Below are 72,089 nucleotides of genomic sequence, written 5' to 3' on the forward strand. Positions count from 1 at the left end.
TTATACCTCCTCATTTACAGTTCTTATATGTTCTCTCCTTGCTCACTCACGACTCGCAAAGCATACTATTTTGCCTAGTTCTGTTTAAAGCAGGCCTTGGATGCCCCACTCACCTATGTGAAATATGTGACTGCCAGTAGCTGTGCACATCCTGATCCTTATGGTCACCTGTGGTTTCCCGTTATGTTCTAAGCTTGTCCAGAGAATAAAGTGGGTGGAAGCAGCTGGCATCAATGTTCCTCTTTTTAACAGAACATCTATGCTTATACTTTCTCTTCTAAAGAAGCTTCCAGTAATGGTATGTTTCAATTCAAGACTATAGGGAAAAAACCTCTAAATCGACCTGCAAAAGGAGAGGGGGCTCTCTAAAGTTGCAATGCCCACATCCCAAGCATTGCATGCAATATTGGGTGAAGATAAATGAGGCCAAAAATGCGTTTAGTTTTTCTATTTCCATGTATTAATCTTCCTTAAATGCTGCATATATATCTTCATTAATTCAATGTTTTCCTAAATCTAAACAACCTTTATGCAACACATGTTTTGCAATATCATATGTTAAATTCATTATTTTTTCTATAATAGTCAAATCATTTATATGAAATAAAAATCTGTAATCTCTGCTCAATCATCCACTCTTAGAAGTTGGAATCTTTTCTGTTTTTTGGACAATCAAGTAAGTTCAGTGCATTTCTTAGCAAAATGTTTCTGTAGGTAGGCACCCCTATTTTGTTGCTTTTTTCATTTTGTTTCTTGATGATGGCCTGGGTTTTAAGTTAGGGAGGGTGCATGCAGGGCCTTGTGAGATTAAGGCATAATGGACATTTTTGGATGGTGGACAACTGGGGCTGAAAACATTTCTCAATTTTTCCTGTGTTTTTGAAAACTTTTATATAGTAGCAAATTTGTCTTTGTAATGTGGGGCTTAAGATGCTGTAGGTCACGGAAGTATTTTTAATGGGTTTTTCCACATTCTGTTTCCTTGTGCTGTTTGTATTTGGGGAATTTTTAAGTTTACTTTATTCTTTTCTCACTGTTCCATTTTGTTGTGCTGTTATCGTACATATTTTTTTTTATCTTGGTTGGATTTTCTTTGACATTATTATTGCCACTTCACTTGTGGTACATTAAGGTGCACTGATAGGCACCGTCACTTATGCTTGAGTACTCCTTTCCCTGTAAACCTTGATGGAGAAGGAAGTGGCACCAGCCCTGGTAGGGCAGCTGTGTTTTTTTTCCAAGCCTCCTTCTCTTCTGACCATGTGGCAACTAGCATTTTGTAGAGCCAGTGTGTGTGTGTGTGTGTCTCATATGCGGCCATTTTATATTTGTTCTCCATGCCTTCGCCTTTGCTGGCCAAGTGGAGATTGTTGACCACTATTTTGTGGACCTAATGTATTTGTGTGTGTCATAAGTGGATATTTTGTCTTTCTTCTCCATGAATTATTGTTTGCCAGCCATGTGGTATGCACCATTTTATGGAGCCAGTGCGTGTTATAGCCTCCTTGTTAGGTCTCGGACTAGGTAGCGCATGCGCTGTCTCGTCAGAGACATGCTGTATACAGTATAGTGGGGGAAGCTCCGCCCACTTTCCAGCCTTATTTTTTATTGGCCTGAATCATAATTCCTGCATTCTCATTGGTGCTTGGCTACTTAATCCCGCCTCCTGGTGGCCATGTTGTCATTTTTATCCTTACGAGGCCTTACATCGTGCGCATGCTAGACAAAGAGAGGCAGAGAAAGCACAAGCAGTGAAGCAGGACGAGGTGAAGCGTGGCTTTGGTTCGTTTGGATCTCCTGCTTCGGTAGGTGGAGACAGAAGCAGCACCCCAACAAGAAGACGCCCCAACAAGGAGCACTGAACGGATTCCATTTGCAACCCGTTCCTGCAGCGCCGAATACAAGCAGATTCCATTTGCAATCCGTTCCCGCAGCGCTGACTACAAGCACTCTGTCAGAGTCTGTGTCAGAGACACAGGAGAGTTGCTGTCAAGCTGCTCCCATTGCGCCGTCAAGTGATCAGTTCTAAAGGCTGCTGAATGCACAGCAACGCCAGACAACTCCACTTAAAACACACAATAATGGTCAAATTCAAAAGGTATGCCCATCCAAGTTATCATTCCCCTTTCAGCAGGCACGGGATCACGCATTAAAGCTGCCGCGAGAACTGGAGTGTATTCCATTTTATTTTAAAAGCCTGTTGTTCGGTTTCTTTTTTTTCCTCTCAAAGGAATGCAAAGAAGCTTACATGGTGGTGGGTCCGGATGAGGCAACCTGCTCCAACTCCCCGCCCCAGCCACCACTGTAGAGCTGCTCGTTTAAAAGGGGAAAGCAAGAAAACGGCAAGATGTTTTATTTTTGTTTTGGATTTTAAAATATAAATAAAAGGCATTGCCGTTTACAATGCAATAGCTTAAACTCGCGTAAATCCGAGACCTATTGCATTGCAAATGCTTGTTTTTGTCCTTCGTGTCTCCTTTTCTTTGCTGGCCATGTGATGAGCACCGCCATTATGTGGAGCCAGTATGTGCGTATTATTAATCACTAAATTCCCCCTTTAAAGTAATTTTCTAGGAGCACTAATATTAGAATCCCATGTTATTGTCAGAGTCCAGCAACCAACCAGGGAATCAACAAGAGCGCCTAGTGCTCACGCTGATGGGCAAGAATTGGTGAGAGTAAAGTATGCAAGGCCTCGAGGGGCACAGACAAGTAAAAACCAATTATTGGGGCCAGGCGGGGAGAGCGCTGGTAAGTTTTCCTTTCACACTGCCAACCTCCAGCAAGATTACACAACATCTCATGAGAATCAGGGGCCAATTTGGGCGTTGCAGAACACAGAACAGTGTTTTATGTGCAAAGCTTAGTTGGCTACTGCTTTTGTCAAGACTATTTAAGCCATGTCCATATGTTTGACCTCAATCATTATACAGGGATCCTGCAGGAGTAGGACCTCTTCCCATGAAGTGAGAATATAAGCTGTCTTCACTACCTGTTTCCTAGCTCCCAGAGACCAAGCCAGACTCCAGTGCGACCTGCTCGGACCTGTGAAAAATTCAGACAGAATGTGAGAAAAGAGCTGCACATTAATTGAAATAAGGAATAGTGCAGACACCTTATAGGAAGAGACTTATCTTAGTTGCCACTCCATCCAGATGGGCATAGGCAATTCCTATGAAAGAAAATAAACATATTATTAGAGTGATTAACCGCATCCGTGCGGCGCGAATTCCCCGCCCATGCTGACTCCGCCTTGCGCGGGCGGAGTCATGACGGAACGGTTCCGTCATCAGCACAGCTCAGCCGATGCTGATGACGGAACTGTTCTGTCATCAGCATCGAAGGGGTTAACATTTAAACAAAGACATTCTAACAAACCATGGATACTTTTGAGGAACCATTCTAATTTTTTTAACGTAATGATTCAAAAATAGAAGACGCAAAAAATGGCATGCAATCCTTTGAGGAACTCTAGTGAAAGTGCAGAGAACCCTTACACAAAAAGACAAGTTCACACTTTGGGTGTGTCATCAACATTCACGGAAAAATTGGTTATTTAGGATACAATATCCAATACGATATCCAGAGAACAGACTCTCGGAAATGAGTGGATGTAACTCAGTTTAATTGTTAAAAAAGGTCCACAAAGGGAAAAGCTAACCCAGGACGAAATAGGTAACCCAAAGTAATGTTTAGCACAAAATCTAGAGACTAGAGAATCTGCTTCATCTTGCACTCCTCAGATAAGCGGCCAACGGGGAGCCAGAGAATACCCAGAGTATTCAGAGGGGAACAGGTGAATGCTAGTTATGTTGGGAAGTTGGAAGAATTAAATCCTGACTGATTTAAGAAAGATGCATATAATACCCTAAAAGGGAGAAAGCAAGTAACTCTGATGTTTATAGTCAGTGTTACCATTGCAACACCCACTAACCAACCGAGGCCCAGCATCAGCAGGCTGATGACTCCACTCTAACCGACACACAAGGCCGCCCTGTGATGTACCATGCACTTCAAATTTCTCTCTCTCTCTCTCTCTCTCTCCATAGCCCTCTTTCTCTGTTCTTCTGGTACTTACCTTTGTGTTACCTTCATGAGACCAGACTAGTAGGATAGCGGAGTGAGGGCTCAAACCCCAGTTGATGTGTGTCGCACCCTCCGGAGGAAACGCTCCAGGTTAGTGCTACTAGTTCTAAATTTGTTCTTTTTTTAAAAACATTTCTGAATATATTTTTCTTGATGTATTTGTGCTTGTGGCTGATTGTAGTACTCTGTAGTGCACAGCTGATGTTTTTATTTTTTAAGCAATTGTTCCCTGATTTGTAAGTTGAGTTACAAGCATAAACCCTTGCACAAGGATACGATCTGTTGCACTCAACAGTACTCAAAGCAACAAAGTGAACATCAAAAATCACAGCAAAGACACAGTTGAAGGTGAACCAACAGCATGCATTACAGCGGGATGTATGACGGAACCATGCAAGCCATTACCAAGCATGGCTTGACAACATGGTCATTACGATGCAGGTGACACTACCCTGCAAATCTTTACCATGCATATACCTGTATCACTCATGCTTTTACAACAAAATATGCGTTGTTGAGGCACATATGGTTCAGGCATATGCGTGGTAAAAACGTACAAGTTAATAATTATATATATGTAATTTTAGGTGCCATCAGTGATGTTATTAGTGATGTCACTGACCATGACATGAGTGATGCAACTTGTGTGGTCATAAGCGTTACATTGTGGGGGCACGAGTTATAGTTAGCTCAACTAACTATAACGGCAGAATGTCTCTAATTTTGTGTGAGTGACACATGAGCCAAATCATAATGCCTCTGAAGCCTGTTATTTCTGTGAATTTCTAAGGTTTTTTATATTCCATTTCCTACCTATAACATCCCTGAATCTTTGGATTTGGATTTGCAAGTGAATTTCTTCATTTTTGTAACTAGTAGTCATGTTTTCAGAATGATGGTAAAAAGGGGCTGGGCCTCCGACTAGCTCTCAGGAATCCCGCTGTGTAGAACTTACAGGAGGTACCAGGTGGGGCTTCTTGATCCCCAAGGTCCCTCAGGAGTAAATTGGACTTCATCCCCCAACCAGTAGTACACCTTGAGCCTCGTTTGCAGAGTGGTTGAGAAAGGGTTCATGGCCTCCGAAGTCCTCTTAGCAATCCCGCTATTGGAGACATGAGGGGTAGTTGACCCCCAAGGACATCCCTGGGGACCAAATACCCCTCTTTTTACCTTCAGTAAGTCCCGCACAGAAGGTTTGCTGAGGCCTGGTAGGTGGATACGCCCCTTTCTCTTTTACTCTACAAATGCGCCTCTTAGCGCACTACTAGTAGGGGGATGAAGTGCCCTTGGCTGCTGAGGGTCACCTGGTGCCAACTTCCCCACCTGTAAGCCCCACTCAGTGGGATTGCTGAGAGATCGTTAGAGGCCACGTGCCCTTTCTCCACCACTTTGCAAACGTGCCTCCCGGGGCACTACTAGTTGGGGGATGAGGTCTCCTTGGTTCTTGAGGGTTCTTGGGGCCAAATAGCCCTCTTGTTACCTCCAGTAAGACCAACACAGCTGGATTGCTGAGAGGTCGTCAGAGGCAACGCCCCCTCTCTCCACCACACTGCAAATGTTTGTCCTGGCACACTGCTGCTTGTCAGATGAAGTCTACTTTAGTCCTGAGGCCCTCAGGAGGCAAGGGGACCTCATCCACCCACCAGCAGTGCACCAAGAGGAGCATTTGCAGGGTGGTGGAGAAAGGGGGCTGGCCTTGGACCGCCTCTCATCAATCCCACTACTGGAGGTAACAGGAGGCCTTGTTGCCCCTAATGACCTTCAGTAGCCAAGTGGACGTCATTCCCCACCCAGCAGCACACCAGGATGTGTGTTTGCAGAGTGGTAGAGAACAGGGGCAAGGCTGTCTTTTGCCATCTTTTGTTTTTTTAATTTGCTATTTTTTGGAAGAGGGCTTCATGCCCCCCTGTCCTTGACCCTTTTGGGCCCTGGTTACTCCATCCCCTAGGCCCTGTCCCTTTTTTGTATTTTGTATTAAAAAAGAGAGAGGGGGCCACGCAGGCCCTGGGGCAATTTCGACCCATGGACCCCCTCACCCGGGGCTCTGCCAACCTTTTTTTAATATATATATATTTTTTTTATTAAAGGGAGGGGGCCATGTGGCCCCACTCTGAGGCCCATATCAGACCCGGGGACCCCATCACCCTGGGCCTGGCCTTTTTTTTAAAGTGTGAAAGAGGAAAGGGGGCCGCGCAGCCCCCCTCCCCATGCCGGTTTCAGCCCTGGGAACACCATCCCCTGGGGCCAAACATTTTACAGGTGGGGAAGGGGGCTGCACGGCCACCCTCCCCAGGCCAAATTGGGCCCCTGGGGCCTCATCCCCTGGGGCCTGTCCATTTAATGTGGGTGCCTCTAGGGCACACACTCGCCAATGGGACCGCAGGGAGCTTGAAGGAACCCGTTGTCCTGCTGGCTCTCCTCCTCCTGTGGGAGCCAGCATTGCTGTGAGACCCAGGGAGCTGCAAACATGGATCCCAAAGCAAAGTGTCTGTTTCCCTGCTCGCTTCATAGTAGGCAGGTGAAACACACACTGCTCTGCTTTCAGCAAGCAAGAGCATTTTTGCTCTTGCTTGCTGATATCAGAGAGTTTGCTATGGCTTGGCAGGAATGGTGCTCACAACAACCCATAGCAAACTGCAATGTCCAGCCATGGGTGGGCACCCCGAAACATTGCTGGAGCCGGTCCTGGGGTTGTCGATCCTCAGGGCCATGTAGGGGTTCACGATTGGGGGCCACACAACCCACCTCCAATGTAAATAAGCCCCAGGAAGGTGGTGGTCCCCAAGGCTGCGATTTAATTATAGAGACATGTCCTGGGCAGGTAGCAGTCCCCAGGGCTGTTGGGGGGCGCATGGCCCTGCGTTTTGTTAAAAAGACTGTGTGCCTCTGGGATGTGAAATGAAATTGATTGTAAAGGCTTGCATGGTAAGGGAATATTCGCTGTAAAATCCTGCATGGAAGACTTGTGTGGTAATGTCCCTTGCATGATTAAGCCTGCGTGGTAAAGGCATGCGGGGTTCCAGCTGTGTTATAAAGGCTGTTTCCCATCATAGCGGAGACGTATCTAAAGTAAGGGTGGGCGTAATGTTTCATTCCACTCGTGGAATTGGTGGAATTTTGGTCATGCCTCTTCACTCTCTAATGTGGATTTCTGGCCAAATTCTGCCAATTTTTCTCCAGTGTGGTTCCAGAAAATTTGGCATCCCCTTGCTTGATTTTCTAACGCAGGCAGTCACGGGAAGTTGAGGTGTCGCAATCAGAGGGCTGCTGCCCAAATAGATTTGCTGCAGCTTGAGTAGTGTTTCTATTTGAGTGGCAGCGAAATCAACTCAAATGACATGTGCCCTTGCACAATGTATAGTGCCATTTGCACTGATTATTCAGTGCTACACACGCTACCAGCACTAAATTGCAGTGACAGTTGCATATTTCCACCCATTGGCCAAACTCTGCAGAATCTCATGGAGATTTTATGTAACTCCACAGAATTCCACATAGTGAAACTCTACAAGTTCCGCCCACCCCTAATCTAAAGGTGGCTGTACAGCAACAAGCAAGGAGGAGGACAAAAAAGAACAATACAAATGCAATTGTATTTGCAATTGTGATCAACAATGCAAGGTTATGGAAGAAACCTATGAAGCAAGGTCACAGAGTCCCATAGAATCTTCAACGATGCTATAGACTGAATCCATCGTGGCAAAAACATTCTTCCATTAACTCCCCCTCCCCCTAATTGTTATAATAATCTATCATAAACATGGCAAATCTCAATCTTCGATGAAGAGCATTAAAGAGGCCGATGAAATCAATCACTAACTTTGACCATGGACCCTCAGTCACATCAGTAGGTTGTAGTACAGGTACAGTTTTCAACACCTTGTCGCAATTTGAATAAATAATACATCCCATGAACATTTCTACTATTTCCTGTTCCATACTTCTCATTTCCTTGTGTTTGCTTTGTTCGCTCTAAGTTGGCAGGGTATGCCCACACAAGGGCCCCTTGCTCATTTTGTCACTGGATTCAAGCTAGCCTGGCTTATGATTGGTAATACCCTGAAACCGGTCCTAGGATGCTTGTTTCAGGTCCACGGAGGACCTAACTTGGCAGTTCAGGCTGGACTGTTCCCATGAGGCACATGGTCAAGACTGATTTGCAAATAGCTGGGTCTGAACTGGGGTGGCGAAGTGAGCTAAAGAATGATGATGGATTCAATCCAGATCTGTGACTGGGGGTGAGTGTCTGAAAAGTTTCAGTGCTCTGTCAATCTTTTCTTTGTGTTTGCTTTGTTCACCTTAACTTGGCAGTGTATGGCCAGACATTGGTCCCTTGCTCACTTTGCCACTGGATTAAAGCTAGCCTGGCTGATGAGGGGTATTTACTCAAAACCAGTCCCAAGATGCTTGTTTCTGGTCCAGGGAGGACCTGACTTCACAGTTTGGGCTGGACTGTGCCCACGAGGCACAGTGTCAAGACTGATTTGCATATGGCTCGATCTGATCTGGGGTGGCGAAGTGAGCTAAAGAACATTGATTGATTCAACCCAGATCTGTGACTGGGGGTGAGGGTCTGAAAATTTTCAGTGCTCCATACATTATTTCTTTGTGTTTGCTTTGTTCGCCCTAAGTTGGCAGGGCAGGCAGAAAGTGGGTCCCTTGCTCACTTTGCCACTGGATTCAAGCTAGCCTGGCTGATGAGGCGTATTACCCCAAAACCAGTCCCTGGATGCCTGTTTCCGGTCCAGGGAGGAACTGGCTTGGCAGTTTGGGCTGGACTGTTCCCATAAGGCAAAGGGTCAAGATGGATTTGCATATGGCTGGGTCTGAACTGAGGTGGCAAAGTGATCTAAAGAACGATGATGGATTCAGCCCAGATCTTTGACTGGAGATGAGTGTCTGAAAAGTTTCAGTGGTCCATCCTTCATTTCCTTGTCTTTGCCCTGGTCCATACTTGGCCACCAATAATGCGTCCTGATTTTGCTTTTAGTTATGGTTTGTCTTAAAGTAGAAGGCAGTACAAAAGTTTTTCCTCACATTATCATGCCAACACCCTCCAAAGACAGCTATCAAACATTCTTCATCATTATCTGGACCTCCTGTAGTTTTATCATCACATGGTAAAGGGAATAGTGACAAATAGTCATCTCTGATGTTCTTTCCACCAGCCACATGTTGAACTTGAAAATTATATAGCAACAATTATGAACTCAAACTTGTTAACCTGGGGTATGATCTTTTATCGTAATTCCATTCAAAATGTTTACTAAAGGCTTATCTGTTTTTAAAGAGAATTTTCCTTCCCAGATAAAACACATAAAGCGTTCAACTATCCAACAGCAAGTTAACATTTCCTTCACAATCACAAAAAATAATTTTTCATTCTCTCTCAATGCCCTAGATGCAACACCAATAATTTTTTCAACCTCTCCCTTTTGAACTAGCGTATTACTAAACCCTCTATTGCTTGCATCCACCGTAATCATACCCACAATGGTAGAGTCAAAGGGTGCTAAAACTTCAGCAAAATCAATGTCATTTTTGAAGGACAAAAATTCATTTGGTCATTTCTCATCCCATAAAAATCTCCTTTCTTTCTTTATCAATTCAGATAAATTGATAGTTTTACAAGCAAAGTTCATAATGAATTTGACATAGAACTCGCTCACTCCTATAAAATAGGAAACCTGCTCACTTGACTCTGGAACAGGAGCATTATTTATGGCATCAATCAAAGTTGGTCATGGGTGAACACCTTTCTCTGCAATAACATGGCCGAAATACTCAATGATGTCCTTCTGGAAATCACTTTTGGTTACATTTGCTACCACATCAGCCTTTCCCAGTCTTTTCAGAACTTCTCCCATGACTTTATCATGCTACTCCATGTTTTTTTCCAGCAATCAAAATGTCATTTTGAAAAGTGACCACACCATCTATCCCTTCAAAAACATTTTCAAGAATGTGTTGAAAAACTGATGCCATGGGAGCCATTCCGAACAACATCCTTTTAAGTTAGAAAGTGCCCATCGGTGAACCAAATCCAGTATGGTGTCTGGCCACGGGATATAACTCTGCTTGGTGGTATGCAGATGCCAGATCGATCTTGCTAAACAGTATTGCACCCGCAAAAGTTGTGATTATATTGTTGATTCTGGGTAGTGGATGAGAATCTACCCATATTACTTTATTAGGACTCCTGAGATCTACACAGACCCTTAGTCGGCTATTCTTTTTGTGGGCAATAACCAGATGAGAAAACCACAAGGAAGACTCCACTGGTTCAATAACATCATCTTCACATATTTTCTTCAAAATGCTTGTCAAATCTTCACTTACACTAACTGGTGAGTTTCGTAAATTGTGCCTAGGTTGACCTTCCGGCGACAAATCTTGTGCTTAAACCTTCCATTCTGCACAATTTGCCACTGAAAACTGCTTTGAACAACTTCATCCAAACATTGTCCTCCAAGGATGCAGACACTGAAGCATTCCCTTCGGCAACCACAGCCACTTGTACTTTCCTACCTGGACAAAGTATCATCCCAAACCGACCTTGATGAAATAAGTCAAGAATGTTAAGACCTTTGTACGCTATGTATACTTTTCCACTGATCCTTTTCCCTTTAAACTCTAAAATTGTCTCAAAATATCCTTGTAATTAATTTTTTCTTCCATCATATGATACACAGTACCTAACAGGTGGGCATAAGTTTTTATCTGGCCAAGATTCCTTATACAATTAATTTGTGATCATGTAATTGCCACCGAATTGACCAGCAAATTTAAGACTTTTCCATAGTCTATGATGTTCTCTTACGGATCAACACACTCTCACTTGTCTCCCTGAACAGCCAACACTACATCTCTTCCAAAATTATGCTAATCTTCGGATCCTTCACTAATGTCTTTTTCAGGAATTGCATTATTTTTTTCATTTTATGACTGACATACTTTAGTGAAATATCCCAGTTTCTCACAAACTCTACAACTGGCATTTTTCACAGGACAGTGACAACCATTCAGTGTGTGATTTGGATAACCACAATGAAAACACATATTTTTCCCTTCCTTTCTCTTGCCATTTTTTCAATTCTGACTACCCTGTTTGTAACTCCATGACTCTTTCACTACAGCATCACCACATTACTCTTTGCATGTCAGCTCCTTGCACGACTTTTGTAACAACTCAATACTCTTTACAATATCAATGGTCGCTGCCATTGTGGGATCTTTTAGCATTAATGATTTCACCAGAACCTTCTTATCGCAACATCTTACAACAACTTGGTCCCGTATCATTTTTGTTGTAAAATAGTCAAACTCTAAATCTGCTGCAAGGATTCACAATGCTGCCACATTATTATAAATAGACTCATCCTGACGCTGTTCTCTTGTGAAATATTTATGTTGAATGACTATCAAACTAGTTTGAACATCAAAATTTTGTTCTAGCTTCATGACTGCTAATTGACATTCATCAATAGCCTCCTCCTTCTCCCCTAACTCATGGGGTAGTAAATACTCTTAGATGGATTGACCTTTAAACCACCAATTGCATACGAGAGAAACCTCTTCATTACGGACAATACCTATTTCCTCCTGTGGGGCCAATGTATTTTGTAAACACCTTGAATCACGAATTCCACAATATGGGTGGATCTCCAGATGTTTGAAGAAAATCAGGTGGTGCATCAATTCACTGTATTTTTGGATGATCAATATTGAATGCAAGAGTGTGTGCATATCACAGCACACAGTTTGTCTGCGCCAGTGCATATGCTGAACCACCACATTGAATATACCCCCACCGTTCTCTTGTACAAGACACTTAGTAAAATGTAGCTTATCTCACAAATGTCTTTGTGCTGAACATCAAGGTGTGTACACTACAGTAGAAACCACCTTAAAACAGTGCTCTTGGATGTGATATGCAGTTTTTGTGTGCGTATCACAGTAGTGATTCCTCAAAAGGAAATATGCACACAGAGAATGTGTGCATATCACAGACCAAACCATTCATATCCGTATGTATTTCACAAACGTTTCCACCCACTGGAATCTTGAAAAATGTGACAAGCAGTTAGTGTTCGTATCACAGTAATGCCAAATTCCAAAAGGATCTGCTTTGAGGATGGACTCAATTAATTCATCAAGAATAACAGTGACAATTGCAAAAAAAGGGCAATGTAATGCGCAGGCTGCATGGACGGATAGAATAAAGTTCACGCACTACAGAGCGCCAGCTTTCTCGCTTTGTTATTTCCGTGTTGCCTGGCAACCCTCAGTGTTGTGTTGGCTTTTTCTGTTTAGAAGCGCTGTCTAGTAACCTGGAATAGGAGTCTTCATGCAGAAAATAATGTCTGCGTTACAAATGCTGCAGATGATACACCTTCCACTAGGCAAGCAAGTTTGTTTCTGCTCGTACCCGGCTAGTGCTCGGCCTCCGCACAGCGACCACTGCCCCAGTGGCCCACCTCTGGTCCTGTTTCAAGGAGCTCCAGGAGGTACAGAAAGACACTATGAACCCCCCCTGTAACCATCCGAAAAGGTGAACCTGTACAACATGCTGCGCACTGACCTGTAAATGTCCCCACAAAATGGCAGAGTTCCCCCCCAAGACTACTGTCGACCTTCTCTGTAGAGTGCCGCAGATCATCATCATGGGTTCAGTGTTGTGGTTACTTCACTCGTCGCCAATTTGTAGTAAATCCATTGAGCTGGGAAATAATTTAAGTATAGTAATAGTAAACTACCTATTGACTATGTGATGTACCAGTTCACCAGTTCCATCAGGTGAAAGATTTGAGAGTTGTAGATATGGGTCCCAGCTATCATATTGCCCTTAGACTTGAGTTTTAAAGAGGTACTCTCACCACGTTCACACGCTATAATAATGAAGGTGGTTTATCACAAGAGAACCAGAGTCCAGATTACGGAAGATGCATTGCAAGCCCTTTCGACAATTAAAAGGTTTGACCGTAATTTTGGCAGTCAGACTAAGTATGGGTGAAATTTGCGAATTTGCATTCTGCAAATTCGCGCGAAATCGAATTTGCAATCCGCAAAATCTGCGAATTTGTGCGAATTTGCGGATGTTTTGTTTTTTGCGTGTTTGCTGGTTATTTTGCGTGTTCGCGGGGCTTTTTGCATGGCGAAGTTACCCATATGGTCGTGTATGGGCACAACACCCTCTGGTTCACCACTGCCACCCTCTGGTTCATCACTGCCACCCTCTGGTTCACCACTGCCACCCTCTGGTTCACCCCTGCCACCCTCTGGTTCACCCCTGCCACCCTCTGGTTCAGCACTGCCACTCTCTGGTTCACCCCTGCCATCCTCTGGTTCAGCACTGCCACCCTCTGGTTCACTACTGCCACCCTCTAGTTCATCACAACACCTCTGGTTCACCACTGCCACCCTCTGGTTAACCACTGTCACCCTTTGGTTCACCCCTGCCACCCTCTAGTACAGCACTGTCACCCTCTGGTTTACCACTGCCACCCTCTGGTGCACGACTGCAACCCTCTGGTTCATCATAGCACCTGTGGTTCACACCTGCCACCCTCTGGTACAGCACTGTCACCCTCTGGTTCACCACTGCTACCCTCTGGCTCACCACTGCCACCCCCTGGTTCATCACAGCACCTCTGGTTCACCACTGCCACCCTCTGGTTAACCACTGTCACCCTCTGGTTCAGCACTGCCACCCTCTGGTTCACCACTGTCACCCTCTGGTTCAGCACTGCCACCCACTGGTTCACCACTGCCACTCTTTGGTTCACCACTGCCACCCTCTGGGTCACCCATGCCACCCTCTGGTTCACCACTGCCACCCTCTGGTTCACCCTTGCCATCATCTGGTTCATCACTGCCACCCTCTGGTTCACCCCTGCCACCCTCTGGTTCAGCACTGCCACTCACTGGTTCAGCACTGTCGCCCTCTGGTTCATCCCTGTCACCCTCTGGTTCATCACTGTCACCCTCTGGTTCATCACTGCCACCCTCTGGTTCACCACTGCCACCCTCTACCGAGACCTTTTGTGATGCAGCGGCAGCACAATAGATGCGCCATGGTGCTGGGTAGTAACAACGTGACGCATCTGAGAGATGCGTCACGTTGTTAAGCCCTGCGCCATCAGGAGGCGTCCGGTGCAGGGGAGTGCGTTCCTGCGCAGGAACGCCTCCTAAAAGTGGCTGAGTGAAATCTACAAGAATTCACTCCGTCACTTTTAGGCCAATGCTGCGTCAAAACCATGCGCCTGCTTGAAGCAGGCGCATGGCTTGATGCAGCATTGGGGAGATAGGGCCCCCCAGAGCATTGCTGGAGCTGTGTCGCAAGCGTGACGCAGCTCCAGCAATGCGCTGCTTTTACGGCACAGATGCGTGACGCATCTGTGCTGTTTTTGCCACATGGTGCACCACATCGTAAATGCGGCTCACCATGGGTGGCGGAGCTGCGGCGCACAATAACTGGTGCATCCCTGGGGATGCGCCAGTTATTGTAAATCTGCCCCTATACATTTAGCCAACGAGGGAGCACTTACTGATTAGACAATAGAAAGTACTCCAGTTGAGTAGAGGTATTGCACAAAAAGGTGGCATCTTTGTGGACAAACACCCAGGGCGGGATTCATTCTGCCCCCTGTTAGACTCGTTTTTTGTGCCCTTCTGTCCTCTGTTAGACTAGTTTTTTCCTTGTTTTTCTGCCCTTCTGCCCCCTGTTAGACTCGTTTTTTGTGCCCTTCTGCCCTCTGTTAGACTGGTTTTTTGTGCCCTTCTGCCCTCTGTTATACCCTTGTTTTTGTGCCCTTCTGCCCTCTGGTAGACTCGTTTTTGTGCCCTCCTGCCCTCTGTTAGACTCGTTTTTGTGCCTTTCTTCCCCGTTAGACTCGTTTTTTGTGCCCTTCTGCCCTCTGTTAGACTCGTTTTTCCCTTGTTTTTCTGCCCTTCTGTCCTCTGTTAGACTGGTTTTTTGTGCCCTTCTGCCCTCTGTTAGACTCGTGTTTCCCTTGTTTTTCTGCCCTTCTGCCCATTGTTAGACTGCTTTTTGTGCCTTTCTGCCCTCTGCATCACCACATCATCACTCAGCGCTACCCCAGCATCACTCAGCACCACCACATTATCACTCAGCACCACCATATTATCACTCAGCACCACCACAGCACCACTCAGCGCCACCACAGCATCACTCATCTCCACCACAGCACCACTCAGCACCACCAAAGCATCAATCAGCACCACCACAGCATCACTCAGCACCACCACAGCACCAATCAGCACCACCACAGCACCACTCAGCACCACCACAGCATCACTCAGCACCACCACAGCATCACTCAGCACCACCACATTATCACTCAGCACCACCACAGCATCACTCAGCACTACCACAGCATCACTCAGCACCACCCCAGCATCACTCAGCACCATCCCAGTATCACTCAGCACCACCACAGCACCACCCAGCATCACCACAGCACCACTCAGCACCACCGCAGCACCACTCAGCGCCACCCCAGGATCAATCTGCGCAACCATTCAACAACAACTGGATCAAATATGTTCTCTCAATGTTTCAAACTTTATTACAAATGTCACAAAAAGATGTTAATATTTCACTTCTGTTCTTGGATTTTCGTCACAATAAAATACACTGAACATAATCTTCACAAAAGTTATTTACAAACGTTTAAGCTATTGCCATTGTAAATTAAAATCACTTTTATTTAAGTATTAATTATTTAAAAAAATTAAAAGCCATTGTAATTTGTAATATCAATACAGCTAAGCCACGTAAATACAAAACAGGTTGCATTACAAATGCTATAGGTGTCACATTTGTGAAAGTTATAACTATTGGCATTGTAAATGACAAAGCTATTAATTTAGCTATTTTCAAAACCAACACATAAATAAACAAAATTGTCATTTACAAGACCAATAGCTCAAACTTTCCTAATGCGCGACCTATTGCATTGCAAATGCTTATTTTTATATCTGTCAGAGCTTCCTGTTTAGGTTTAATTTTCGTGACAGGCGCCTCATTGCCTACTTGTAACTATTCTCTGACTCGGCTTCAAGGGTCAGATCAGGGTCAGAGAATAGTTGCAAGTAGGCAACGCGGCGCCAGGAAGCACTTACAGGCTTACAGCAGCAGGTGCCCAAGTTGAAGTTCATTTCTTTGTAACCCTTTTGTAAAAGGTTACAAAAAATGAGCTTCAACTTTTGCACCTGCTGCTGTAACCCTGTAAGTGCTTGGCTGAAGTTTCGTCCCCGCTGATTCGCGGATTCGCTGAAAATCCGCAAATTCCGTGAGCGGAACGAATTTTCAGCCCATGCTTAAGTCAGACCTTGGAGCCACTAAGGAAAGTTATTCAGGATAAGTTAAGATGAAAACTGTAGCCTGAAGTGTGCTGGCAGATGTCAGAGGCTTGCACTTTTATTTGTCTCAAAGATGGGAGCCAAGGTGACAAATTATCGTAGATAATGATAATTTTCTCTGGGAAGAGGAACTCGGTGATGATTATGGTAAAGGGTTTGAACATTTCAGAGCAGTGTATAGAAGAAGGGGCAGTGTGGTTACTTCACTCGTCGCCAAATTGTAGTAAATCTATTGAGCTGGGAAATAATTTAAGTATAGTAATAGTAAACTACCTATTGACTATGTGATGTACCAGTTCACCAGTTCAATCAGGTGACAGAATTTAGAGTTGTAGATATGGGTCCCAGCTATCATATTGCCCCTAGGCTGGAGTTTTAAAGAGTTACTCTCACCACGTCCACATGCTATAATAATGAAGATGGTTTATCACAAGAGAACCAGAGTCCAGATTACGGAAGATGCATTGCAAGCCCTTTCGACAAGTAAAAGGTTTGACCGTAAGTTTGGCAGTCAGACCTTGGAGCCACTAAGGAAAGTTATTCAGGATAAGTTAAAAATGCTATTATCCAAGCTGGTAGGAGGGAGTTGAGAACTGTAGCCTGGAGTGTGCTGTCTGATGTCAGAGTCTTGCTCTTTTATTTGTCTCATAGATAGGAGCCAAGACCACAAATTACCGTAGATAATGATAATTTTCTCCTGGAAAAGGAACCCGGTGATGATTATGCTAAAGGACTTGAACATTTCCGAGCAGTGTATAGAAGAAGGGAAAGGGGTTTTAAATAACCAGATAAAGAGTACTCTCAGGCAAAGTGCCATAGAAACCAGTTGAACAGAGGATTTGTATTACCTCAAAATTAAGAACTCATCCATGCTGTTCTTAATTTCACAGGAGAGCATGGACTTGTTCCCATACCTATATAATATTCCAGACAAGTGCCTGCGGAATGAAGTATTGCGCTTGAGGGGGGAGGAGGGAATTGACATGGGTGGCGCATTAAGGGATTAAAAACAGAGGTTGTTAAGAACAATGCCCAGTGCCCCTATAAGAGAGGTAGGATATATTCAGTGAGCCACTTACTGTTGGATTGTGTATTCTTCACTGAGGCAAGGAAAAAGATATGTTAGCCTGTGTTTAAAAAATAAGGGATCCAAACTAGGGAAATGGGCCCAGAGTTGATTCATAGTCTTAGGTTCTGAGATGTAGCTATCGCAGTTGGTCAATATTTGTGTAAAAGAATAAAGACTCAGCTGGTATTATCTTCCCCATAGGTTTTAAGATCTAGGTTTGTATGGGTATAAATATACTTAGTAAGGCAACACCAAGTAAATTAGAGGCTTTCCTAACAGAAACGTTCTGAAAAGTTGTTATGCATATTGCACTTTGGAATCCTGATTGGTGTAAAATGTACTGTTTGCTTTTGGTTATACACACATCACACTTTAAAATGCCAATTTGTAGTAGAATGAACTGTTTTTCTATTTGTTACTTTTTCCTATTTTTAGTGAAAGGCTTTAAATATATGTGAGTCTTTGGGCTGTGGATTGCATTGGATCTGGGCAGGGAAATGTTCAATGTTTTTATAGTTGAAACTGTATAATCTATAAGTAGTCCTGGCAGATGGATATCACAATGTTTTAGGTTACTAAAATTGCCTGCTTTTTTTGAGGTTTTTTATTAACTGGAAATGTGTCTAATATGTCTATAAGAATATACTTCTTGGAAACAAAAAGTATTTCTGAATCTGAATCTAGATCTGTTTAACAATTCATCATCAAATTGTGAAGTAAACATGGAGCTTTATTCACGTCAACCACAACCTTGGGCAGCATAAAGGGAAACTGAGAAATCCCCCTTAACATTCTATGTCATGACATCTCCACACACAGATTTTAAGCTGAGCTTGAAACAAAACCATGTAATCATTACATAGTGATGATCTGAAGTACCTTATGCCCATAATTCTGCATTCTTTTTATTACATGGGTATGTCATAAAACAATAAATCCTGGTCACTTCTTACGTGAATCGTAAAGAAATGGACAGTGTTTGGATTTGTGTAGTGATGAGACAGTTAACCATTGCCCTACAGTGATTGTTAAAGACCATGAAAATCATTTCTAGTTTTTGCCACTCACTGTGCGGGGCATGTAAAGTACATCATAATCATCAGAAATAACTGGCATTTTATGAGCGAGGCCGGTCTGCGTCAGTCCACAAGCCAAGCAATAAAATGCAAGTTGCCTCGCTATAACTCTTGGAAACCTACCTAAGTCATCTGACCAGATGTTTACTGTAAATACTTTCTCAGGGAAATAAAACAACCCCTTGCTTGCAATTGCAGTCATGTGTCAGATACCGAAGCCCGAGCCAGCAATAAAATGGGAAGAATCTTGCAGTGTCAAGAATAAATACTAGAAAGGCCATCATCTCCTTTATCTAATTGTGATTTGCCTCGTTGTTAATGCCAAATGCAAGCAGGATCTGGTTATTATATGAAACAAGTATTGCAAGTTTTGGCAAAGTCAATAGATCTCGCCATTTATACCAATTGGCTTTGCCAATAATTTCATCCATTCTGTACAAAATACCGGATGCTGTGCAGCATGGCTAAAACAAAAAAAGAAGCATCAAAAAAATAAAACCTGTGACATGGCTGGCTGCATCATTTTGTAGGCATAGGCACCAAGAATGTGCATGCAAACAAAAATATGCAAGTGTATTTTCGTGTTTTTATTTATAGATCCAAGTTTGATCAGTAGACAAAAAGACAAAATAGCGCAAGCAAGTGGGGTAAGGGACGAGGGTTGGGGGAAGCAACACAGTGAGGGTTAGAATCATGGATGGTGGGGATTGCGAAGCAACAGGACAGTGGAGAAAGAAGCATGGGTGTTGGCGGTAGCACAACAGGATGTGGGTTGGGGAAGCAACATGCAAAGCATGAAGAGGAAAAGAGGAAGGAAATCCCACACAAGCTAACAAATAAGAAGCAGGCAAATGAGAGTGACAATAAAGCCAGCTAATAGTAAACAATGGGTGATCTCTAAGCCCACTGTAAGTTGACAACACTTTTCAAAACAGGCAGTGCGCAGTCTTATAGGCGAGAAGTCAAAAGGAATTATTTCCCCTCCACATTTATATATATATGCACTTTTTTTTGGCATAGTATTGCACAAAGACAATGTGCTTTAATGTTTGGATTACTTTCCAATACTCTTCAGGTCTTCTTCATCATAGTCCTTTCTTAAACTCTTTCTCTATGTCTGCCCTTAGTAAACATTTGCATAATCAAGCAGCAACCACAATCCTTGTCCAGGTGAGGAACAAGCAAACAACAAGTTAAGCTGTTTTTTATTTATTTATATTTTTTATTTTTTTAGTCCTCATACACCATATTGGACATTCTTGAAGGGATTCCTCCACTCGTCTCTTCTGGCTAGCTCGTTCCAACCCTAGTATTGAGCCAGTAATGATAATGAGATGAGGTTCCCTCAAGTCAAAACTGTTTCCTTAGTCCACTCCTGTTCAGCACAGCTCCAAAGCCGTGCTTTACTTTCGAGAAAAAGAACCAACAGTACCCCGGTAAAATCATGGGACCACTTTTACTTATTACGCCAGGCCACACGGGACAACCATATCTTATCCCAAGTCGTATTATCGCTGGCTATGTCTGATTCACTGGTAAAAAATGATGTGCAACAGGCATTCTGCAAATGTTGGGGGGTTTGCAGATTTCCATGCTCTACAGATCTCTCACCTAGCCAAGATTACAACATAAAAATAAATTTAAATGCTAGATCTTTCAAGATGTAATCTATCGTCAAGCCGAAGAAGATAGTCCTAGGGTTAACCTCCACCTGTTGTTGAAGAACATCTTCAAGAAACCTTTTCACCTCAAGCCAATAGCTGATGATCATAGGGCAATCTACAAACATGTGGAAATCGTCGGCCGCCAAATACTTGCATCTTGGGCAATGATATGCTGACCCTAATGCCTTAGCTAATTTCCCTGGGGTCCAATAAACCCTATAAGCCATATATAGATGATTTCTCTTAAGGGCAGCTGGTTTTACTACTGCCTGAAACATGGTGAAAGAATCTTCCCTGATGTCATCTAAGTTATGCATATCAGGGCCAAAATCATTGCCCCAAAGATGCTGGATTTCAGATGACACCAGACTTTCATCCTCCAGCAGGGCCCAGTACCAGAAAGAGATTTCCCGCTTCCAGCCTCCCTCTCTAGAGACTGAGGTAGACCTGACACTCATTTCTTTTTGATCCCAAGACTGGGTTGCCCACCACCCCGACAGTTGATAATATTTAAATCTAGTGAGCATGCCACCTGTTATGTTGGAGAGAGATTCCCAGCTCAGCAGCTGTGAATCCTTCTGGAGATCACCCCACAATTGAACCCCTGCAGTTTTCAGAGGCTGAGAGAGATGATCCCTACGACAAACAGGGGTGCCTGGAGAGTCCCAGATAGGAGCCTGGCATGTGTAATATGGGATTTTAAGACTCTTCCTAACATAAATCCAGTTTTTTAATGCATCCCCAAGGAACTTCAGCCTGACTTTTTTGTAGAATTTAGGGTCCCAGAATTTGAAGAGAAAAAACTCCTGTCCTTGAGGAATATTGTGGAGTAAAGCCTGAAACAGTAGGCCCAATGAGGATGGAACATGCTTATTGGCCAGTATTCTGAAAATTTTAAAATGAAACGCATGGCAGTAATTGAGTAAATCTGGTAAGGCTAAACCCCCCCTATTTAGGTTTCTCCTGAGCTTTTTCCAAGCAATTCTGGGCAATTTGGTGTTCCAGATAAAGGAGCCGATTTTTCCCTGCAATTTTGATATATCCAAGGCACTGAAAGATAATGGGATAGAATTGAATAAAAAACGTTATCTTAGGCAAGACAATCATTTTTATGAGATTTACTTTACCAAATAGGTTCAGCGGAAGGCTTGACCACCGAAGGAGCAGACTATAAACATCTTTTGGAGACCTTGCTCCAGTTAATCTTGGGGATGTCCACTATTTTCTGAGCTAGTTGAATGCCCAGATACCTCCTACGAGATTTATTCCCTTGTGATCCATTAGACTGATTCCATTCCATGATCTCGGTCTTATCCCTATTTATTCTGTAGCCCTAGATTTCCCTGAATACTTCGGCCTGCTCTACTAATCTTGGAATAGCCTCGGTGGGGTTGATTGTATACATAAGGAGATCGTCTCCATATAGGGCAAATTTTAGCACCGGGTCCGAGATTTTGAAAGGTATAATAAGGGGGTCGGGCCTAAGCCGGCACACAAAAGGTTCTATATAGAAATTAAACAAAAGGGGTGAGAGGGGGCACCCCTGCCTGGTGCCCCGGGAGATAGTAACCCAGTCTGAAAGAGCACCATTAACTAAAATTTTCGCTCGAGGAGCAGAATAAAGAGATCTAAGAGCTGAAACAAAGTTACTAGGGAATCCAAAACTGTTTAGAGATTCCCAAAGATATGACCAGCTCACCTGGTCGAAAGCCTTGGCGGCATCGATGGCAACTTAAGTTAGCAGGAGTTGTTTATCTACCGCCACATCGATGGCGCCAATGGCTTGAAAAGTAAGCTCATTCAACTGTCGACCGGGAATAAAACCCCTTTGGTCTTGATGTATTACAGTTTTAATGATTTTGCCGTCCTAGGCGCCAATACCCCAGCAAAGATTTTATAATCTATATTTAAAAGAAAAATGGGTCTGTAGGACTCAATTTTTAGTGGGTCTTTGTTGGTTTTGAGAATCAGAGTTACAGTGGCTTCAGACCAAGAACTTGGAATGGGCTCATCAAGCATATATATTTTATTAAAAAGATTTTTAGGACAGGCACGATTATATCAGACAAAGCAAGATATACCTCTGTGGGGAGGCCATCCGGGCCGGGCGCTTTACCTCGGGCCATTTTCTTCAACTGGGCCTCTACCTCGCCCTCTGTAATGCTGGAATTTAGAAAAGCCTGATCCGCTAGTGACAGCTGGGGGAGGTCAATCTGATTTAGCCATTCCTTTGCTTCTTGAGCGCTAAAATTAGGAATCTTCCTTATATAAGTCCTGCATAAATAGTCTAGCCTCCTCCCGGATCTCATCATCATCATGTAAGATGTTTCCTGTACTTTTTTGGGATAGACTATTTATCTGATTCCTTGCTCTATCCGCCCTGGCCTTCCAAGCCAGGAGAGAGCCACATCTTTCCCCATATGAACATTTTTGAAGTTTGCTGAAGTCCCACCTATCCTTTAAGACCTTATCCAACTCTGCCTGAAATTCTGCCCGGCGGCCCTCAAGCTCAGTTTGTAGACATAGGACTTGGTTATGGGCACTTACCGTGGCCCTCTGCAGCTCCTGTTCTTTCTTTTTAATCTTGCAGAGCCGATCCTCCTCCAACTTTCTCATAGATTTATTTTGTCTGATCATTAGCGAGCTTAACACGCCTCTTAAAAGGCCTTAAAGGCCTCCCATACTATCTGATCATTTGTAGTACCAAGGTAATATCTAAAATATTGTTCTGCTTGTGCTGCTACTTCTACCTTTACCACCTCCTTTAATAATAGAGATCTGTCTAGAGTCCACCTCATCTGGTGTTTTTTTTGCTTTAGATTGACTACCAATACCACAGCTGAGTGGTCTGAGAGTATAGCGGGGACATGAGAGATTGAATCTACATCCGAAAGAATGGTCTGATCTAGCAAGAAAAAATCTATTCTAGAGTGATGTCCATATTTCTTGCTATATAAGGAAAAGTCTCTTTTAGAACCGTTTTTCACTCTCCATATGTTCGAGAGGCTAAATTCCTTCATGAGAGATTTCAACTCGGAATATGATCTGCAAGGAACATTGTATTTGGGTTTAGAGGTACGTTCCAAAAATTAATCAAATACAAGATTCACGTTCCACCTTATTACTTTAATTCTAGTAAACTAGCCATTTATTAAGATTTTCCATAAAACATACGCCATACCCAGGCTTATTTGTGCTTTCTTTTGCCTTAGTTGTATCAGGACTAATTTTTTTTACTTTGCCCCCCGCCCCTCCCCCCCCGCCCAACACCCTCCACCCCGCCCAACACCCTCCACCCCCTGAGGAACCCCCACATACTTCCCTTCGGCGATCATTGTCGCCTATTCAGGACTACCCTTGTGCCAGCAACAGAGCAAACCCCTAATAAGTGAAAACATAAAGCCCAAAATCTAAAAAAACTAAAGTGACCTCTTTTGGGCATTGACGTTATGCTTAAGGCTAATCAGAAATTGTGTTATTACTTTTTTTTTTCCCCTTCCCTTACTTTCTTTTTTTTTTTCCTTTCCCCTGTTATTTTTCCTCTACTGTTGTGAGAAAGGGGGGAATATATATTATGGCATTCGCCTCCAGAATACAAGCTTAGGGGGGGCCAGGTGGAGAGTTCTCTTTCGTTAAGATCAGAATGGTATCCACTTCCTGGTGAGAGCTAAAATTGTGGAGCTTGTTCCTCCACATCACTTTCAGGAGGGCCGGGAACTTCATCTGGACATTCACCCCCAAGGTCCTGAGCTCGGACATTCTTGAGCCCAGCTCCCATTGCCTTTGAGCAGTTAATTTACCAACATCAGAACGGATTTGATAATTAGCAGAATTGAATTGTAATGTTGTATCGGTTAATGCTCTTCCCAAGATCAGCTCCTTAACTGTGTAGGTATAGAAATTGACCAAGATCTTTCTGGGAGCCTTCCTGTCTGGATGGAGCCTAAAGGGATCCATATGAGCCCTCTGAATTTCTTGCTCTAGGTCTATATCAGGCCTATCTTTCAATAATCCCTCTCTGAGTAATTTGCAAATGAAAGTTTTAACATCACCACACTCTGCCCCTTCCGGAATTTTCATGAACCTTACATTATTCCTCCTAGCTTGCATTTCTGGTCCCTCAATATCCATCTAGAGTGAATTATTCTGTATCTTCAAGTCCTGAATGTTTTTTGTATTCCCCTGAACTACTTCAGTGAGTGCCTCTACTTCCAATTCTAAGGCCCCAGTGCGCTTACATACATCATCTAATTTAGACTCCAGGGTTTCACAGTTCTCATGTATAGCTTTTTGGTTGGCCTCCGAGGTCTCAAATTTGGAGAATATATCCCCCCTAAGGTACTGGAACAACTCTCCCAGTTGCAGCTGCCCCTTTTCCGACTTTTCAGGCCGAAACTCAGACTCTCGAGAGCTATAACTGCCTGCGCCCGTCTGATTTCGACCTCCGGCATCATTACTGTCAGAAGAGACTGGTGCAAGACCTACCAGGAGGCCGGTCGGGACCAGGCTGACAGTGGGTCCTGGGCACCGAGGCGGTATAACGGTGTCCATCTGGTACGGGGGGACAGGAGACTCTGATACACTCCCTTCATCTATATCAGGATTACAAGGCAAAGAGGCATACCTATTCTCAGTGGGCATGGAAGAAAGAGCTTGTTTAGCGGAAGATTTCAGGGGGGTCTCCCCCCCTTGGAAATGGCCACCTGTGCCATAATCTTAAAATATGATTTAAGTGAGGGTGTGGGCTTCAAGGGAAGGGTAGAGTCCCTAAGATTTTTTTGCTTTCTGAACTCTCCAGCCTTCGCACTTTTTTCTTTTTAGAAGGTGTCAATGCAACTAAGCCTCCCCCCTACCCAGCCCCCCCGAACCTCTTGTGTGGCAGTGCTCTTCAGAACGGAGCTGATATCTATTCCTAGCTGAGGGTGCTGGAGGTACTTGAGGCGCTAGAAGTGCAGGAAGCTCTCTCTCTATATATTCTGTAGGGGGGACCTTTTCCATGGGCAGTGCCTGTTTGCCAGAAAGCTTCCTCCTTACTTTTGGGCTGCTCACAGATTCTCGGCAAGCCAGAACCCCCCCAACCACCACTGACCGTGCAGCTGCAGCTCCTCCCGGGGTGCGAAAATCGATCCAGGAAACTGCCGCCTGAATTTTCTTCCAAACCCTTGAACAGCAGCTTCCGTGTGGTTTGAGGGCTTGAGATTTCGCATCTGTCTCCACCCCCATGCAGATTCGGCTCCTCGGTCCTAGAGCGCGGGTCCAGGCTCCAGCCTCCAGCCTCCGCTGCATCACGCCTCTGGGCTTTCCTGACTCCCAGCTCCTCGATCTCCCGGCTCACGACTCACAGGGCCTCAGGGCAGCAGCGGCACATCGGACGGTGACAACAGAAAAAACAGAAAAAATCAATCCCTCAGTCCCTCATTCGGAGAAGAAATCACCCCCACCGCTCTCACCGTCATGATCAGTTCTTTCAGCATCAGAAAAGGTACGTCGTGCTGGGCATTGTGAAGGGGATTTGCCTGGCTGAAGCAAGAGCTCTTACGACTGGCGTCAGCCCACCGCCATGTTCCTCCCTGCTGCCAAATCGTGAATGAGCGCTGTCTAACTACTGTAGAACTCCCCAACACCAAATTAAGCTGTGCTCAACTCTCTGGTATCTTGGTTCCCAGATGCCAGGTTTAACTCAGAGGCAATGTGTAGAAGATTTATTCAGCACTTCAAACAGTAATAAGGGAAGAACGCAAGTAATTTTGAAATATAGAGTGAAATTGTATAAATAAATCAAGATCAAAACAACGATATCCAATCAGTAGAACCGGAGACATGCAATTTTGAAGAGCTAGGTGAAAATAGCACCAAAAAGCCCAATACCACTCATGTCCATCTGGTTACGGAAGACCAGGACAAAGTCACAAGTTCAGGCCGACCGTGATGGAGCAAGGGTCGGATACAGGGACCAGGTTAGTCCAGCTGAAAAGTTACCTTTGCAGTCTGGCACGAAGAGTCTCGCTCACTGTGGAGGGGGCTGCAGAGAGCAGAGAAGCATTATGGACGGTCGTTGATGTAGCACAAAAAGCAGGACTGGCATCATGGAAGGTCATTGCTGTTGTGTGAAGATCCTGTTGTCATCACGAGCAGGTGAGCCGGAGCGTTGCAGTGGTGCTCCCGTGGGTGGTCAATAGTGTCGCACTTTGTATTGGCGGGCTCTGCAAGTGATAAGGTTTTGTTCTGTTTGAGGTTGCAATGAGCTCAAAAACTTCAATTCAGCCTCTCCGAAGCCACACCAGGGGTACAGGACCTAAGGGGCACCACTTGGGGGTAAAGGTATTGATTTAGCTGGACCTTGGTGCTGGTTCAGGTGGAAGAAAGTCTGTTATGTCCCTGTGGCTCTGAATAGGAGGCCGCATTTTGCAAACAAAACAGGTGATGGACAGAATGTGGATCAATGTCACACATTCACCCCAGTCCAAAGATCTGGGCCGAAATCCATCGTTTTTTTGCACTCCACACCACCCTGGGTTAGACAATGGCGATATGCAAATCAGCTCTGACCCTGTGCCCCATGGGAACAGTCCAGTCCGAACTACAAGAGCCATGTCCTTCCCAGAACGGAATCAAGCATCCGAGGACCGGACCGGTTTCGAGGTAACACCTCTCATCAGCCCGGCTTGCTTGACTCCAGTGATGTGGAGTGCCTGGGACCCACGTCTGAGCATCCCCAGCGCACTTAGGGCGGAATTTGCAAACAAAACAGGTGATGGACAGAATGTGGATCAATGTCACACATTCACCCCAGTCCAAAGATCTGGGCCCAAATCCATCGTTTTTTTGCACTCCACACCACCCTGGGTTAGACAATGGCGATATGCAAATCAGCTCTGACCCTGTGCCCCATGGGAACAGTCCAGTCCGAACTACAAGAGCCATGTCCTTCCCAGAACGGAATCAAGCATCCGAGGACCGGACCGGTTTCGAGGTAACACCTCTCATCAGCCCGGCTAGCTTGACTCCAGTGGTGTGGAGTGCCTGGGACCCACGTCTGAGCATCCCCAGCGCACTTAGGGCGGAATTCGCAAACAAAACAGGTGATGGACAGAATGTGGATCAATGTCACACATTCACCCCAGTCCAAAGATCTGGGCCCAAATCCATCGTTTTTTTGCACTCCTCACCACCCTGGATTAGACAATGGCGATATGCAAATCAGCTCTGACCCTGTGCCCCATGGGAACAGTCCAGTCCGAACTACAAGAGCCATGTCCTTCCCAGAACGGAATCAAGCATCCGAGGACCGGACCGGTTTCGAGGTAACACCTCTCATCAGCCCGGCTAGCTTGACTCCAGTGGTGTGGAGTGCCTGGGACCCACGTCTGAGCATCCCCAGCGCACTTAGGGCGGAATTTGCAAACAAAACAGGTGATGGACAGAATGTGGATCAATGTCACACATTCACCCAAGTCCAAAGATCTGGGCCCAAATCCATTGTTTTTTTGCACTCCACACCACCCTGGGTTAGACAATGGCGATATGCAAATCAGCTCTGACCCTGTGCCCCATGGGAACAGTCCAGTCCGAACATAAAGCCATTATCTGACCCAGGGTGGTGTGGAGTGCAAAAAACGATGGATTTAGGCCCAGATCCTTGTACTGGGGTGAATGTAAGACATTGATCTACATTCTGTCCATCAAATTGTTTTTTGTAATTTTCTCCCTGAGTGTACTGGGGTAGCTCAGACGTGGGTCCCAGAGCCTCCACACCACTGGAGTCAAGCTAGCCGGGATGATGAGAGGTGTTACCTCGAAACCGGTCCGGTCCTCGGATGCTTGATTCCGGTCTGGGAAAGATATGGCTGTTGTAGTTCGGACTGGACTGTTCCCATGGGGCACAGGGTCAGAACTGATTTGCATAAAGCCATTATCTGACCCAGGGTGGTGTGGAGTGCAAAAAACGATGGATTTAGGCCCAGATCCTTGTACTGAGGTGAATGTAAGACATTGATCTACATTCTGTCCATCAAATTGTTTTTTGTAATTTTCTCCCTGAGTGTACTGGGGTAGCTCAGACGTGGGTCCCAGAGCCTCCACACCACTGGAGTCAAGCTAGCCGGGCTGATGAGAGGTGTTACCTTGAAACCGGTCCGGTCCTCGGATGCTTGATTCCGGTCTGGGAAAGATATGGCTGTTGTAGTTCGGACTGGACTGTTCCCATGGGGCACAGGGTCAGAACTGATTTGCATAAAGCCATTATCTGACCCAGGGTGGTGTGGAGTGCAAAAAACGATGGATTTAGGCCCAGATCCTTGTACTGGGGTGAATGTAAGACATTGATCTACATTCTGTCCATCAAATTGTTTTTTGTAATTTTCTCCCTGAATAGGAGGCCAGCAAACTAGCCCTTGGAGTCACTTTGGGAGTACTAGATTCAGGTGCAGATCCAAATATCTCTTACTCAGGCAGGATGACAGCAAGACAGCAGTCCAGCAGAGTGGCAATCCTTTCAGACGCACAGCAGTCCTTTTTCCTTGCAGAGTCTCCACAGGTCCAGAAGTATACTGAAGAGTTGGTGTCTGAGGACCAATATTTATACCAGGGGCCTCTTCGAAGTCGGAGAAGCTTCCAGAGGTATCCCTTTGAAATGCACAGGTTTCCTGCCTCCCTTGCCCTTGAGCAAAACTAACTATAGGGGGCATGCACCCCTTTGTGTGCAGGCAGGACACATCCTATTCAAGTTTAAGTAGGACGGGCCCCGGAGCCTCTCTCCCATCCTGCCAGTGTTGGCCCATTCAGTCACAGCTAAGCTCCCCATTAAGTGCAACTTTCTAGGAGGAATACACAAAGCCCAACTGGCAACTATACCCAGTCATGTGACCCAGAAACAGGCTGCAGGCACCAAATGGCTAAAGCAAGCAAATGCCAACTTTCTAAAACTTTTTCCAAATTTTAATTTAAAATCTGACTTCACCATAAGTTTAGGATTTTTGATTACTCCTCCAAAGACACCAAATATGAACTGATTACCCGCCCCCATTTAGAAGTTACATCTTATTAAATATAATAATGTAACTCCAATGTTATCCTAAGGGAAAGGTAGACCTTGAAGTAGTGAAAAATGAATGTAAGAGCTTTTCACTGTCAGGAAATGTAAAATTTTAAAGTATATGCCCAAGTTTTAAAATACACTGCACCCTGCCCTCTGGGCAGTCCAGGGTCTACCGTATCTGTGACTTATATGCATTAAAAAAGAAGCTTTCTTTTGTCAAGTCAAAATGTTAGTGTAAAACTGCCCATACAGGCTGCAGTAGCAGTCGTGAGACAGGTGTAAAGAGCTTTTTAAGTAGGTCCCACAATCAGTGATGTAGACTCAGTAGTAGCATTTAATTTGCAGGCCCTGGGCACAGACAGTGCCATTTTACTAGGGACTTACACGTAAACTAAATATGCCAAGTGGCTATAAATGAAGGCGAAAGAACAAACTCTTAAGCACTGGTTAGCAGTAGTAAAGTGTGCAGAATCCTGAAGGCCAAAATAGGCACGTTCAGAAAACTGGTGAGCGAAGTCAAAAGGTTCGGTGTTGACCCTGCAGAAAGGCTCAAGTGCAACTGTACTCTTTTGTCTCTTTCTTTTTTTATTAAAACTGTCCCCTCTTCTAAATATTAAAGTCCGAAACCGGCTAAACCTGTGTTTGTTGTCTCACTCCAGGACAGTGTCCTTTAATTCTGAAAATTAAACAGGGTAAGGAACAGTAATATAACCCATAATGGTCTTCTGAGGATTGTCTACAGTAACCTGTTATTGTTCTGCTCTACTTCCTTTGGCAGTCCTGATTTGTTAGCTGCAACATCGGGTGCAACCATGCAAGTCTCTCGCTCAATCATCTTCTTTCCAGATGGAAGCAAATAATAAACTGATCATGGGCTCCAGGACTGGAGAATTGGTGGGTTGTAGGTAACTCTTGGGACTAGGAATATTCCCTGCATGATAAACTGTGATAAACTGTTCTTCTAAACTTCGTACGAAACTATTATCTTGACTTTTATTTTGGCCCTTGCATCACACTAATCTAGAATATGAACTTCTCCCTAGCCTATTCCTGGCAATATCAGGACTTTCCTGTGGTATGGAGGGTTGCACAAACCATGCCCTTCCATTAGCCAAGCCACTGCTGTCCTTGTCCAGGGTATACCACATATATCAGTGGTGGCAGTATACCGTGTTATGTGAATTTGTAGTGTGACCAGACCTTTCTTTTTATTACCCCAAGCCCTCGTCAGGAGTAGACTGGACTACGGCAACACACTCTACTCAGGAGCCCCGGCAAAACTTCTGACAAGACTCCAACGCATCCAGAATGCCTCTGCACGCCTGATCCTCAAAATCCCCCACCGCAGCCACATCATACCCCACCTGAAAGACTTGTACTTGCTCCCCATCAAGAAGAGGATAACCTTCAAGCTCCACACCCACGCACACAACGCATTCCACAACACCGGACCAGCGTACCTCAACATACGACTCGGCCTCTACACCCCCGCCTTCCGGCTCCCCTCCGCAGACCACGCCCTCGCCATCGTCCCCCGCATCCGAAGAGTGACCACTGGCAGCAGATCATTCACCCACCTTGCCGCCAAGACATGAAACACCCTCCCCATTCACCTCCGACAAGCCGAAGACCTTCTAACCTTCAGGAGATACCCCAAGACCTGACTCTTCGAACAGTAGCAGCTTCCCACCCCCCCAGCACCTTGAGACCCTCACGGGTATGTAGTGCGCTTTACAAATGCTATGATTGATTGAACCAGAGACTGGTCTACTGATCACTTGTTTAAAATTCTATTATTATGTGAAACCCAGAACCTTTCGCTGTCATTCTGTGTATGTCTAGTGTGTGTGTTTGTGAGTGTGTGTGTAGCACATGTATGTTAGTAGGACTCTGTATGTTGTATGGCTTTAGTGAATGAGGGATCCATTTTAGATGCCCCAAGTATAGCATGGCACAAGACGGAGGATGAAGAGAACTTTCCTAGAGAATGGAGGTGTATTGGCTGCATTCGTGTGTTTGCAAGGGTTGAGACATATTTACTGCTATAAGGAGGATGGAGAAAGGAAACCTTTTAGGAATACTATGAGGGCTTTGCTAATAATGGACTGGTGATTTGTTCTTCCTGTAATAACCTGTCAACATGGGTTGGATTCAGTTAAGGCTAAGGGGGAGGGATCCTACATATAAATACAATACCAATGGCCTCCCACTAGTCACAAAGTCATTAGTATTTTGATATTTGTAATTACCTGACTTTATTCAATGTGTAATTCTTAATCATTTTTATGCGGTGCTTCTTTCGTACATTTATCGTAGGTTAGTACCCTTGTAAATGTAAACAATTAAAGACATGAGATATTTTAAAAAAATGTAAACATTACATGCAACAAACACAAACATCGAAGCTTCATAAATGTATTGCTTCAAAAAATGTACTGAATATTATTAATGCAAAGATTTTTTTCAACCAAAATGTAAAAATATGGGAATCCAATTTCCGCTGAAGTGCAAGCTTACACGTCAGGTATCAGAGTTCTGCTGCTTACGAAATAGTATGTGTGATATCCAGCGGCACATTAAGTAAAGTATAGGTGTATGCCAAAATACGTTCACAGGCTGTAATACTATTGCCAGTATGCATATTTTCCCTTTATATTGTCAATCCTTAATGAGTGAATGTAAGTTTCAGTTTGCTCCACTGACATACTATTGTAATACAGCAATACAATTAGTTGTACAGCAAGTGTTTAGGTGAAACCACTATGGGTAAACATGAGTGATGCGTGGTGGAGGGTTTAAATCATTTATATTGGCATTAGACTGTCAACTGATACACCCTTATTCCTGTCTTCCTGTCTTCCCACAGTGTTCCACTACAGAGGATGGTCATCAGAATGATAGTCTAGTTATTTGACCAAACAATTCCTTGAAAAATATGAATAGAGACAAGTATTAATTAAGTGTTCTTTGACCTCAGTGTCCTGACAGGTAACTTTGTCTTACCAATGGAAGAACTTAATCTGAATATTGTCCCTAACAGTAGAGGTCGAAAGCATGATGACATTGGATTTAAACCTCTTCGAAATTTCGTAGAGAACTTAATTTACCAAAAAGGACTGTACTGCCCTCATTAGGTACTAATATAACTGTATTTGAACAATGTGGATGAAAGATCTTTTTATATTAAAAATATTTGAAACATTTATGGAAATGATCAACTTATGAAGATCCAATGTTTGTGTTTGCTGCATGTCATGCTTAAGTTTTTTGTTTACTAAAAATCTATTATGTCTCTATTGTTCTCAATGACAAGGGTGCTCATCTATGATAAATGAATAGAAGAAGAAGTACCGTGTAAAGAAGGATTAAGAGTAGAACACTGAATAGAGTTGGTGTGTTTCAAATATCAAAATGCTTTGAATTTATTTGGCCTGATCGCCCATCGCATGTGCAGGGAGCAAGATCAAGGACAGTCAAAAACTCAGGGGGAAGCACAGTAAGCATTTAACAGTACCTGCCCTTAAACGAAAAAGGAGACCATGCTCCCAGCGACCTATAGGTTTGGTCAGGTAACCATCCACTAGATGGTCATTCTAAATGTTCAAAAACAAGGCCACTCTTGGTTTACTGGTCTCTTTGGCCAGTCTAGCCTCGTGACAGCACTTGCATAGGGCCAGCCGAAGCTCCTTTTTACTTACAGTGTCAAGATCCTTAGGGTTCTCAAAAACGAGCCCATGGCTAACTCTTCATAAACTGGTTTTCATCCTTGCTAGTCATGGAATATCCATACCTTTCTCACATTTAAGGCAATCTGCTATAAAGTCTCTGGTAAGGGACACCGCTTTATTTTTAGGTCTCGCCTGTCGATGCGCATGCGCATCGAGCAAGGCGAGAGTATTGGCACTTATCCGCTCTTTATCCACACTGCAAGGAATCGTGGCGATTCCTTGCAGTGCCCGTGACTTTTAAGCTCAATGCGCATGCGCATTGAGCTTAAAAGCGCGTGCACGTCCGTCTTTGTTTACCCGCTCCGCCCCCTCCCCTTCCCGCCCCAACCAGGCTCTTGTAGGGCGACGCTTCACCAGCGCTTCCCTCCCACTCGCTCACTTCCCTTCTCTCCCGCCCCCCACCCGACTTGAAATTTCATTCGGCCGCGCTGCGTTACTCCTCCCCTACCCGCCCCAACCAGGCTCTTGTAGGGCGACGCTTCACCAGCGCTTCCCTCCCACTCGCTCACTTCCCTTCTCTCCCGCCCCCCACCCGACTTGAAATTTCATTCGGCCGCGCTGCGTTACTCCTCCCCTTCCCGCCCCAACCAGGCTCTTGTAGGGCGACGCTTCACCAGCGCTTCCCTCCCACTCGCTCACTTCCCTTCTCTCCCGCCCCCCACCCGACTTGAAATTTCATTCGGCCGCGCTGCGTTACTTTTACGTCAACATGGCTTCTAGTTTGTGCTCTCCCTTGTTTCACTGCTGTCTGTGCCTGCCCTGCTCCTCGCAGCTGCCCCGGACGTTGATGACTGGTCTCCGGGAACACTGGATGTGTGAGCTCTATCAGCGCGGCACCCTTTCACAAGCGCCATGTGGCTATGCTTTATTAACGCCCTAACAGCCAGCGTTATTTTTCTAAACTTGTCTTGTAGTATGCCAAACATGACTCTTCAGGCAAAGTTAACACTTTCTGCGTTATAACGGCGGGCCAGAGAGAAGGCTGTGCTGCTTGGCTCAGACCAGGGGGGCACTGCTGTCTGTGCCTGCCCTGCTCCTCGCAGCTGCCCCGGACGTTGATGACTGGTCTCCGGGAACACTGGATGTGTGAGCTCTATCAGCGCGGCACCCTTTCACAAGCGCAGTGTGGCTATGCTTTCATTGTTGTGTGTTTTCCCTGCTGACTCTCTGCTCCCGCTCCCACTGCCCCCTACCTCTTCCCTTTCTGTCAGTCACCGGGCTTCAGCTTGTTGTTTAAGAGAGGCCGGTGCATTCTCGACATTACCAGTTTGTGGAAATAAATTAAACAAATGAGGCAAAACACATATTCGCAATTAATTGTACATCTCAGTAACATAGGCAATACGATCATCTCTGCGCCCGTTTCACAAACGCTCAGCTGGTTTTGCTTTGATATAGGGTAGGGAGTGCTTTGTTATTAGGCCTCATTTTGTCCATCCATGTTTTTGATCTTCTAAGCGTTTTGTGGCAGTTTGTAACAAATGCATTTACTGAGAGCCATGACGTTTCTGAACCTAACCACTGAATAACCGTACTGGAGGGGAACCTGCTATAGTGTTTTAAAATTGTATTTGTTATCTAGTGGGTGTTTCTGGGTGTATCATGTACGTCTGCTTTTCGTGGGAGATGTTTATCTATGTGCTTTAAACTATCCCTGGCTTAACAGAAATTGGGGGGGAGGGGGCAATGCATGCAGACAGAATTTAGAGGGTTTTGATAAGGGCATGTAGTAAGTCCTTCCACGCATTCCTCGCAGATATGTGGTACTTGGTATCATGTTCTGTTTTGTATGAGGGAGACTTATTACCATGTTCCACTCCTTAAAGTACTATAAAGCTGCCTCTCAGAAGAGGAGGCCCCATTTCCCACGTGTGAGCGCAAACAGCTGCTGACCCTCTTGGGCTGAGGACGTTGAACAACCTGTCCCGTGGGATGCCTTCATCGTCCTCCAACGGCACATAAGAGGCTGCAATTGACCGGGGTCCCCACTTTTGGGACGCCCATGTCACCCTCAACCCCTCACCCTCACTCACCCTCAACCCCTCAAACTCACCCTCACTCACCCTCAACCCCTCACCCACCCTCACCCTCACTCACCCTGACCATCACTCACCCTCAACCCCTCACTCACCCTCAACTTCTCTCACCCTCACTCTCACTCATCCTCACTCACCCTCAACCCCTCACCCTCACTCACCCTCACTCACCCTCAACCCCTCACCCTCACTCACCCTCAACACCTCACCCTCAACCCTTCACCCTCAACCCCTCACCCTCACTCACTCACCCTCAACCCCTCACCCTCAACACCTCACTCTCACTCATCCTCACTCAACCACCCTCAACCTCACTCACCCTCAACCCCTCACCCTCAACCCCTCACCCTCACTCACTCACGCTCAACCCCTCACCCTCAAACCCTCAACCTCACTCACCCACCCTCAACCCCTCACCCTCACTCACTCACCCTCAACCCCTCACCCTCACTCACTCACCCTCACTCACCCTCAACGCCTCCCCCTCAACTCCTCACCCTCACTCACCCTCACTCACCCTCAACCCCTCACTCACCCTCAACACCTCACCCTCAACACCTCACCCACCCTCACCCTCACTCACCCTGACCATCACTCACCCTCAACCCCTCACTCACCCTCAACCCCTCACTCACCCTCAACCCCTCACTCACCCTCACTCTCACTCATCCTCACTCACCCTCAACACCTCACCCTCACTCACCCTCACTCACCCTCACTCACCCTCACTCTCAACGCCTCACCCTCAACGCCTCACCCTCAACCCCTCACTCACCCTCACTCTCACTCATCCTCACTCACCCTCAACCCCTCACACTCACTCACACTCACTCACCCTCAACCCCTCACCCTCACTCACTCACCCTCACTCTCACTCATCCTCACTCAACCACCCTCAACCTCACTCACCCTCAACCCCTCATCCTCAACCCCTCACCCTCAACACCTCACCCTCAACACCTCACCCTCAACCCCTCACCCTCAATCCCTCACCCTCAACCCCTCACCCTCACTCACTCACCCTCAACCCCTCACCCTCAACCCCTCACTCACTCTCACTCACTCTCACTCACCCTCACTCACCCTCACTCACCCTCACTCACCCTCACTCACCCTCACCCCCCACAGCCCATCACCCTCAACAACACCCTCACCCTCACACCCCTCATCCTCACTCACCCTCACCCTCACTCACCCTCAACGCCTCACCCTCAACCCCTCACCCTCAACCCCTCACCCTCAACACCTCACTCACACTCACTCTCAATCATCCTCACTCAACAACTATCAACATCACTCACCCTCAACCCCTCACCCTCAACACCTCACCTTCACTCACTCACGCTCAATGCCTCACCCTCAAACACTCAACCTCACTCACCCACCCTCAACGCCTCACCATCACTCACTCACCCTCAACACCTCACCCTCACTCACTCACCCTCACTCACCTTCAACGCCTCCCCTTCAACTCCACACCCTCACTCACCCTCACTCACCCTCAACCCCTCAATCACCCTCAACACCTCACCCTCAACACCTCACCCACCCTCACCCTCACTCACCCTGACCATCACTCACCCTCAACCCCTCACTCACCCTCAACCCCTCACTCACCCTCAACCCCTGACTCACCATCACTCTCACTCATCCTCACTCACCCTCAACCCCTCACCCTCACTCACCCTCAACCCCTCACTCACCCTCACTCTCACTCCTCACTCCCCCTCACCCTCACTCACCCTCAACCCCTCACCCTCACTCACCCTCAACCCCTCACCCTCACTCACCCTCACTCACCCTCAACCCCTCACCCTCAACCCCTCACTCACCCTCACCCTCACTCACCCTCAACCCCTCACCCTCACTCTCACTCACCCTCACTCACCCTCAACCCCTCACTCACCCTCACTCTCACTCATCCTCACTCACCCTCAACCCCTCACCCTCACTCACCCTAAACCCTTCACCCTAACTCACCCTCACCCTCACTCACCCTCAACCCCTCACTCACCCTCACTCACCCTCAACCCCTCAACATCAACCCCTCATCCTCACTCACCCTCACCCTCACTCACCCTCACTCACCCTCACCCTCACTCACCCTCACTCACCCTCACCCACCCTCACCCTCACCCTCACTCACCCTCACCCTCACTCACCCTCACCCTCACTCACCCTCACCCTCACTCACCCTCACCCTCACTCACCCTCACCCTCACTCACTCTCACCCTCACTCACCCTCACTCTCACTCACCCTCACTCACCCTCACTCTCACTCACCCTCAACCCCTCACCCTCACTCACCCTCAACCCCTCACTCACCCTCACCCTCACCCACCCTCACCCTCACTCACCCTCAACCCCTCACCCTCACACAGTGCAATAGGTCTCGGAGCATTTGAGTTAGAGCTTTTAGAAATGTTTATGGCTTTTTTTTTTAATTCTTTAGCATTGGCTACAGGAAACAAAAATGCTAAAGATTTACAAAAAAACCCATAAACAATTCTAAAAGCACTAACTCTAATGCTGCGAGACCTATTGCATTTCCAATGCTTGTTTTATATAGCTAGCCAGAATAAAGTAGGGAGGGCTCTAATATAATCTTCGACTTAGTTTAGTTTTAGTTCACTATGACACACATATTGGGGCAAAGAGATTGGGGCGCCCCGGAGCTTGCATCAGAACCTGTTCTCTTCATTCTAGATATTACAGCAATTGGAGATGCCCCAAACTTCCGCCCCACAGGTTGCTGTGGGTGTACACTGAGTGTTAAGTTTTAGTTGGTCCCTCTCCTCAGTACAGCATTAACCGACTTAGAGAACTTATTACTGCAGTATACAGTATGGTCCGTCCACAGACCGTTAGCAGCAAAAACCAGACTCAGATAGGGAAATTACTCATGTCATGCTTTTTAAACTTTGATTGCCACAGAGAGGGCATTTATTGTATGCTTTCTCAGCCCATTGGCCATGATAAAAGATTTTGTAAAATTAGTGCGTAAATCTAATGAGGCCATAAAATCCACAAAGCCCCGTACTAAAAGGCACAAGCCTTTTGGAGTGCGGCCCATTAAGACCACACCATCTGCATACAATGGGGATGGTAGAATAGAACCTTTAACTCTCAGTTATGCTTAATTAGATCTATTGGCACTCCATAAGGTCCCAGAGCCTTGTTGCCCATACATTGGTTTATGGCTTCCTCCACTTAGGTCAGAAACATAATTACTCCCATTGAGATGGGCTGCTGGGATATCTCTTTATCATGTGTGGGATTTGTAAATGTGTGTGGGATTTGTAAAGCGCACAGCTGCCCGTAAGCGTCCCGGCGCTGAAGACCGCTTGGGAACCCGTCCTGGCTTTCCCTGTGAGATGGTCCCTTTCTGGGTATCTCCAAGGTGAAACCAGGCATCCCCGGCGTCTGTGGGGGGCCGTTGTAGAGATGAGGCAAGCTTAATGCCCAGAGTTGCCGAGTGTGATCCCTGGTTAGAGTAGGCACCGAGGCGAGAATTGTCGAGTCCGCTGACCCTGGTCCACGACCCTACCGTGTCGGGCATTGAACCCTGGTCCCGGGCCGTTCTCTGCTTCCGGGTCTGCCGCCTCTAACCAGTGAGCCACACCTTTCTCCACTGAGACGAAGCTGCGTATATCACTGAAAAATGTGCTACCACGCTTCGTTAGTTATATTGCAACTAATTGGTGTTATCACCTGACCCACCGCTCGCATAACGTTTATGGCTGCCCATAAAAGTTTACTGGCAAGCGAATCCCATTGTTGGTCCAATACCACTACTTTCCTCACTGAGGTAACCAACTTATATTTTTTCCTTAATGAGGTCACCACTTGTGGGCTCCTAGGCTTAGCCCCAAGAGCCTGTCACAAGTGTGGGCTCACTAATGAAAAATATGTGATTAAACCATAATGGCTGTGAGAGCTTGATCGGGCAGGTTTAATTAATTCCATATTAATATTCAGACAAAGATCAGAGAATGCTGTGACTACATAAAGATTTGGTTTGTGCACTGGCAAACAACTCTTGAACCATGCAAGGTTCTCCCTGACCACTTTGTGAAATAATTAAGCTGGGTCAACTCATCGCCTCACCAATCGTAAATTATCTGTGGAGGGTTCCAGATTCCTTTCAACACATTCAGTTTTGTACTCGGGCTTCAGGGGCAATTTGAGTGCCACTTCATTTGGGTTGTGATCCCCATGGTGTGTTACAACAACTTTACCATACAATAAAAACTCCTCTAAATTAGAAGAAATTAAAACATAATCAATTTTGGAAGTGCAACCCACACCTGTAAACGTAGGTTGTATTTCATAATTTTTGCAAAAAGCAATGACATCCATAACATTACTCAAATAATGGGATGTCAAATGTTCCATCAGCTCAGCACCCCTATTGCATGCTTGGGCTCTGCTAAGGTTACGATGGCCAGCTTAACACCTCCCAGGCATATACCAATTGATTTAGTGTTTGCATCCTGTGAATATCTAAGGGCAGTAATGTAATCTAAAAGGCTTCTAAATTTAATGTTAGGTTTTGTGTCAAAATCGTTATAAAAAAATTAATCAAGTATAGGGTCATACCCCTTTTGTATCATAACCTGAAAGTTAGCATTATGAGTTGGTATGATCTTGACACAATATTCACCCATAAGGCTAGACCGCCTGAGGGCAGTCTCATTTTGGGTGGCAGTGCAAGGATATTATGACACTCTACCCCCTTGAGGTTTATATCTCTAGTAGCTCAGATTTCCAGAATCATTAAAATATCATATTGCCTGAATAACTGCACCTAAATCAGTTAATACCATCTTTGATTGTAGACCGGTCATGTTCCAACTCAGTATTTTCAGGACCTGGTTATCACAAGCCAGGGCCCCCTCTCTGTCTGACTGAACATCCATTGAGAGTGCACACGATAAGCGTGGGGATGGTAGGTTAACCCCATTGGCTATTATTGGCATCAGTTAGTCCTGGGCCTCGAGGTCGTCAGCAGTGAAAATTTATTCTGGACAGCAAAAGAAAATGAGCCTGGGGTAATACCTCCTGGAGATTATTTATAAAAATAACCTAGGGGCAGTGACCAAATTTTGGTGTGTCTAAGGGCAGGGGTTTCTTGTTGTCTTAGTATGGCCCTTACCAAAGAAGGTCTGTGAAAATGTATAATTTGCAATCCCCTTCGATGTTTTTAGCTGACTCCCCAACACACTCCACTTTCCATACCATGATTAGCTCATTCATATTCATAATGTTAAACTGTTTGTTCTTGCATAGCCAGTCAGCACATTTGTTACACTGCTCTCCCCAGGATTCGTTGTAATGAGCCTTAAGTGGAGACATTCCTTTCAACACCAGGACATAAGGGCAGGCAGCTGGAGGCAAATTCAACACATCCGTATTGATTTTAAAACTAGTCCTGTTTGGGGAGTGTTGGGTAACACAAGTGCTCTTACCAGGAAGTGCTGGTAAGTGATTAGATATAGAGTTAGAATTAGTTTTTGGATTGTGAAGGACAGAGGGGCCATTCCGAGGTAAAGTGTGCGGGCATTCACTACTTTCTTTATTTATTTAGATTTCTATAGCGCATTATCACCCACGGGTCTCTAAGCGCTTGTCCAAACCTACACACAGAATGTTCCTGCAGCAAAGCGACCTTAAACCGAGCCCCATGCCTCCTGGAAGAGCACCGTTTTAAGCATCCTCCTGAAGGGTAGGAGGCTTGGGTCTATGCGCAAATGTATTGGCAAGTTGTTCCAGGCCACTGGAATCGCGTTTGAGAATGCACGCCCACCCATGGTAGCAAGTCTGAAACGTGGGCGTGCCAAAAGGGTGGCATCAGTTGAGCGAAGTGCCCTACTGGGAATATAAGGAACCAGACGCGCTTTAATGTAACTTGGCGCGTTACAATATAGGGCTTTGTGCGTGATACAGAGTCTTTTAAACATTACTCTTTGTCTGATTGGTAGCCAGTGTAATTTACACAGTAGTGGTGTCGCATGTGTCCTCCTTGGTTTTTTAAATACTAGTCTAGCTGCGTCATTCATGACTTTTTGTAGTCTATTCAATTGATGCTGGGGAAGGCCAGCATACAATGAGTTGCCATAGTCTAGGCGTGACAGAATCATGGCTGATACGGCGCGCCTCAATTTTGTTGGAGACAAAAGATGAGAGATTTTCCGGAGTTGTCTTAAAAGGCCTACACACGTTCCGACGACTGAAGACACTTGCTTCATAATAGTCAATTTGCTTTCTATGTGGATACCCAGGCTTTTCACATCCGCTGCTGGTTCTGGAAACGGCCCTAATTCCTTCCGCCAGAACAGATCGTTCCAAGGGCTACCAGAGATGGTAATTGGCAGTACCTCAGTTTTATCTGGGTTTATCTTCAAGGAATTAGCGGACATCCAGTTGACCGTGTATTTCAAGATGTTCTGCAGTCTAGCATGTGCACCAGGTGAGTCCTCAATTCGGATGACGATCTGAGTGTCATCTGCATAATTATAGATTTGGTATTCCATCTGGTTTAGTGCCGCAATCAGTGGCTGCAGGTACACATTAAAAAGGAGAGGTGAAAGTGCCGATCCTTGTGGCACTCGACACGAAATGCCGGCTGATGCTGAAACCAGATCTGCCAACTGCACTCTCTGAGATCGATCTTGTAGGAAAGAAGTTAGTCAGGCGTGATCAATTCCATGAACGCCTAACTCCCCCAACCGCGCCAGCAATTGACTATGGTTCACCGTGTCAAATGCCGCGGAGAGGCCCAACAGCACCAGGGCGCCCGGGGTCTTTTTGTCAGCTCTACATCTCAGATCGTCAAGAATGGACAGCATCACCAACTCTGTACTATGATGTGCCCTAAACCCAGCCTGATTCCGTTCTAGCAGTTCGTTGTTTTCAAGGTGACTAGAGAGATATGTAAGAACATGTTGTTCCAGGATTTTTGCTAGAAACGGCAGCTGGGAGATGGGCCTGAAGTTTTTCACGTTTTTTGCATCCGCCCCTGGCTTCTTCAGGAGGGGGATTAGACGTGCCTCCTTAAAAATAGTAGGAACCAATCCTGTTTCCAAAGAACTATTGAGGAGGGCCAGGACATCGTCCGCTATTCCTGGTAGTGCTAGCTTAAATATCCTAGGGGGACAAGGATCCGCCTGCGACCCAGACTTTACTCGCCCCATTAGGCTAGCCAGTAAAACTTTGGTAATCAGGGACAGTATACTCAAGGGATGGGTGATCGAGGGAGCTACCGGGGTAAGTAGAACCGGACAGTCAAGTTTTGGGGTATGCAAAATTTCCATTAGTGGATCCGCAATTTTCTTAGAAAAGAAGTCCTGAAATTTTTGGCAGTCATCCTGCGAAAAAGAAGGGCTCTGCTCTTTGATTTTCCTTAGTTCTGTCAAGACCTTAAAGACTTCCTTCTGGGGGTCTCTAGCCACCGTGATTCTATCCTCGTAGAATTCCGCTTTCCTAGACAAGATTGCCTGTTTATAGAGAGCAAATTCCTGTATATACAGACTCTGTGCACTGGGGTCATACCCTCTACGCCAGGCTCTCTCAGTTTTACGCAAGGCTTGCTTCCTTAGCCTAAGTGTGTCATTGAACCAGGGGGCCCGTATTCCCTTGTACTCGATTTTCACCTTCCGTAAAGGAGCAATGATTTCTACAGCTTTCTCAAGTTTCGTTATCAGATTACAACAGATAGCCTCTGGGTTACCATCAGGCTTCTTGTAGGAGGGTAAGGTTTGCAGATTAGCCACCAAATCCTCCTCTCTGATCTTGTTCCAGCTTCTTATAGCTTTCCAACCCAACCCTGGCTTTCCCCTCTTCCCTGGAACTTCAAGCTGAACCCGCAGAAGATAGTGGTCTGACCACGAACAAGGCAGAATAGCAATAGACCTCTGCTCCGGGGCAGTCATCCAGATTAGATCAAGGGTATGACCCTTGTCGTGTGTTGGACCAACCACCTGTTGAGCAAGACCCTGTGTAGTCAGTGCCTCCTCTAACTGGTTCGCCTGACATTCTTTGGGAGACTTCTCCCAATGAAAGTTAAAGTCTCCCATTATCATCAATCTTTTATAGCGTGTACCAATTCCAAAAAGGAGTCCATGAAATCTGGTGAAGTACGTGGGGGTTGGTAGACCAGGAGTATTACCAAGCATTCAGTAGCAGCATAGAATTTAACCCCTAGCACCTCGGCACCCTCCAGACTTTCTGCACAGATTCTTTCTACTTTCAGGCAACTGTTATAAAGGAACGCAACTCCTTCTCCTTTCATAATGCTTGCTCGATTTTTGCAAATGGCCGCAAAATTAGAAGGTAAAGAGGCCACCAGATCGGGAGTGGAAGACTCAAGCCATGTTTCCGTAACTCCCATGATTTCCAATTCCCCTTCCTGCAATACTGAAAAGATCTCTAAATTTTGTTTTTGCAAAGAGCGAGTGTTAAGTAGTGCAAAATTAAGGCTCTCTGCTGGGTCCCTTCTATTACACCCATGGCTCCAGAGGGTGTGGGAAGGGTTAAACAGCCCTTCCCGACGTAGGTCCATGGTAATTGCATGACTAAGCTGTAGTTTGCTGTGCTGTGATTCAATGCCAAAAGCGCTGACCTGGAATATGCCATGCAGGGGCCAGGGGTTGTGGCCCCTGGTCCCGGTGGGGATTATATGTTACAGTGGCGTTCGGGAGTTGCTGATCAATCAGTTGCATACAACTGTTAGGAGGAAATACAGTTGAAGGATTTCCCAATGGGCAGAAATCCTAATTAGCTAGACTCTTTCGGGCTAAAACGCTTGTCAAATGATTACCCCCACCAACCATGGCAATGGTATTGACAGCCATTACCCAATTGCAAAACGTGTTTATTAAAGTCTCTAGGTGATCCAATAGAGGATTGAGTTGCTTATCTTTTAAATCACCATCCTGGGAGAGTAATACATTGATAAGGGACTGCTCTATATCAAGTGCCTTAGATGTAGCTTCAGTCTGGCCATGAGATCGGGTAGCATCAACGTTCAATGGTTTAGACACGGATTGTGGGCTTGATTGTGGCTGCATCAAGGAAGTTAGATTGCTTCATTGTGCACCAGTGCTTGAGGGATGCTTCCTTTTAGTTCAAATTGGCTTTCCTGATAGTCTCTTGCATTTCCCAGCCACAGTCACGATGTGGGCGGCCATGATGTGATTACTCATGAGGGAACCACACCCAGACTGATCAGTGTCATGTATTAGAAGCTCAGGATCAGCCACTGTATGCAAGGAGTCCCCTGAACCCTTTTTAGGTCTCGCCTATGCAGTGCTCAAGCATTGCTAGGAGGGACCTCTTGGAATCGCTCCAGGCTTTAGTTGAAAATTGTGCATGTTTTGCACTGTTTCCTATTGGTACTCATGCATGTATGGCGTTTACCATATGGGAGCCAGCAGCAGCGCCCTCTGTTAGGAATGATCGCGCTGGCTCCTGCGAGGTAAACGCCATACATGGACTTCCGGCTGCACGCATGTTATGTTATGTTATGTTATGTTATGTTACTGAGGGTTTTGTATAGCGCACAGCTGCTCCGAAGAGCGTCCCGGTGCTGCAGATCAAGAACAAGCACCAGCAACCAATAAAGAATACCACCGGTGAAGGAAAGTGCTCAGAAGAAAAAAGAATTATTGGGAAAAGAGAAGAGTCTTGAGCTCCTTTCTAAATGCGAGCAGGTTAGAGCTAGCGCGTAAGGTCAGAGGTAACTCGTTCCAAAGACGTGGAGCAAGGTAGTTAAAGGAACGTCCTCCACATCGTGCACGTCGCACTGCCGGCACGATTGCCTTGGCCAAGGCAGCTGACCTCAAGGGTCTGGGTGGAAAGTAGAAGTGACCCTTTTTTGTAGATACATTGCTCTGATGTTATGTAGAGCTTTAAACGCCATCGTTAAGGTCTTGAAAGTGATGCGTTTACGAACCGGCAGCCAGTGCAACGCTCTAAGAAGGTCGCTGGCCCTAGCTCTTCTGGTTAGGCCGTAAATGGCCCTGGCTGCCGAATTCTGGACAACCTGAAGACGAGTCAGGAGATACTCGGGGAGGCCTAGATAGAAGATGTTAGAGTAGTCTAAGCGCGATCCTATCAACGCCTGCACCGTGATCTTTCTGTGCTCCAAGGATAGGAACGGCAAAAACTTCCTCTAAATTTTACAATCTCCTGTCTCGTCATGAACCACAACCACGCCTCAAAAGTGTTTTTATATATCTGCTGTCTCTTTAGAGACAGCAGATATATAAAAACACTTTTGATTAATTTAAATAATTTGTTGAGGGACTGAAAAAACGTTGGGTTTAAATAATTTTGACCTATTTGTTTTCCTCACATTAGTCTGTTTGATCTCGATAGGAATGTCCGGTTTACTTTTTCATTGTGACATCCTAGTTTGGAAATGAAGGGCTCCTATTGTATATATGTAAAAACTACTTGTATATACAAATGTGTTTGAATTGAAAACAAGAAATATTTAAAAATCTCTTTATTTGATAAAATAAAAAATCATTCAGTAATATTCTAAGGCGTGGTTGTGGTTCATGACGAGACAGGAGATTGTAAAAGGTAAAAATAGATAAAGTGTGGTCATAGTAATATAAATACTAAATAGGGAATACTTTTGCTTTATTCCTGATTATTTCAATTCAGAATATATACCGAGAACCAAGGTACCAATTTCATATTAATTTAGTCTTCTTTATCCAGGTACCGTTTGGTTTAATGGGTTTCCCCTGTCATTCATAAGGCAAAAACTTCCTCAGCATCCTTAAGATGGCAAAACACTTCCCCGTAAGTCCTGCTACTTGAGCCTTAAAGGAGAGAGTGTTATCCACCTGGATGCCCAGATTCTTTGCTGTTACAGAATCACCGGCTGGCGGGAACATGGCCGAAGGCCACCATTCCTTCCATCTCAGGTCGGCGGGACAACCAAAGAAAAGGATCTCGGACTTGTCCGAGTTGCACTTGAGGCCGCTCTTCCCAAACCAACCAAACACAGCCTCAAGACACCTCAGAATGGCAGCCCCGTCGAAGTCACAGCCCTTGTCACATGTGAACAAGAGCTGGGTGTCATCCGCATAGGAGACGATCTGGGCCCCATGCTCCTCCGCTAGCGCAGCTAAGGGTGTCAGGAAGATATTAAAGAGGGAGGGGCTGAGTAAAGAACCCTGCGGGACCCCTACCCCAAGCTGCGGCATCACGGCGGAGAAAGGGGGGGCCCAGATCGTTTGTCTGTGGTCGGCCAGAAAGGATTGGAACCATTTGAACACCGTTCCCCTAAGACCTATCTCCCAAAGTCTAGTAAGGAGAAGGTCATGGGGAACGGTGTCAAAGGCCGCCGACAGATCGAGCATGATAAGCATGGCCTTTCCACCCCTATCCAGAGTTTCCTTCACAGCCTCAGTAACCTCGAGTAAAGCAGTTTCAGTACTCAGGTTAGATCTAAACCCGGACTGTGACTAATGAAGTAAGGAGTTAGACTCTAAAAATGGGATAGGGTGGTGTGTACATGCTTCTCTGCTATTTTCGCCAGAGCGGGCAGCAATGAGATTGGTCTATAATTAGAGTGAAGTTTCGGGTCCATGTTAGGCTTTTTAATAAGGGGAAGGACGAGGGCCTGCTTCCAGGGAGTGGGAACCTCGCTTGTGCTAAGAAACAGATTAATAATGGGGTTAATAATAGGGTTAAGAACGGGGGCCAAGGTCGCAAGAAATTTGGCGGGGCAAGGATCTAAGGGAGAACCTGATTTCAGTTTAACCAGGAGGTCCAACGAGATATGGAGCTCCAAAGCTGGAAAACAGTCCAGGATAGGACCGGTAGTAGCTGTGCCTGAGTCGGAATGGAGTGACCAAGGGACGGGGGAATCACCAGGATTGGAGTTGGAATCAGAGATATTATCCGTTTCCTTCAAGGTCGCTTGGATCGTGAGAATTGTGTTGGTAAAATATTCTGCTAGATCAGTTATCCATGGTTCCGAAAAGGAAGACGTGGGGATACAGCAGGTGGGAGAAATAAACTCTTTAACAATCTTAAATATTTCTTTACAGGAGCTATCTGCTTCCTCAATCCTTCTAGCTAGATAGGATTTCTTTTCTGCTCTAATATCCCTATGATATTCTTTCACAGCTGCTCTGTAAGTCTGCTTGGAGGTTGAATCATACTGCTTCCGCCAATCTCTTTCGAGCTTCTTGCAATACCTTCTTTTGCCCGCCAAGGCTGCAGAGAACCAGGGGGCAGAAGCTTTTGCCGGAAGTGGCCTAGCCTGCCGCTGTGGAGCGAGGGCTGCGAAACGTGCAGTAAGCCAGTCTGAAAGAGGTTGACATCGTCACCCAGCTTGCCTGTGAGTACCCACGGATAGGTCTCTAAGGCCTGAGTGAGCATGGCTGGAGAGATTTTGTGAAAGGCTCTGGAAGTGCGAACCTCGCGCAACTGACCATCACGTGGGGTCGCTGTGAGATGTGCAATCTGAAAATTGGCTAAAAAATGGTCTGACCAAAGGACTGGGGCGAGGGAGGATATGGTAACTGGTTCAGTAGAGAATATTTGGTCTAAAATGTGCCCTTTGTCATGTGTAGGTGCCCGTAAGTACAAATTGAACCCCGCGGAGGATGTCATGTCATGCACCACTGAAACACCTTTGAGTGGTGCCCTCAGCATCGCTTTAACTTTTGCGGCCACGGGCCGCCCTTGTTTTCACCTGCTCCCAAGAATATCTCTTCCCTAGATCGTTTATTGCCTCAGAAACAACGTTTATTTTTTTCACGAGTGCTGTGAAAACCAGTCGCACCTGTAACCCTTGAACATTTGACTCAAACCTCTGGAGACCTCTACTCCTTCCATAGACCTTAATAATGTTTTAGTTATTATTTATTTATTTTATTAAGCTAACAAGCAGTGGCAAAGCCAACAGGGCTGGATTGTTTTAGATATATCAGTTTGTTGTTGTGTGACATATCTGGGTGCAATAACAGAAAACTCAGGCAGTGATTCGCAAAGAGCCTTTGTGCTCGGGGCGGAGGCTCCACATTGGTGGTGGGATCGCCGCAAAGGGTAACCGCAGGGCGGCGATATTGCCTCAAGCGTGCCGATTTCACCACGACTGCAGAGCCTTTGTCCCGCACAAGGAGGCTTTTTGTGAATCAAGGCTTCAGAGACAGGGTTGGATTGGGATTAAAAACTCGTACCGGGCACGCTAAAAAAAACGTGCCCCAAATTTGCATAATTCATTCATTAATTCAATAAACTTTATTTCGGTTAGTGTTAACCATAAAAGTACATAAAATATATGTTTTCACTTTTCCACAGTTCATTGTAAATGTAAGAATTAAAATACATCATATGCAATCGGAGGGGCGAAGAGAAATTATTAAAACAATAAAAATTTAAATAGTTTAAAATTCTTTTTAAAAAAAAGTTAAGATGACATTTGTTGATCCAAAGTAGTTCTGACGTCTCAGCAGATAAAAACATAAAGTGCCATATTATTTGAGTAATTTCCTTCGAATAGACCACATAGAAAACAGAAATTTGGATATAGCAGACACTATCAAGGGATTCGTGTCAGACTTCAAAATCCTAAAGAAGACTTGGTAGTCCCTTATGCCCAAATTATTACATAATCGTATTATCCACTTTCTTCGTATGTGTGAATAGGCTGGACAGAAAAGAATAACATGCAGAGTGGTTTCATTTTCGGTTCTACAGCAGGGGCAAAGAAGTAAAGGGGTAAAGAGTAAAGGGTAAAGGGTCAGCGTTCCAAATCTGAACTGTAAGTACAGCTTCTTCGCTAAAGTAGGTTGGATTACGTCTATTTCTTGTTCAAAGCTGTATATGGACTTATGGCTCAGGAAGGCACCCGTCAGACTCGTTGATGGTACTGAGCTGATGGTCCTCCCGAGACTATGGTCCTTCACAGCACCGGACAATGTTTTTTTGGAAATAGTTAAGGATGTGACCTCAGGATTAAGCCACAGATTTTCGTATCCAATTTGAGCAAGAGACTGTCTTACAGAACATAACCATGGAATTCTACCTGCTCCTGGAGAGGCTAGGACCACCTTTAGTTCCCTTTTGTAGCTTTCCAGCTCGGGGTGCTCCACAGCCTCCTCCAATAAAGAAGGCGGCGTGAGGCAATAGCTTCGGCTGTGGACCTGATATTCAGGTCTAGCCTAAGTGGGACTAAAGGAGTGCTTCTGGGCAGTGATAGAATTTGCCTAATAAAGTTGTTTTCTGTAATGGTTAGGTCGGTAGAAGGAACATGTCCCCAAAGTTCTGCCTCGTAAAGGGAAGAAGATCTTGCTTGAACTTAGAAGATTTCCAGTGGGGCATTTATAGTTTTGTTCGCACAGTATTTTTGAACTTTCAAAATTCTCCCAGTTGTCTGTACTAGTTTTAAGTTTGCCTTGGCCATTTTTGCTCCCCACCCCATTTTGTCAGTTAGAGTCAACCCAAGATAGTCAAATGTTGGGACTCTTTTTATCGGTCTACCTTCCATCATGGGATGAGGACAGTTGGTGGTATTGGCATTAAATACCATATACTTAGTCTTATCAATTTTGTCTACTAGATTTCTATGTTTGCAGAATAAACTGGTTTAAAACCCTCTGCATGCCCATGGGGAATTTTAAGAGAAGCAGAGTATCATCTGAAAACATTAATGCAGGAAACCTCAGCGAGGCTAATTTTGGGGAGTCAATATCTTTGGTTGATAATAGGTCTTTAATAAGCTCATTAAGAAAAAGAGAAAAGAGGGTGGGGGCAAGGACACAGCCCTGCCTAACCCCTTTCTCAACCGGGAAGGGCCCTGTTAGCTGTCCATTCTTCCCAAAACGCACTCTGGCACAGGTGCCATCATGTAGATGTTTGAATTGGTGGCACAAATAGGGTGGCACCCCCATAGATAATAAAATTGCCCAGAGTTGATTACGATCCACCATATCGAACGCCGACTTTAGGTCCACAAACGTTAGATATAAACTTCCCCGTCCAGGACAACGTGCTTCCAATAAAGAACTTGGAGCCGGAAGAGTTGATCAATGGTAGACGTTTTGGCCCTAAAGCCTGCCTGGAGGGGAGTCAGTATATTATTATCATTTACCCAGTCCTGTAGGCGTTGAAGAAGTAGACTCGCATACATTTTCTGACTGACATCGATAAGGCTAATGGGCCTGTAATTTGATGGTTCTAATGGAGAACCCTTCTTAAAGATGGGAATTATTTGCATAATACCTTTCCCAGTAGCGGGTCATGGAGGGAGTGCCGCGAGGCGGTGGGACAGGGTGGGGGAGGGGCAATGTGGGGGTAGTAACATCGGCTTATGGCCGACCGGACTAATGTAAATAAATAAATAAATAAATAAAACAAATTTCATTGCACCCGCTGAAACACTGAATGCATTTCACTGCACGCAATGACATTTGTTTTATTTATTGACGTTACTCCGGTCGGCCGTGAGCCAGCCTTTACTACCCGCCACCGTTACCCTCCCCACCTCACCGCCCTGTGGCAATCTCTCCCCAAGCCGCGGGGGTAAAGAAATTAGTTTATACTCGTGAAACACCTCTGAAACATGTGAGGCCACTTCTGCTCAAGGCCTCTACCCCGCTCAGTATGCATACATTAATGGGCCAACCCAGCGAGAGAAAGGGAGTGACACCTTGGCCCTTGATAAAAGGAACAACTGGTTTGGAATAAAAAAAATTACTTGAAGACTTTGTTGCTACAGACACTATGGCTTCATATTCTTTCACATAGCATATGTTGGTGCTCTCCAATCAGGTGAGGATCACTTAATGCTTGTTCAATTCGAACCTGCAAGCGGTACGGCTAGTTCCATAGCTGTTACCTTAACCAACTGAGTTTTTTGTAAAAGTTGCAATCCTCAAGAAACTGAAATTAAGAGAGCAATTTTAGGTTACATAAGGCGACAGTTCTGAAAAAGCAGGTATTCTGAACTAATTTAAGATGTATTTGTAGTCTGTTTTTCTTATTTGATTTTCATAGAAGGGAGACTATTATGCATGTTTTAAATGGTCATTTGTGACTTCCTTCTTTGGCTGTCCATTGGAGGTAGCTTTTTATCACATCCTTTTCCATCTACTTTAGGGTCTTTCATTGGATGACTTTGTTGTACTTTGTTCTGTTTTGGATAGACTGTTTTCCTCCTTATTGTTCTTTTTGTGCTCCGCCCTAAAAACATAGCTCATCTACCCTGGTTTTGAATGGATGAATTCTTTCCTTCCACTACTGACGTCAAATAATTAGTTTTCTTTTTACATTTTTCATTAGCATTTGACTTTTGCCATGCAGCACGAGCATAGGGCCTTTAAGTTCTTCCAGGATATATTCCCACTTTCTTGCCTTTCAGTCCTGTTCATTACCTCCTCCTCTTGTTTTCCTCATCTCAGTCCTTACTAATGAGGCTGCTGCCTCAATGGGTACACCACGTTTTTTTTACACCATATATTTACCCCCTTTAACCTTAGTCCCCCCTTCAAATTCAGAAAAAAATGGGGAAATAAGGAAGTGGGACTTCCTGTTTATTTTGGATCATGTGGAAAGAGGTTGTTTCTAAAGTGCGTTATTATTTTAATAAAAGTGACTGTGCTGAACCAGCGCTTCTCTTGATGTCTAAGCTATTTTTAGGTCTCGCCTGAGCCAGCGCATGCGCTGCTCTGGCGAGACATTTAGGAGTGGAGATTTCAAAGTGTTACCACCGCTGCTGGAGACAAGCTTGTGGTTACTACACCTGCTGATATCAAACAAGGGGAAGAAGGGAGGACGATTTTTAGTGGGGTCCAATGTACCTGTCCTGAAACGCAATAAACAACAATCGGTGTACAGAGTTCCCCCAGGAGAGCTTTAGAATTTTAGCTCAACCAGTATTCTCTCTCACTTAATTTAGACAAGAGGTGAAGTGAGGGTCTAGTGTGCATGGTGTAGACCCATATTCCAGAATGTAAGGATACCTCACACAGGCTACCGGCAGGACTACTACTGTAGCCCCAGCCGATGGTCGTCCAGCGTCATCATCGGTATCCTGCTCCTTCGGCAGGCTGGCGGTGCAATGCCCGTCGGGCAGCGATGGGAGCTGCACTTTTAGTGGAGATCTTCTATTCTGGGCCAGCGGGTGTGTGTGTGTGAGGGGCCTAAGGGAGTGCAATCGTGAGCATGGTGGTGAAGTTAAAAGAAGTCAGTGAAGTCCTGTTGGTGATTAATTTAATAGTCAGGCTTCCTGCTTCAATTAAAAGATACAGGGGTACTAAGGGGTGGTAAGCAATGAGACCAACCCTTACTCAACCCTTGAAGTGCAAAAAACCGGTCAACATGTTTCACGCCCTAAGGGCGATTCATCAGGACCTGGGTGCTCATAAATTGCTCGGATCCTCTAAAATAGGAGGACACCAGTATACGACCTGTGAAAGTGTCGTACCGAAATGGTTCCACACAGGGGACCTCCTGGGAACCTTACTGTTTCCTCTTGGAAACCTCACGAGCTGTCCAGGTGGGGCCGGCAGCGAGTGAGGAGATCCTCAAACGTCGCTGCAGGCAGGCTTCTCTGCACCTACCCCTCCCACTGGAAACCAATGATCTGGACAGCTGGGGCTACAGTAGTAGTCCTGCCGGTAGCCTGTGTGAGGTATCCTTACATTCTGGAATATGGGTCTACACCATGCACATTAGACCCTCACTTCACCTCTTGTCTAAATTAAGTGAGAGAGAATACTGGTTGGGTTACTACACCTGCTACCTCGCGCACCGAGCTCGCGCACAGCCCCCATCTGGCTTTCGAGCACAGGTGCCATCTTGCAGGCGCCCTTACAGCCTGTGATCATTTTCCCGGCCACGTCACTTTCACGGCCGCGTGTCCAATGCACCACTCTCTCTCAGCAGTCCCCCTGGGGCACAAGCAGGCATTCACTTCAGCCTGCTGCATACAAGCGCGATCAAAAATAAGTTCCCGCCATGAAAAAAAAGAGTCCCCAACCAAGACTCCTATAACCAATCACTGACACAAGCTAAACACGAGTAGTATTAAAACAACTTTGAAGTAGTGTGGTGGTGCTCACTGTTCCTATGATACAGCGTCCTTCTCACAATGAAGGGATGCCTTTGTCTACCTCTCGCATGCCTCTTTCTACCTCACCATTCTCTCTTTCATTTCTCTCTCTGCCTCACAAACTCACTGCCTCATCTCTCTCTTCCACACTTCTCATACACTATCTAGCCTCTCAATTTACCTCACCTATTGGCCTTCTATGGCTCTCTTTTTATTGATGTCCTCTTTACCTCACCTTTCCCATTATTTTATTTATTTTTCTCTACAATGTTATCTCTACCTCTTCCACTCCATCTATCACTCCCTTTGCTTTCATCTCTGTTTCTATCTCCTTCACTGTTTCTGTTCACTCTCTCTGCTTCCAATGTCTCTCTTGTTTAATACATCTGTCTTACCTCTGTCTCTCTCTCCCTATTTCACTGTTCTCTACTTCTCCCTCGCCCTTGCTCTGTATTAGCCTCATCTCTCTTCCTCATCTGCACCTCTTTTCTCTCTACTTCTCATATCTTTCTATTTTTCATCCCAATGGCTCTACCTGCATCTCTGCCTCGCTACTTTGTTTACCTGACCTGTCGTTCTGTGCTTCACCTTTCTATTTGTGCTATCTCATTATAATTTGCCTCTTTTCCTATCTTATTTCTCTCTAGACCTTGCCCCTCGGGTTGGCACCTTTCTTGCCAGCCTACGTTTAAAACTGCATGCCAGGCTTTAGGGTGTCTATAAGCCCGCACTTGACCCTCTCGGGACTTTTGGTCTACCGCCCTCCAGGGCCGGCTACTAAATTTATAGATTCTTTCCTGGAGATTGCTAGTACGCTTGTGGTGGGATCTGCCAATTTTTGTATTTTTGGAGATCTTAATCTCCATTTTGATCTTACACACGATAGTGCTATCTGCAGTCTACTGGCTGACTTGGATGCTCTACAGCTGGTCCAAGTAGTGTCAGGCCCCACGCATGTAGCCGGTCATCTGCTAGACCCTATTTTTTCCAACGCACAATCCATGAAGGTTGAAATGCCTAAACCCATGGGCTGGACCGATTATTCCTTGGTAGAGTTGTCAATACCGGTAACAGAGCCTTTTAATTTAGATACAGGCAAACCGGTCTTTAGACGTCTATGGCGTAAGCTGAGGCTAGAAGACCTTCATGCCTTCCTCACTGCCAACCCCCGGGGAGACTTGTCGGATCCCGAGGTGGACTATAATTCATTTTGCGACTAGATTACAAAGGGTTTAGACACTTTCATTCCTGCAAGATGGGTCAAGGGGCGCACTTCTAACACCAGTCCCTGGTACAATGACTCATTGATGGATCCTAGGAAAGCATGCAAAAAAGCTGAACGAGACTGGAGAAGGGACTATGAATATGAGAAAAAACTAAGCTATCTTGCTAAAAATTAAGCTCTATCATAGATCTCTTTGTACTGTTCATGCTGCTTTTTATGCAAATTGAATAAGGTCAAGTTCCAACCCAGCAAAATGCATTTTTAAGATCTTTAAAGATCTCAGGACTAAGAAAGCGACTATGCCTGTTATAGTGTCTGCGCAGCAGTGTGATGAGCTTGCGACTTTCTTTGTGGAAAAAGTATGAACCATCTGTCAATCTTTTCCACACGTTCCTTTGTACTCCGTCTCCTCGTCTTTTTTTGATGGGACTTGCCCGATGTTATCTGCAATTCTGAACATTTCCGAGGAGGAGTTCACCAGACTGAGTGGTAGAATTAAAACTGGTTCACCCTCTGATCCTCTGAGGCCTTCTCAATTTAGTGAGTTGCTCCCGATTTTTCGGGAGCCGCTTTGTCAAATACTTAACTTGTCCTTTGCTACCGCTACTGTTCCGGTTTCATGGAAACAGGCATGGGTGTCACCCATTCTTAAGAAGCCCACGTTAGACTCCTCTAAACCCGAGAATTTTAGACCTATATCTCTTCTCCCTTGGGTGGCCAAGATTGCAGAAGCGCATGTCAATAATGTGCTGACTCAATTCTTGAGCTCCAATAAGATCCTGGACCCATCGCAGAATGGTTTTCGACCGGGCCATAGCAGGGAAACGGCTCTTTTGGCTACAACTGAACATCTCCGGCCCATTCTTGATGCAGGTCAAAGTGTGGCGCTGTTGATGTTAGATCTCAGCACCACCTTTGATATGGTGTCACATGGCATCCTTCTTCTGCGATTAGCGGCAGCGGGGGTCACTGGGTCGGCCTTGGAATGGTTCAGATCTTTTTTGACGGATAGATCTTTCCGAGTGTCTGCCCCCCCGTTCCTCTCCCAGACCCACTCCATCGGGCAGGGGGTCCCTCAGGGCTCAGCAGTGAGCCCATCGCTGTTCAACCTCTGTGTCCAGCCTCTGGCTGCTGTCGTTAAACAGTGGGACCTTACTATGGTCTCATATGCAGATGACACACAGCTTGCTGAGAGGCCCTCTACAACGGCCACCAGATTTAGAGATGCGATGGCGGCGGTAGCCGAATGGATGGCCACCAATTGTTTGCAATTAAATGCAAACAAAACTGAGGTTTTGTTGGTTGGAAAAAATGCTACACTGTGGAGTGAGCATTGATGGCCGTCGGCCCTAGGAGACATGCCTACGCCCAAGACAGTTGTTAAAAATCTTGGTGTCTGGATGGATTCTACTCTTAGTTTACGGACCCGCACAAAGAAACAAAGAAAGTAGACGCCACCTGTGTCGGTCTGCTACGAGGTCTTAAACCTCTTCTGAAATGTTTTGATCCGTCAGTATGACAGCTAATCGTGCAGGCAACTATATTATCGCGCTGGGACTATGCGAGTTCCCCTCTTTTAGGGGCTAATAAAGCGGAGATACTTCGTCTGCAACGTGTTCAAAACTCTGCAGCTAGAATGTTGGTCGGTCTTCCGCGCTCTTGTCCTGTGGGTACCACCATTCGAGGGCTGCACTGGCTTCCTATGGAGAAGCAGATTCACTTTCAATCGCTATGTCTATCCTTCAAGATCCTGAAAAACTGCCAGCCCTGAGATACTAAGCGACCTTCTGATTCCTTATGTCCCCCCCGACAGCTTCCCTCGTTGGGGCAACACTTGGTTGTTGTCCCTCGGATCAAACTATGCCATGTAGGTGGGCGTTCGTTCCCCAGTCTGGCCGCTAGCCTATGGAACTCGCTGCCTGCACGAATTTGGGGTTTGGACTGCTTGATCGCCTTTAGGAAAGCTATTAAGACCTTCCTCTTCCCTTCAGCGTAGTCTACTGGTCCGGTGATGTTCGGTACGACTTGACCTGCTGTGTGTGTTTTTTGATTTCTTGCCGCGCTGGGACGCCCCTTTGCTGGGGCAGCTGTGCGCTATTGAAAACTGTTTAACATAGCATAACATAACAATAGGTCTCGCCTTTGGGACCTTATACGTTTTTAGCCATGCAACAGTTGATGTTATTGCACCAAGGATATTGTGCTGCATACCTAAATATTTATAAGGTCCCAAAAGCGAGACCTATTGGCTATGCCAATGCTTGTTTGAACATGGAACCATGTACAGAAAACTTCAGGCACACTGGGGTGCACAGGAACCTTTAAGCCAAACAATACCGATTACGACAGGGAAGGTAATATGGAATATAAAAAATAATGCCTAATGCTATCTGTTTATTGCACTAATATGGTCCACCTTTATATATGTGTTAAGACAAATGTAACAAAGTCAGGAAGGAGTTCCCTCTCCTTTTATTCTTTTTTATTCTGTGTTGCAGAAAATCCTCTGGAAACATAGAACCAAGACAGGGGAGAGCATTAGGCCTCACGAATGTGCATGTGTGTGTGTGCACAAATAAAGCCAGGGAAACCAACGAGATAGCCCTGATGAAGGCCCTAGACCCTACTGGGTTCACAGCGAGGGCCGAAACATGTTGGCATTAAGATGAGGGTACAATTGAATGATTTATTTTCAATAGAACCCTCCACTTTCAAATTTTTATTCATACCCTAGGTACCCTCCTAATAAAGTAAAACCTTTGGGTATACCTTGAGGTATATTTAATATGTATCTTTTCTGGGTCTCTGCTTATCCAGTTAGCTTCATCTAAGAACTCCCATTTCCATCTATGGTTGAGTCCACCCTGGTAGTACCATCTCACCAGGGTGTGGATAGGTGTCGAAGATGAACCATGTCACGATAAGTGAGTGAGACGTCTAATACAATATTTTTGGATACCCCCTCAAGAGTATGAGCCAAACAGAGAGAACACCTGACATCCTGATAAGAATAATGAACCAGATGTATTCCCTGAAAAATCTCTGAGTAATCAGTTGCTCATGTGTGGGGGGAAGCTTGACAGTGGGAGAGTACAACTGATTTCACTATCTCTCGCTCTCCGTTAGTGATCATAGGCCCACTCTTGGCCCAGTCTTTGTATGGGCCATGTTGGATGGGAACCGCGTGCGACCCGCGCTGGAGGAGTTCTAGCTGGAAAATAAGGGTGCCTCTGGGTGCAAATGGCAGTGTCAGTGGCATCCTAGCGTGAGTGTTCCTGGGACGTGTGGTTCAGCCCCCTCCTCCCTTTTTTGCTGACTTGTCATGTTTTTTGTTAGTGTTAAAGATATCCTCTATAGCCGATTACAATACGAAATTTGAAGATATCCACTGATATGAATCTCTCCCTTTCAATGTTCTGAAGATGGTAACTATCCGTCAAAGTTCTAGTTATTCCATTGCTAAAGCCTTCTGACTCTACTCTCCAAGGGTTTGAGAGCCCCATTGTGTGCCTTTGGCATTATTGTAATTGTAAATTGTATACATTTTAATTGTAAATTGCCTCTGCACACTCACCAACATTGTGTCCTGGCCCAATCTATGCCACTCTATGCCTTCACCCATTCGGTACCCTTCTTTTCTGTGTGACCACTCACCTATTAGGTTTTATCTCCCACTCTGTGTCTTACAGCTGCTCTCCTCTTTGCCCTCGCCAACTCTGTGTTCATCATTTATTCTAAACCATAACCCACTGACCCCTCACCAAATATGTGTATGCCACCCACTGCGTACCTTCAGTTCATCTGCATCTCTCAGCAACTCAGTGCATCGCCCATTCTGGGCACTTGTCACTCTTTATGGTCATTCACTCACTCTGTCATAGCTCACTGTAATCATCCACCACTTGTGTCCCTCTTTCTGCCCTTGTGAGCATTTCTCACCAACTCTCTGCTCTTTCAAACACTGCACATCCCTCATCTCCTTGGAGTCCTCTCGCCCTATCTGAGTCCACAGCCTCTCTCTGTCCAGAGTTTAACTAGAATGGCTTGACAATAGACATTTATTTTATTTTTCAAGGGGAAACTATGTTTACCCATTACGAAACATTTTCCCTGACCCCCATTCGAATGTGTAGGTGCTCCTGCCTAGGAAACACTATGACATGCTCATGCAGGAAGTAAGTCTGTGTGAGTTTCTAGGATGGGAAGCTACTTGCAAAATGTTGGTAAATACTCACAAACTGACCCTTTTGAATGTATCCACCAACATTTCCTGACTGAGTCGCTCAGAAACGCCTGCTGCAAACGAAACTCTGTGACTTTATGTTAATAATTGTTCTTATTTTTTGCTCCCTCAAGTTAGCATAAAATGCAGACAGCACAGCTCAGGACCATGGAAGGACACTCTAGGAGAGTTACCAAGTTAGCATAACTGCAATGATTTCGTGTGCATTCCGTGTACCTAGCACCGGTCTGCATATGTGTGCTAGTGCTCAATTATCAATTTGGGAAAAGGGTAGAGTGCTGTATGTTTTCTAAATGTGCATATTCACAAATAATGTAGATTACGTTTGAAAAAAAAGATGAACTGAAAGAACCCCAGTCATGGAGTCAACGTGGAGTTCGCAATAGCAGAAATATGTTTACAAATGACCAAGGACTTATGCAATACGGACACACGCAAACAAAAAGTACTTTACCGAATATGTGAACTAAATTTCAACGTAATAAAATATACAGTTATTGCACAAGATTGTTAAATTCAAGGCTGCGTAGCATGCAACACCTTTTATGTCATAGGTTTATGTAGAATCTACACTGTAGATACCCATTCCCAGAAATGTTAAAAAAGAAAAGCAAAGCCATTAAAACCACAGGCATTAAATAAAGGCATTTCCAGCTGGCAGAGTTGGGCGTCGCTTTTATTCGGTGCAAAGGTGGAAGGTACTGAATATAAACGTTGAAATGTAACCTTTATGGTGCAGGAGGCATACCTTTTATAGCGGTTATCTCTGTTGACTGCTCCTGGTGTATCGCATGCCAGTTATTGAATGCTGTCAGCTGTGAAACGCAGCAAATGTGAGAGTGATAAAGTAAGTCGTGTACAACCCTCGAATCCGTCAAAGAAAAGACGTTTAAATGAGCAGGAGCAATCAAACAGTACCGACATTTAATAATATCTACAGTTACCATTTGTGGTTATCTGACACTTGTTCGTGGTGGGAGGTAAAGAAGCCTTTCTCATGCTCTGACATTCGTTTCGACCGAGACAGCAGGCCTTAGCGAATGTTCACGGCGCTTTGCCGTCTCACGTCTTCGACTATCACTCGTGACTGACAGCAGGCGAGCCTCTCTGCTGTTAATTTGACTCTGTTCCAGGCATGTGCGGGGAGCTCTTCGCTTCGCCTTCGCTATCTTATCCCCGGGGTGCTGTCCCTAAAATACACAATCACAGTGTGGGTGAAACGCCCCTTGACGCCCACCACGGACTTTCCCCGATGATGTCAGTTTCTGGCTCTTTCCATTGCCTCATCTCTTTGCGTCGTCCGTTAGGTTGACCCTTCTCCTTAGATGTCATCTTCATCTTCTCGTTGGCGACTTTTAGTTGACACTTTCATCCAAAGTCAGATAACCTTAAACAAGACCTTAACATTACAACTCTTTCTCTGACCTTACGAGATCCTGTGAATGGTCATCCAAAAACAAAGCTCAAATTCCAATCGCCTCCTCTCATGTTTAGGCAATAAACTTCGTTCGACATTTGTCACCTTAAATCTAACAAATGCTAGACTCTTCGGCTCGCACCTTCATGTAAAGACTGTTCACGACTCCTGTGAGCCCACTAAATTACATACATTGGACTAGGCTCCTGCGAACCCTCGGTTAGTCAGGTTATAATCACAAATGACCTAAACTCTTCTAGCATTCCTACAAACTTCTTCTACACAGTATAACCTTTAGCATACATTTATATATAATCGTATCTACCAAATACTTCGTTCATATGTGAGTAGATCTTTGCTAAAATACAATTTCGTAGAATATAAACCTTAATACATAGAATATACTTTACATAGAATATAAAGTACGTGGAATACAACTTTATATTCTCATTGGTTACTTCGTTATGTATGCTCTCTGCACGTTTCTTCACATTACATTTCTCTTGCCGTTTCTGCATTTAAAGTTACATACGTACATGAATTCTACTCTGCACGTTCTACGGTCCGTAAGCATTTCTACATTAGCCCACTACGTATATGGCCTTCTAATACATTCTAAAGTGAATACAGTTATACATTTCCTATACCATGATATCATTTTAATTGACTCTATGCTATAGTCATCAACTTCACATTGCGTTATATATTTAATTCCTACGTTTATAACATATACGTCTAAATATGATTACGATATACTTTATGTTCAAATTGCGCTCTCTCAGTTCCCCCCTTTGATGACTTTTAGGAGTCATCACTAAAAACAATTTGAATATAACCCTTTATACAGAGCTAGTTACATCATTTCCTCTTTTCATCATTTCAAGTGCTCTCAAACTTTTATACTGTTGATCTTGTAAAACAGCTAATCTCCTTTCTTGATCTCTCATCGATCTTTGTAACTGGTTCGACCTATACCATTTATATAGTTTCACAAATCCTAACAATGAGATTATACAAATTAATACTATTAATACAGGTTTTAATATATACCATATAATACTTTTGCCAAGGTTAGCAAACCAACTCCCAACTTTTCCTACTCCATTACCTACTTTTTCCCAAACATTTATTTTTGTCAAATCTTCGATTTCTCGGTGAATCTGTGTAATGTTTCTTATAACCTTCTCAAGTGGTTTTGAATTATCAGGTATATAAGTACAACATTCCTGAACCTTCAAAGATTTACAAACTCCGCCTTCTTTTGCTAATATCACATCAAGAGCAAGTCGATTCTGAAGAACCATTGCTCTGATCGATTGCATCTCACCTTCTATTAGCATTAATGATCTTGCAGTACTTGCAGATAATCTATCTACGACTGTAGCTAGTCTCCTGATCTTAACATCGTTAAGTATTAAACCCAACATTGGAAACATCGCTCCAAATACATCTCCTACTACTTCTGCTTCTCCTACTTCCCTTTTCATTCTTGTCGAAGCCTTTCTTTCTATTATCGCTAAATCCTTTGCATGATATATTTTGGGGAAGACAATTGCCAAGTAACACGAACCATACCAATTGTCAGGCAGTTTTACATAGGCACTTCTCCCACATACAAAATATACATTAGGAATAGCCTGCATCCCTTTCATAAAATCTTTCGTGTAGTACTCTAGTCGAAAAGCATGTTCGCAATTCACTTCACCTACGAATTCACTCTCATAATATGTCTTGCTTCGAGTTAAACATAACTTTCCTTTCTGCGTTCTATCCAATGCTATTGGACCATTGCTTCCTTTCTTTTTATGTGCCTTCTCTTCTTCGGTCCAATCAGTTTTCCACTGTCCTGACATTTTTAAAATTTTCTGCCTTCTGTATCGATCATCTACTTGTCCTATAAACTTCTTTTCTACCTCTGACACTTTGCAAGTCAGATTATTTCTGCGTGCATATGATGTATCTAACGTATCCCAAGGAAGAAAGAATTTGGCTAGTCTATCCTCCTTTTTGTAATAGTCCCACTTATTCATTTGCTTATAATTCGGAACTTCAGGCAGTACCGAATCATAATTCGAAAAGTAGTACTCAAATCCTTCTCTACCATAAAATATACTAAGCAGTAAGCTACATGTTATCCCATAAGTCAATGGGAGATGGTGATATCGAATGCCCTCATCTACAGAAGCCGGCAATTGCATACAAACGTAGCAATCTTTGGCCTCCATGGCATCAATATACTCGTATAATAGTTTTGCATATGCGTTTGACCTAAAGTTTCCCTGTGACTCGTCTACGTGTAATCTACGAGTTTCATCTGCTAGTAACGCCTTGTCACGTATAACATTGCTCTCCTCCTTCTTTCCCACAAGAGCAGGTTTCAAAGTCGTTACAAATTTTTCATTTGCTATCTCTATATCGTTTTCATGTCCTACTATGTATGATATTGTCACTACTGTAATTATGAGAGATATTACTATCGCTATAAGTGTACCTACTATACATCTAGCTTTTCTGTTTGGGTTGCCGTTCTCCATGTTGTCAAAACAGCGTGACTCTTTCCTTTGCGAAAAAGTTTATCAGTTCAGTCCTTAGTTTGCAAAGTTCTTTTCATCAACAAAAGTCTCTTTTTCGCAACAATGTCTCTTTATTTTTAACAACAGACAACCCTAACCCTTCTCCGTCCTCTAAATGTAAACCCTAATTTTATTCTTCTTTCCACTCGGCGCTAGGTTATCTTCTTCTTTATAGCTTATATACAAAAGTCTTTATACATCAACAATTATTCTCGTACCTGCAGCTCTTGCAACTAGTTCCAATAACTCAAAACGAATGACTTTGTCTTCTTCCTCTGATATTTGATGACCAAAGGTTGGAAATTGTAATCTGTTCAACACCAAATCTTTAATCCGACTCAAGTATGGGGGTATGGGAAGTGTGAAAGTCAGTAACCCCTCAGTCTCGAGTCCAGGCGTCAACATCCATATCTCCACTGCCACAAATGGATCGAGATCGATTACTTTCACACTCTTCACTCTCCCAGATTTCTGTCCCCAAGACATCTGCTAGATAAGTCCACTCAGGGGTGGCGTACCTTCTACAGGGCACACGTACCCTTCTCGACCTTCGTGGACTCTCAGTTCCTGAGTCTGTCGTTTCCTCCTCCTGATCCGATTCTTCAGCGATCGGGACAAGAGTTCTTTCTCGCTTTTCCTCCGAGCTTGGCCTTTTCTTTCTCTCCGGCCAACTGGCTTCTTCACTCGTTGTTCTTCTGCTCCTTGTTCTTGGACCAGTCTCTTGGTCACTCTCAGTTTGTTCAGTATCCGATTCAGTTTCCCAGTTACTCTCTTCTCCTGAGGCGACTTCGGTCTCGCTAGTGTCTTGACCTTCGTCGACTTGTTCCAACACAGGTTCAGCCTCTTCGATCACCTCCACAGCTTGGCTTTCCCCCTCTATGGCTTCTCCGCTTTCCGCCGGATTCTCATCCGAGAGAGGAGCTGTGTCTTCCAGAGGTGTTGGTACTCTTCGAGTGTGTGAGGCATGTATCCAGTTTGGCAGACCTCCACACTTCACCGCTGTGTTCGTGACAAGTATGACTTGAAACGGTCCTCTCCAGCGCACGTCTAAGCAGTTCTTCCTGACATGCTTTTTCACCAGGACCCAGTCTCCAGGACTCAGGTCATGGCACAAGTCTTGTGCTGATGGAACCTCTGCAGCCTGGACCTGGAGGGACACAGAATTAATGGCATCAGATAGTCCCTTGCAGTAGTCCAAAATCAAGTCGTCTGTGATGTTCACTAGCGCTGCAGTCGGAACCGATGGCAATCTCATAGCTCTCCCCATTAGCACTTCATGTGGAGAGAGGCCTGTTTTCCTATCAGGTGTGCTACGTATGCTCATAAGAACCACTGGAAGTGCGTCTGGCCAACTCAGGGATGTCGATGAACAAACTTTAGCCAGTCTGGACTTGATTGTACTGTTGATTTGTTCTACAATCCCTGAAGCTTCGGGTCGATAGCTGCAGTGTAACTTCTGATCAATATTCAACGCTGAGCACAACATCTTCACTATTTCGCTGTTGAAATGAGTTCCTCTGTCTGATTCCAAAGAGGATGGCACCCCAAATCTCGGTATTAACTCTCTAAGTAACAGTTTCGCTACTGTAAGTGTATCGCATCTACGTGTAGGGTAAGCCTCAACCCATCTAGAAAATATGCAGACAATCACTAAAACGTATCTGAGTCTGTTACATGGAGGCATTTCTATAAAATCAAGCTGCATTCTATTGAAAGGCCCCCCAGACCTTCCTATGTGACTCAATGTAACTGGTGTTCTCTTTCCCACGTTTAGTTGCTGACAGATCGCACATCGCTGACATACTGCTTCTGCCGCTACTCTAAACTTAGGATTAAACCACGTTTGTCTGAATACTCTCACCATTGCATCTCTACCTATATGTGCTGATCCATGCAATTTCCTTGCCATTGGACTAACAAGCTCATTTGGTAAAACTGCTCTCCCATCGGCAGAAACCCAAAAATTCATCTCGCTTTTCTCACAACCCGCTGTTTCCCAGCCCTTTTTCTCAGCATCTGGTGCATTCTCCTGAACACTCCTTGTGTTGTAGGCGCGTTCATTTTCATAATCGCCTCTATTCTGTCTGGAGACACCTTCCGTTTCCCCTTTTCAATCCTGTGACCCAAGTATTGCACCTCAGTCTTACAATATTGCAATTTACTTGGTGACACCTTGTGCCCGTTCTCGGCCAAGTGATTTAACAAGGTGATGGTGTCTTCTCTGCAAGCTTCCTCTGTTTCTGACGCAACTAGGAGGTCGTCTATGTACTGGACTAGAACTGAGTTCTTGGGCAGTACTAGACTTTCAAGATTTCTCTTTAAAAGCTGGTTAAAAATCGATGGGCTTTCTGTATACCCCTGAGGGATACGACACCATGTTAAAACGCGATCTTCCAGCTTAAAAGCGAAAAGATACTGGCTCTCTTCATCTAAAGGTATCGAAAAGAAAGCCTGACACAAATCTATCACTGTGAACCATTCAGCTTGGAACGGTATCTGAAATAATATCACTGATGGATTCGGTACCACTGGACAACATGAGACAACAATATTATTAATCTTTCGAAGATCCTGCACTATTCGGTATTTTCCACTAGGTTTCTGTAAACCCATAATCGGTGAGTTACATGGACTACCCACGATCTCCTTCAGTATTCCCTGTTTAATCATGGATTCGATCACAGGCTTTATTCCTGCAATCGTCTCTGGTGTCAACTTGTACTGTGGTGTCCTTGGGTACTCAGCATTGAGTCTTACCAAGATCTTTACTGGTTCTACTCCTTTAATCAAGCCTATTTCTTCTCCAGTAAAATCCCACACCTCAGCTGACACTTTCTCCCTCAAGTCCTGTGGAAGCTCCTCCACTGTCAGGGTAAGATATAATTCCACACATTCTTGCGAATTTACAACTTTGAAATCGGCATCTTCATCGTTGGTCTGTACTTCTACTCCTTCAGGTGTGCAATGTATTGTGCAATTCAGTTTACACAACAGGTCTCTTCCTAACAAACACACCGGGCTAGAATCACAGATCACAAACTGATGTTCGTCGCTGTAATTCCCTATTTTTACTGACACTGGTTCTGTCAGAGGATTCGTCATCCTCTTGTTGGCGACTCCTACCACCTGAATCATTTCTCCTGATATCGGCAGACCTGGGACTACCGCTGATCTCAACGTGGATCGAGTGGCTCCCGTATCCACCAAAAAGGTCGTAGGACATCCAGCTACTTCAGCTTCTACGTATGGTCCCCTCTGATCTACTTCCAGGGCTGCTCCTAAAGTACAATCTTCTTCCCTATTCACTCGTTGCCCTGTAAGAGGATCAACGTAGTAGCATTCTTCTCCTCCTACGAACAATGGCATTTGTCTATAGGTTTTCCCTCCATTCGCAATTCGAGGCGGTTGAGGAAACGGGGCTCGAGGAGTCTGAGTCCCCCCTTTGATAAACTTTCCCTTCGGGACCGTTGCTCCCTTAACCACGTTGTTCTGTACCTCTTCCTCCTCCTGTTCTAATTCCCCTGTCTCAATATTGTAAGGACACTCGCGTCTCCAATGTCCCACCTCGTTACACTGATGACACCTGGTTGTCCTTTTCAGTGTTGCGATATCCATTCTCGGTCTCGGTCTTTCTTCCTCTTCTCTGCTCTGATTATTCTGTTTCCTTGCCTGCGCTCCTGTTCCCTGCTGTCGCTGTCCACCCTTTCCAGCTGCTTGCATCTGTACTAGCATTAACTTTTCCTTGAGCTTCTTTGCCTTCGAGTCTATCTCATCGCTACAGTATCTAGCATACCTCAGAATTTCATCTAAAGGTTTGTTCTGCCAACAGATCAAGTGCTGTTGAATCATCAGGCTTATGTCTGGTCTCAGTCCGAGAACAAACTTCGACACAAACTGTCCTATGTCCTTAGGATCCATTACGTCCAAGCCACTATACTGTTTGAATGCTTTCAATAACCTCTCATAGAACTCGTGAACTGTCTCTTTAGGCTCCTGAGTTGTTCGATCTATCTTAACCCAGTCTATGTCTTGCACCGGCACTTTCTCTTTCAGCCATGTTATTACCCTTTCGTATTTTTCCATGACTCTGTCTGATGGACCACCTGTCTGGGTATCCCTCTGAGGCTCACAAGTGGGCCATTCAATACTAAGTTTGCATGCCGTCCACAAATCTCCGGGTACCACGATATCGAACAATGTGTTCAAATCGATCCAGAGAACCTTAGAGATCTTCACGAATCTTTCTACCTGCTTGTACCACTCAACGGGATTTTCTCTAAGTTTCGGGAAGGAATTAGTGAATGCCGCTAAATCCCCCCTACTCCATGGTACATGCACGTAGTTTCCGTTCGCGATTTCTCGCAAAGGGAAAGCTTCCATTCGCATTAGGTCTGTATCCTGAGACTTCACAAGTGTACTCCGTCTGACAGACCCCTTCTTGGACCATCTTTCCTCCCATCTATCCAGATCTCTCCCAATTCTAATACACATGACCAATTCCCTTATGTGTACTCTCAGTCCAATCGTTCTTCGTTCATCCAAGTCTAGATCCGTGCAATTCAGCCTATGATTGGCCTGCAAAGCTTTAGTTCGTGATATGTCTATCATGTACTTGTCAGCCAATTCAGATAACTTTTCATGAGCTGCTCTTGCCTTTCGAGTAACATCCTTGGATAAAAACAGTATCTCATCTGGAGCGTACAGATCTAACCTCTCGATTGCCACTGTGCCGTCAATTATTTCATCTAAGTCTGATTTTAAACTCATTACATCTATGCGTCTTGCTTTTATTTCGGCTTTCAGTACGTCAGTCCTAGGTTGTTCTCTTGCATCCCTCTCTCCTCCACTATGCGCCCTACGCCTGAGCACAGGTGAGTTATGAGGAATCTTTCTTCCATCTCTTTGTTCCCACCTCTCTAAATCCCAAGCCTTTCCATCTTCCCTTGGGGTGTGGTGGAACAATACTCCATCCCTTAATCCTACACTCCGTCTTTTCGATTCGGTTTCTCCAGACACAAGATAAGATCCTCCTTGCTGTTCTAAACCACTGTAACTCGCTTGCTGTCTGGTATCACTTAACAGACGATAAGGTCCTTCATGGCTCTCCATGCTCCCGCGATCTCTTTCGGGATCGCCGGATGTATGGCGAGACGTTTCGCGACTCCCTAAATTCTCATGACTTCGTCCACTATCACCGGATGCATGTCGAGACGCTTCGCGACCCTCCATGTTTCCGTGATTCCAATGTTGAACATTTTCATCCGGAGTATGGTGTGTGCATCTGAAAGTGTTCCGGTATTCCTGCGTCCTTCGTTCTCCTTCACTAAAGGTGACGCGAGGCACTTCGCCACACCCTGCACTCCTGTCATCGCACGTTTGCCTATTGCCACTAATGGTAGGGCAATTATCTCTTCCGCTTCCTTGACTCCCGCTCTCCCACTCTGGGCTGCTTTCGCCAGCTCCACAATGAGAGAGGACCTTGTTATCCTGGTCTCTCCATTCAGCTCCTGTTTCTAAACTTTTATTCCTAGCCTCTTCAGCCGTGTCCCATTCTTTCAGATATTCCCTTAATTCCTTATAGGATTTCGGTTTTGGTCCCCTCAAATCCATTGATCCTCTTTGACCCCCTTGTTCTATCCAGGGACCCGTCGCGGAATCTAATGGGGTACTTCGACTTACTGGTGCTAATCTCTGTCTTTGAGGATTCATCGTGTTATTCCTATTCTCCATCTCTGCCCTTTCCCTGTCCCATCGTGCCTGTTCCTCCTGCTGGACCCCCTCTGGGTTGTAGATTGACACAATAGGGCCTATGGTAACAGGTACTTGTAAAGCGTCTGGCATTTGGTACGACCTTGCACATTGCGTCTCTGGCACCTTCTGGACCACGAATCTTCCCACTACTCTCTGTTCGGAACTAGTTTGGGGTATTTCCTCACTCTTGCTGGAGTCCCACTCTGTTACTGGGATCGATTTATATTCTCCCCATCTAGCTCCTTCCCCTTGCTGTAATATGGGACTTGCGGATTCACCACTATACGGAGGTGGTCTCTCTGTTAACAGCCTCTCTAACAGTTCTTCTTCCGTTTCGCTATCCTCGTCTTCCTCTTCTAGGGGTTTCTTTTCTCCCGTAGCTTCTATCATGGTGAACAGTTTGTCTGCTTCTATCTTTTGCACTCTCCACTTCTTAGCTTCCTCATCCCATTTAGCATCCTGTAATGCCCTTACTGATCGTCTCACTCTTTCTTGACGCCTCTTTACACCTTTTGCGTGTGCTGCTTTAAACCATGCACTAAGAGCTTCGAATTGTGTTGGCCTCGGTAGAGGTCTTGTTGCAAGCATTACCGCTTTCAATTGGTTCAACACGTCTAGCTTGAATGTTCCGAATTTCGGAAACATCAATTCCTTTTCTCCTTCTGTTAGCCTATTCCACTCGGAAATCCATAATATCGAGTGTAAGCCTACATTTACTGCCATATGATAAGCTGGTGTGCCTTCTGGTGGAGCTTCTTCTCCGGCATATAAGTTTCTTCTATTCTTCCTAAAGATCTTTCTTAAACCCTTAAAGCACTTCATTTTTGATGATCTACGATTTTCCTTTTATTAATTCTCTTCCTTATTTACGTCCCGATGACAAACCACCAATCCCGGTGCGACTCTCGCTAATCAGCCTATCCCAATGCTGTTCTACTCCGACTGACCAATCTCAGCGCGACTCTACGCTGACGTCACTTGTTCCCTCTATACAGCAGTTTCCTTCGTTTCTCAACTCGTCTCGCGATCTCACATGCGTTTCATTCATACGCCGAAAAATGACTACTTCCGTCCAAGCGATCACTTTTCTCTGACTGTACGGCCACAGTCTAACTGTAATTGTCACCTCAACTGGCGAGACGTCTTTCCTCGTACGGTCAGACGCTCACCTCAACTGATAGGTTACTTTCACACAGTAAACGTACGACCAGCATGCGTTTACTCATACACTCACTCAAACGCTCCCCCTATCATCGGTCTGCGGGCGATCAATGGTACCTCATGACCCCCTTTATGGTAGACAAATTACTCTGGGTGTTCGATACACCCGAACCACTTAAGCCCTCTGGACATAAGATTTTATCCGGTTGCGCGCGCTCACAACCTTCCCTCAATCACACTACAGGCATTCAACTCCGCTTGACATTACAACACAGGAACAACATAAACCACCGCAATCTTACAACGCATGACCCTTATACTCACTCTCGACCGATTCTGCTGCTTTTCTCTCGATGCACCGTCAGCACCTTCTTCGGCAGGGATTCGTCGTCTGGTCGTCGATGACTAGGGACCTTGGGGTAAACTAAACCTGGCCTAGGTTGTCTTCCTCAAGAAGATAACCATCATTACTCTGCTACCAACTGCGGGGAATGAGATTTTGGTATCAATTTATAATCAATTTAATAGTTTATCTCATTCGTAAAGTTTGGACCGCTCGTATCTGTCATTGAGTAAAAGACCACCCCCACACAGGTTTAGTCATCCCCATTAAATGACGCCACTCCGAAGAACCACTTACAACTGATAAAGTTTAAGTATTTTTATATAAATCAAATTTGAATGCAAATTACAATCCTCTCAGGATAAATCTCAAAGTATACAAAGAATACAAAATCAGTTCCTTAATCCTCAATTTAAAGTTTCGATGTGAAGTGGTTCCTTTGCGTCATCTACAGAAAGAGAAAATAATCAAGTTAAATCTGTCCCTACTCTATACTAGGTGACATCCCTACTTCGCAAGTTTCTTCCCTAAAAAGGTGTCAGCAGTTTGACTTCCAAAGAAGTTCAAACTCTCTTAACCTCTAAAGGTAACTTAAGTTAAAGAAGCAGTACCCTCTCTGCCTACCCATCCGCTCTTCTAAGGGTCCTCGGCCTACTGCTCCCTTGCGCTCTGATCTCTCTCAGCGCATCTGCTCAAGGCATCTACCCTTCTAACTTGCCTCTCGCTGCTCTCTCTCTGAGCTCTTCGCTTCGCCTTCGCTATCTTATCCCCGGGGTGCTGTCCCTAAAATACACAATCACAGTGTGGGTGAAACGCCCCTTGACGCCCACCACGGACTTTCCCCGATGATGTCAGTTTCTGGCTCTTTCCATTGCCTCATCTCTTTGCGTCGTCCGTTAGGTTGACCCTTCTCCTTAGATGTCATCTTCATCTTCTCGTTGGCGACTTTTAGTTGACACTTTCATCCAAAGTCAGATAACCTTAAACAAGACCTTAACATTACAACTCTTTCTCTGACCTTATGAGATCCTGTGAATGGTCATCCAAAAACAAAGCTCAAATTCCAATCGCCTCCTCTCATGTTTAGGCAATAAACTTCGTTCGACATTTGTCACCTTAAATCTAACAAATGCTAGACTCTTCGGCTCGCACCTTCATGTAAAGACTGTTCACGACTCCTGTGAGCCCACTAAATTACATACATTGGACTAGGCTCCTGCGAACCCTCGGTTAGTCAGGTTATAATCACAAATGACCTAAACTCTTCTAGCATTCCTACAAACTTCTTCTACACAGTATAACCTTTAGCATACATTTATATATAATCGTATCTACCAAATACTTCGTTCATATGTGAGTAGATCTTTGCTAAAATACAATTTCGTAGAATATAAACCTTAATACATAGAATATACTTTACATAGAATATAAAGTACGTGGAATACAACTTTATATTCTCATTGGTTACTTCGTTATGTATGCTCTCTGCACGTTTCTTCACATTACATTTCTCTTGCCGTTTCTGCATTTAAAGTTACATACGTACATGAATTCTACTCTGCACGTTCTACGGTCCGTAAGCATTTCTACATTAGCCCACTACGTATATGGCCTTCTAATACATTCTAAAGTGAATACAGTTATACATTTCCTATACCATGATATCATTTTAATTGACTCTATGCTATAGTCATCAACTTCACATTGCGTTATATATTTCATTCCTACGTTTATAACATATACGTCTAAATATGATTACGATATACTTTATGTTCAAATTGCGCTCTCTCACATGTCTTGGCAGACTTCCGCTCTTAATGAATGGCCTCTTCCCTCCAATAACAAGAGCATGGAAGGAAATACAGCCTTCATCTCAGATCCACAATTCAGTTATTTTTATATTTCCAGAAGGTCAGAGATGGTCTCCTGACTTTACACAAAGTTTGGCAATAGGTTCATGGGTTGAGTTCAGCCTATATTGCTACCACAGGACTGGCGGCCATGTCTAATGATTGACAGGAAAGGAAGTTGTCCAAGTAGTGCCAGTGCTGTGGCTCTGTGCTTTCCCCTCAGTCGGACTGGCCTTGGAGCATTGGGACTGCGTTAGAAAGGCCAGGCTGACAGGTCAGTATGTGGGTCGTTTTTTGTCTGTTTGTGGCATTACTCTTTATCTGGTGGACAGGTTTTACTATAATTTCTCTGCTATTACCACAAAC

This window comes from Lissotriton vulgaris, chromosome 5 (assembly GCF_964263255.1).
Source record: "Lissotriton vulgaris chromosome 5, aLisVul1.2, whole genome shotgun sequence".
Classification (NCBI taxonomy): Eukaryota; Metazoa; Chordata; class Amphibia; order Caudata; family Salamandridae; genus Lissotriton; species Lissotriton vulgaris.